Source organism: Wasmannia auropunctata, unplaced genomic scaffold (assembly GCF_000956235.1).
Source record: "Wasmannia auropunctata unplaced genomic scaffold, wasmannia.A_1.0 LD336053.1, whole genome shotgun sequence".
NCBI classification, from domain to species: domain Eukaryota; kingdom Metazoa; phylum Arthropoda; class Insecta; order Hymenoptera; family Formicidae; genus Wasmannia; species Wasmannia auropunctata.
The window spans coordinates 5,584,805-5,656,893 of NW_012026837.1; the positions used below are offsets into that span (position 1 = coordinate 5,584,805).

Sequence of the window (72,089 nt, forward strand, 5' to 3'; positions counted from 1 at the left end):
TCATCCGTTTTGTGCAAGCAGCGCAATTATCAAAAATTACGATTGTCGTAACGTGTCACTTGTTCACTTGACCTCGAGTTCCCGCGAGTTCCTACGCGACATTTCCATCACTCGAGCGCGCGATTAATTATATATTTCGTTAATAATTAATATTTACAACAGATTATTATAAATTATATATATCGAGTATGACGCGCTCCTTCTCGCAATCGAGAACGAAAATGCGCTCGTTAAATCACGCTGTCGATATAGGATTGAACTTTATCGGCGACATCCAATTCGATTTTTAAGCTTTCGATTCGCGACGGCAGAGTACGACTGTCCGTCTAGATATTATTTCTGCGGCCTGTTTTCGCGATGAAAAATAATTTATCTAATCGCGCCGTTACTCCCGTGGGCAGTCGAGCTAAATACACTTATCGTTAAAAGCGCACCGTTGGAAACGCGCGCTTGAATTGTTACAATGCCGCCCGGGTGCAGTTTGCCGTTGCAGTTACGCGGCTTGTGCTCTCGAGTCATTGCGGCTTTGCCCCCGACATTACTTTCGCTCGTTTCGCCGTTATGATCCTTTCGCGGAGACCGGCGACAACTTTCGTCTCCGTCCAGTGCGATCTAGCGAAAGGAGCGGAAAGGCTCTTGATACGAGATGCGTCATGTAAAGCGCAGCTCTCGCAAAAGGACAGAACGTTTGCGCTGAACGTGCTTCGCTTCTACGGAAATTTTCTGCAGAATTTAATTCGCAGGTATATATAGGGGCCACTACGACACATACGATTCGTATATGTTTGCTCAATCGCTCGTCACTTTTACGATCTCTAGAGCCGAAAACGCGACGCGCCAATTCGTGCGATATATCGCTGTGTCACTTTAATGTTATTCCGACACAAGTCACCCTTCTTCTCTACTCCTTCTCGCATCTGGAAGATAGATCCTAATTAGTCTATAGTTACACTCTCACTGTCTGATCGGCGATTCGAGTTACGCTTATCGAGCTTCTATATGTTATATGTACGAGCGAACAGAACTCACACAAACACGCCTCGCGTAAATTCGGAAGAAAAAAATTATGCGATACTCCGCACGTTGCCGCTAATTATTCTAATTAACGAGCAGCGAGGAGCTTCCTGATATACATCCGAGTGAGCTAGACCTCGTGCACAACCGGCTGAAAACAACGGACGCCGACGTGCGCCGCCCGAGCGAGCGAAGAGCGGTAAGATTTCTGAACACGATCTTCCCTATCTTTCACGTCGGTATCTCGTCGGGAATCGTTAGATAGCGACGACAACTAAGTTACCGCTGCGAGCGTTATCACGGCCAATTGTGCGGAAATACCTCCGATCGTACGTTACCGACATTGACGTGTACGCGCGTACGCGCCTCGTTCCCGCTCTCTCGCGGTTCTCCTTCCGGTCCTCCCCCGTCCTCCCTTTCATCGCTATTTTCTTTCCCGCCTCCTCTACTCCTTCTTCCTCCTTCTTGCCAGGTTACTCCCATGGTCGCTGAGACGTTCGACAAGACGTTCTTGAAAGGCACCATCCCAGCTCTCGGTAAGAGCCGCGCGCACCGGGAAAAGAGCTGCTTACCGCGGCTCTTCCACCCTCTCAGTGGAAACTATAGTAAACCAGTGATAGAAACGAGAAATCCTATAAGCTTCCCTTTACCATGGCAACGCAATTGGTATAAAGTGCGTGGTGATCGTTGCGCGCGCACACACACATACACACACACATGAAACTGGTACTCTTTTGTTTTGATTTTTTAACGCGTATCGCGGTAATCTCCCTCTCTTTTATGTCCTGTTATTTATTATAAAAAAAAAAGAGAACGGTTCTCTTGTTAAATATCCACTATCGACGATAAGAATAATAAAGCACTGTTTTTCGTTCTTCGCCGACGAGATTCAATCATAATTCGCTGGATATCCGTCAACCTATGTACATTTCACGTGAAATTCCAAATATTTCTGGACTCTATCTTTCTCCCTCTTTCTCATTTGTACGTACACTCGTATGTCTATGTGTTGTTTTATAGAGCGATTAGACTAATTAGGAGACCAGGAGCAGGACTAGTCTTGGACACCGAGATTACCGGGATCTCCTGCTTTGCGTAATTTAAATGGATCTCGTGTAGCGTATATTATTCGGATGGTGGAACGGTGGCATTTCAAGCAGATTATAATTTTCTTTCCTTTCTTTGTCGTTCCTTTTACGTGACACGACGGTGTGTTCACGTACGTGAAACGTTTCAGCAACGTTTAGCGGTCCATCCTAATATAAACGGAAAATTGAGTTGAATTTTTGGTGAGATATGTGTCAAAGTTTGCGACAAATTAAAACTAACGCCGCGCCGCGCCGGGATAAAGCAAGAAACCGAATCTGATTTGTAATCCCAATGATGTTTTCCGACGTTTTTATTTCTATAACAAAAACTTGTATTGCGAAGTACATTATTCAGAATATGTTTTACGTACTCTTGTTCTGATTCTGGTTCTCGATTTACATAATAGAGGTCTATGTAGCAATATTCTTAACTTGTTATTTAAATAAAATTTTTATGTCCGCCGAAAGTATTTTCCATCTAAATGGGAAGCGTCATACCATAGAAATAGAACTATTGCTACCGAGCAGCTTATCTAAAAAAAGGTATGTTAAGTCGATTTCTCGAAATTATTTGTTGCCGCTTTTCCATGATTGGTTATTTCACTATGCTTACTTCGTTGAGCGGCTGTCATTACATCATTTTGACAGTTCATCATACATAATTTTGACAGTTATTATGTGTATTGAGATTTGGTTTAATAATAAAATTCATTGATCACTAATTAAATTCATTGGTATTTTATAAAATATTACAAAAGTACATGTCCCTTCACCTTCATATGTTATATACATATGTAATTGTCAAATGATGTGTCTAATTATTCGCTGTAATAATTAGACACAGCATCTGACAATTATGTATGTAACACACGAAGATGAAGCGACATGTACTTAAGTAATATTTTATAAAAGACTAATGAATTTAATTAGACACAGCATCTGACAATTATGCATGTAACACACGAAGGTGAAGCGACATGTATGTACTTATATAATATTTTATAAAAGACCAATGAATTTAATTCTCTTTGTTTTAAAGCTTTTACATTTCTTTTTTCCTTCTATCGCTATTTTATTCCTTTAATTCCTTTTTCTTTTAATCATTGTAAAAAACATGTTTCGACATATTTGTTGATTACAAAAGATATTGTTAGCAGTATTATAATATTTTTTTAATAATATTTTACTGATACTTGGAAAAAAAAGTAAGACGAGAAATGAAAGTTATCGACTTAACATGCCTTTTTTTAAATAGGACATGAGATATATGTAAGAGATATATAAAAGTAATAGATATTTAATATGATATTTGTATTTGTGCGTGCGTGTGTGTGTGTGTGTGTTATGTTTCAGGGATAGTGAACAAATGGCGCGCGCAAAGCGCACGCTCTGTTTTGTTCTAGTCAATATAAATTATAAATGTAAATTATACCACCGCGTTGATAAAAAAGGTGACAAATTAGCATTTTTTTACTTGTGCCACTTTTCAACGCGGCGATGTATCAAAATTAACTATCAACTGCAATAATTTGAATTGCTTTTTTTTATACATGTACAGAGTCCTTTAGAAGGAGAAAAAGTAATTGTAAAGCAACACAAGATATGCAAAAATAATATACATAAATGTATATGTCAATAGCTAATTTATAATTTATTAATGTTTTACGATTACTTCCTTTCTTGCCCTCATTTTGTAGTAGATGCTATAATAATCCTACAAATAAATGTATATAATATATGTATATAATGTAACTATATACATATACACATCTCAATCGACGTCGGAATAATTGCGCATTTTCGCTCTGTGGAAAATGAAGTTAGGGATTTCATTATCTAAAGTACAGATAAAGCGGACTGACAGCCTTTATCCGCGGATGTTATCTCGCGTTCTTTTGATTGACAGTACGTGCGCCGGGGGTACCTATCGCGGGCATCGTCGACCGGCAAGAGGGAGGGGGAGGGAGAGCATGGGATATTCAGGCGGGGGGCTCCCCCCCCTCTTCACCCCTCCTGATGTTGCACCGCACCGGGTGGACGTCGCCGCTCCCTAGGCGGAGGGGTGGGGGGAGAGGAGCGAGAGACGAGAGATGCCGGCGGGCGTCGCGACGCTGCTCGGTAGCGCCACGAACTAAAAGTCCGGGCGCCACCGCGCGCCAGTGCCGAGCCCGCGATCGTGGTGAGCGTACGCGTGTCTCGTTCCGCACCGTGTATATAACGCGCGCGCGGTGTCGCAAATATACACGGCTACTCCGGTTTCTCCCGGCGCGTCCCCCGCGAGCGAGCGAGCGAGCAGATCGATCGGAATCGATCGATCCGATATAACCGTGCGGAATTGTTCAGCCGCGTCGAAATTGTAAACGCGCGCGCGGAAGGAGATTTCTTTTCGCAGCCCGCGGCGCCGCTCCTCTCGCACCGCATCGTCCCCGCGGACGAAACCGCCTCGGGGAAATAACCGCTCCGGTAACCGCTACAGGATTTGCAAGGTGGTCGATGTCGAATTTTAAAGCGGGACGCCCGTCACAGCGGGTAGTCCCGGGATCTTCGGGGCGTCTTTCTCTCGCCGGGACACGTCGCGTTTCCTCCTTCCCTCTTCCCCCTCCCCTCCTCTGCCCCTCGATGAAAAGTCGTGTTCCGACTTTTCCGTCGGTCGCGTCCTCCTTTATTTCTCTCTCTCTCTCTCTTTCTCTCTTCCCGGTGCTCCTTTTACCCAGCGCTACTGTAAATCACGGAAGGTCGATAGTCACGGTGTGTGACGTGATTCTCGGTGCATCGCGGGGATTTTCCAACCGAGATTCCGAGATTGTCGGCATCTCTCTCTCTTCCTCCCGCTCTCTCTCTCTACCTCCCTTTTTCGATTCTTATTCGATGTCGATCCGCCCGCGTATCGGGATGAGAGCAGTCGCGCGGCAGCGGCGGCGGCAGCGGCGGTGGCGGCTTAACGAGTTCCGCGGCTTTTTATCGGCCGGCCGTACGGTGATTGGAATCCGCATCCCTCCAGCTGTCCCGGGTCGGATTTTCGTCGTTTTCATCGGCGAAACGATCGGTGTCGATGTCGCTCTTCCACCATCCGCCGATGGAAGAACGGCGGGGAGAGGTGCCGACAGGTGTTTTTGCTAAGTAAACACACGGCACAACTGGCTGAATGATAGATGAAGCACGTAACCTCCCCCGTGAATGTGCGGCCCGTGGGATCTCCTAACGAGCGATGGAGTCAGTTGTCATCCGGTGTCGACGGGACCTCCTCGATTTTCTTCACATTGGAGCGATGTAGTTTCTCAAATCGTTACAGCGGATTTGGATTAAAGGAGAATTCCTTCAACACGCCAACTGGAGAGCGAAGACTTGAATCTGACCACTTTTTTAGTGTTACGATCAATCGATCCCTGTTTTAGACGAAAAATGCAAGAATCGAAATATACGCGTTTTACCGTTAATCATTCGAACGCTTCCACTGGCCTAATCGCGGAATTCCGACTTTTATTTCTATTAATTTCACTCGCCCGCGTTTAAAGCGACCTTTCCGCGATTATTACGCGGCGGGTGCGGCGTTTGATATTCGTTTAAACTTTAATTAATCTAGCTTGCGTTTTCGAACGCCGTGCTATGGGCGTTTTACAAACGTTTTCCGAGGCCCCGCGCGCGCTTGTGGTCGCCGAGATTCCGGTGTCCCGTCGGCGTGCACACGCACAGTTTGCAAAAATTTCGGCTCAAAAATGAGTGAAAGTTAGCGAAAATTTGTGTTTTGAAACAGGAACGGTGTACAAAAGCGCATGCCATCCTCCCTATGGTATTCTCTCGTTAGTGTCGCATTCCCCCTACGACATATATACTCGCGTTCGGCTAATCGTATCGCGAATTCCCGCGCGCGCGCGGAGGGGGCTGATAAGCGCGTTTTAACGAGCGTTTTCAGTTAACGCGACGGCGGCGAGACATTCCTCGGTGACCCTCCGATGTAGCACGGCGGGACACGTATACCCCGCATATCTGCCACGCGTTGATTCCTCCCCGCAGGCCTGAGGGAGGGAAAGAGCCGGAGCTCGAGCCCTATTAGCAAATTCGATTTGTCGCGGTGACTCCAGCCCTCTAGCTGTGAAACGGGTAGTTAACGATTTTTCTCGCCGAGAGCTCCCCGGGCTCTCTTTCGCCGACAAATTGGAGCTGGCGTGTCGCGAGACCTTTCGCAGAACCCAGGCAAGATCGGTGAAGGCGCTACAGCGAAACGTTATCGTTAGCAGCGCGGGCACCACCTTCCTCGTTCGGCGAGCGTTGCCCCCGGGCGATGGAGTGCGAGGCTGTTCGTTTCTTCTTTTTTTTAACTTGGAACAAAAAACACGAAAAAAAAAACGAGAAAACTGACGAATCGAGAGCTTGAAAGCCGTGTGAAGAAACCGGGAGAGAACCGACGTACAACCAAGTTTCTCGCGGAAACGTCAATTAACGCGCGATACAAAAAAAGAAAGAAAGAAAAGGAAAGAAAGGGGGATGAGAGAAAAGAAAATGTATTCCCATCTCCCTGCCACAAGGTCAGTGAGATTACTTATCGAGGCCCGCTAGGACTTTTAACTTCCGTGAAAACCGATAAATTCATTGGATCCTACTTTCTCAACGGCCGGGGGTACGCATCCCCCACCCACCAAGGTTTGTCGGCGCGCACAAGTTTTAAACTAGTAAAACTCTCCCCGGCCTAAAACGTGAGGAGACGTATAAGTAAATTCGATTTAATAGCGCAAGTTGGACCATATATCACGATTAAAGCGGAACCGACTTTTCCATCGGACTTTTTCGTCGAAGAAAAACAACACTCGTGCGCGCGCGAGATGTAGGTATCGAGGAAAACCGAGATCGAAATTGTGAATGGTATTATCGTCGTGTGATATTTAACGAGGACTTCAATTCATCTTTCGTGGTTCTCGTCATGAAGGGATGATCGTCACCTTCGTTAACGTCACTGCACTCGGGCTGTTTGTTCGCGTATTTTTGTACGCATTTTCCTCACGCATTTACTTTTCCGTTACGGTCAACTACGAGGCAGGACGAGACCTACAGCCGAGAGAAATGTTAGATCCTCCCGTGGAGTGATGTATTGAATGTTTGAACGCGCGAGAAACCATAACATCCGCAACGGAGATGCAGGGGGAACCTTGCCGGGCGCGCAGGATGCTACCAGATGTGCTGTTTGCCGATGAAATTTCTAGTGAAAAAAAAAAAAAGGAGATTCGACGAAAATTCCGTGTTGTTTCCGTGTTACTGTTGACGTTCTCGAGTTCGAGAATTTAAAGGCCGTAAAGAAAGTAGGAAGATGAAAGCGCATTCGCGCAATCGACTCTACCCTCCGTAATTTTATTCCTACGAGCTACCAAGCGCGGTCTACGGTCCCTTCGCGTAGCTCAATAAACATTGTCTCCAAGGGCTGTGGAATGTTTACGCGTTTGTATTAATGCGACTTTTATAGTTCGACAAACAATCGAAATGTAGTAGAAGCAATAACAATATCGTTAAAATTCTCTCTCTCTCTCTCTTTCTCTGATTCAGATTCCCTCTCTTTCTTTCGACGAAAGAAGGAAAGGAAGTTGGTAATTCGCACAAAAATGACGTAGCTTCGAGGAAACGTTCCCATCGCCAATTCTTTATCGATCGATTTGTCTGACCACAAAACTGTAATTTATCAACCCAAAGCGGGATACGGTTTTGCGGTGGATATTTTTCTACGGCCAATAGTCGGCCCTTGAAATATAAAACGGACACCTTACAATGTTTTTTCGGAAGCCTCTCAATAATGGATTCATTTATACGCTCGATTTGTACGCATTATAAAAAATTATCGTTTATCTGTTATTATTTAATTAGCTTTTCTCTAGTACATCCGAAACATCCTCGAGATAGGAATAGGTATCGTAAGAATGTCCGGTGCAGTGTCGATGGCGCGGGAGTTAGGGGATTATCAGACCAGCTGGAAGGCTTGCTCCGTTCACGGATCCTTTAAAGTTGCCCGAGAGCTCGGGATCTTTTAAACTCGAGCACGAAGTTGGCCGGGCGGTATGGAAGGAACGGCCACGGAGAGGCTCCGGCAATTAATCACTTAGCGGTTTTATTCAATTACGTCTCGCCTGCGGAGCGGAGACGTTGAGTGCCGTTGAAAGTGGCGAAAGATGGGCGAGGAGGAACCGCGCGGAATGCATCGGGGTCTTCGGAAGAACAGTGTACGCGAGCGATCAAGCGAGTTATCGTCCGGGCTGAGTTTCCTGATGGGAGTAGAAGCCTCGGAAACCTCGTAAAAGTGTTATTCGAGCCCGCGCGGTCTGCCGCAACGACGCGGACGGCGCGTCGTGTTCCTGTTCGAGAGAGGCCACCTGGTATACGCGCTCGCCTTTTACGTGCCCGCGAGTTCTTCATCGATCATCGACGGAGCGATGAAGCTCGCCGAGAGAGGGAACGGCTTCGTTCGTGACGCGTGCACGTCTCTCTTCGTGCGATAAAATGCGCGTGCGGAACAGAACGAGGGTAGTGTGTGAGGAGGAGGTGGGAGAAGGCGATACATACTATATAGCGGAACAAATTCACGCCGTCGGACTGGATCATTAGAGGCATATTCATATCCCACTTTTCCCCGCGGCGAGCAACTTTCGCTTCGAGGCGAGAAGAAGCGGCGTCTCATCTCGATCGCCGCGCCACGTCGGACTCTTTATTTCTTCCATCAGCTCTTTCTCGAGCGCGCGCCTCCGCCCGCTCCGAAGTTTGTCGGCGCGGCTGATCCTCCCCCGTGCAAGTTTTCCGCCCCCTCCCTCCCTCGTTTCATTGAGTTTGCCCAGTGCTCTGGTCCACTGCTCCTCTTATCCCCGGCGATATCTTCGTCGCGATTCTTCCTTCCGCTTCCGTTCCCCCGCTGCCGCTTTATAACATTCCGCGCTCCCGATCCGGCGAAATCCCCGTTCGAATCGAAACGCGAATTCGACCGCGAATCCGAGTTCCCCTTTTCGTCGGAAATACGGAAATACACGGAAAGAACGATTTTGTTGAAAGATCTAAAAATTTTGCTGAAAACAGATCTGAAAGTAATTTTTTATTAAATCATTAAAATAATTTGTTGGACCGTTAAAACTGATAAGCATTGCTATAAAACGTTTTGATATTCTAGCAATCATTTAGACTTTTACGCAAAATTATTTTGATTATTGAACAAAAATTGTTTCCAGATTTGTATTCAGCAAAAAGTACAGTTCTTTTCGTGTAGGACAGAAAGACGCATACGACGCTCGATTTCTGACCGTCGTCATTTCGCGATAGAATGCATTGACGCGCGATACATGACTTTCGATCTCTGACCCCGATCACTTTGCGATAAAGCGCATTTCTGCGTCGGTTTTTGCAAAACCGATGGTTTAGCGAAAACTCGAACGGCCGTCGTCTTGATTTCCAGAATGAGCGAAGGAGCGGGTCGACGATCGTAGACATCTGCCGACGAGTCATCAGTGAAACGGGTGACGTGAAATCATATGGGACACTTTTCTAACGTAAGAGGGGATTCGTGGAGAGACGCGGTTAGACCACGGAGCGCGGAGAGACAGCCGGTCTCTCGCGAAGAGCGGACGAGGGAGGAGTGATATGAGTGCTGAACGCAGGATCTTTCGTGACGTTAAACGGCGATTGAGTGGCGAGCGGTTCGAAGGAAATACCATCGAGTGATCGGCACGCGAGGGAAGACCGGACGTCGCGCATTGAGGATCGGGTGGAGCGGGAGAGAGAAAGGGAAAAGGACGAGAAGAAGGGCGTAATAGTAGTGTGTTTATTTTTTATTGGTTGCGTGAGGAAAGCGAACCTACGCGTGCGGCAAGAAGAGACGAGAAAAGTGAAGACGAGCTGGAGGACGGCCGGTGGAAGTAGCCTCGAGGTGGGAAGGAAGGTGAAGAAAAAGAAAAGATGATGCTGTGCCATCCGATCGTTCTCCTCGCCGGCCTGCTCACCGTCGTCCGTGCTCAAGGTCAGTGTGTTGCCCGGCATTCTTCATCTTCTTTTTATTCTTACTTTCTTCGTTTCCCATTATGGCGCAATTATGTCTTACTTTGCGTTCTCCCCGCTCTCTGCCCCGTACCCGGTTTTACTCCTTGACTTTATCGACTTGATCGGTATCTCTGCGCCACGGTGAGGGACCGTGCGCGCGGATCTCCGGGAGAGAGATCTCGGGGAGATATCATCGCGGTTTCTACCTCCTCCGAAAATCTCGCGCGGAGACGCGATTCCGTGTGGTGTCTCGCGCTCGCGTAATCGACGTGTCTCTCGTCGCGAGAAATGTTAAACGTACAATTTCTTTCTGAAAAACCTCTTTCGCTGTAACTTTGATACAACGATCGAACGATAATTTATACGCGACATCCACGTTTGGGAGGTTGAAGTTACCACTTGGGCGTTGAAAATTTCGGGAGGTTACGGAATTAGTTTAATTGTTTTGGCGCTACTTATCCTGACGTATAAAAATGTTGTGAGTAAGCTGTGCAGTGCACACAGCGGTTTCGCAAAAAAGTTTGGTCCTAGTAATATTGCATTACGGTATAATGCGGTCACAAAAGCGGCACCCATTTGCTTTTGTCAAACTTTTTATGTACACATAGGTCTTCTGGCACGAAGTAGAATTCAGGATCCGCGCGCGGGCGGAGGATGACGCGAATTTTAATTACACGGTTTTCCGTCATACGGAGCGCGGCTATATAAATGCCCCCGGTACTCTGTATACTCGCGAAAGTTTTCAAACGGTCACTCTTTCTGCACGAATATACTGCTGCAAACCTTATACTAGGTAAGCCTTCTATAAAAATTATTTTATCGAATACGAATATATATATTTTTTTTAACACTAATCTCACGATCGACACACATGGTCGACTGATTCTTACGTTACTATGGAGCACGATATAAAATTTTGGACATACTTTCAGATTTACAGAAACCTGTCGCTTAAATATCTTCTCGTAACGATCGTATTACACGCGCACCGAACATTTATAATTCACGCAAATTCGCCCTAAAAATTTCCTTCACGCAAATTTAAAGTCTCCTATACACGGTAATACCAAGATCCTCCGTATTACGACGTAGCACACGGGCTTATCGCTACGGGATAAATCACATTTGTCGCCGGTATAGAATCTTGCGCGGCGCAACTTTTCATCCCTGTCGGATATTTCGTTCGCGAGTGAAATTTGTTTAACACACCATTCAAGTCTATTTCCCTAACAATGGCGCACGTGCCGACATTCACGTGTAACGCCGTGGTTTCACGCGTATCTGCTGACGTCTACCCATTGTCGCGGGCGTCCATTAATCATCGTCGCACGAGGACGCTTCCTAAAAGCAACAACAATATTATTTTACCAGAGTGTCGCGCGATTTTACCCGAGCGGGTTCTCTTTTTTTTCTGTTTTAAACTAACCAAATTTTTTTTACAGTCACGCAAGCATTACGCGCAATATTGCGCGTGCTGGATATCTCTTGTCGTTTCTTCCCCTTTCCCCTCGCTCCAGCTCTCTTCCCTTTAATTGCCTGCTTTCGAAGCGAGAGGGTGACGGAGACGCCGGTGACGGAAATAAGAGAGGCGAACACGGACACGCGGCGCGGTTTTACGATGCACTTAGCCCACCGTTGTCGTTTATTCACGATTTTTTTTTTTTACGATGTGTTATATTTTTTTCTGAATGTTTATCGAATCGGAAAAGAAACTTTCCCCCAGCGTGCGCGAAATACCGCCGTTTGAAAATTTAATAATTCCGAATATGTTCACACAGCCAATCAATTATCATTACGTTTATTTTTAAGGAGCGTCGAATTTAGACCTCGTCGATCTATCGATAATACACTCGAGAGTGCTATGTGGAACAGACGACTAGAAATAACACCCGTATATTTTCACAGTGGTCGAACGAACAGTTATACGAGTGATTAGCACTCATTTACATTTCTCACGGATTAACACACTAATAATAAAACCGCACCGGGTTTTTCAGCTCTTCTCACTATTACCGATTTTCGTCAACCAAACATTCGGGATATGACAAATCTCAGCTATCAGTTTTATATACCTCCCCAATTTGTAATTCTCTGTTATATGTAGAGGTAGACTCGAGATAGTAGTTTACAAATCCTATATTAATTTATGTAATAAGTAATTAAAAAATAGAGTGAATGCATTATGATTTGCAAATTTCTATCAATGTCTCGACACGAACTGCTTTCTTCTTGTTTTCGCCTTTATAGACTGTCTGTTATTAAAATATTCATATATATTCATATATATTTATATATACATATATATATATCTACGTATATATCGGTGGGTTTGATACACCTTGTTATATATATATATATAGCGCAATACACAAAGCATGGAGATTATTGGTGGTTATTTACAAGTCGGTGCTTTCACCAAATTGATTTTCCGGGATTTCGTTCGCTGTTTGCACGTTTAATTATGCGCGCCATTATTCCTGCGCTGCAAATAATGTAGCCCGACGCTCATTAACTTTTTACGATGCCAATTTTTGGTCGAAAATAACTTTAGCGTAATGCCCATCAATTCGCTGGCGGGAGCGGACCTATTGCCGCGCTTCCTTTTACGGCTAAATCTACGGCTTTTAATGGATAATACACGGCAAAACAGCTTATTACTCGTCGTAATTTCAGCGGCAGCCCTCCGCATTCGGTTTATCTAGTTTGGTAATCGCTCTACAGCGTGAGTGTTTACAGTTCGCTCACTGTTCGTTACACGTAAAAAAAAGAGCAATAATTTTGAAATCATCTAATCTATGTGGGCTGAGAAGATAAAAGAGAGGTCAGAGCTTCGCAGGGGAGGAAACAATTTTATTCTATTCGACGTCGACAGATCCACGGTTTAATCGCGCTCATTTCCCGACCCCGTGGATTAATTCTGGCCCACAATCGCGCCGGGAATCTATCTTCGCGATTTCCCCCGTGCTCCTTTTTTCTCTCTCCTTTGAGAGTAACCCCCCTCCCCTCCAATCGCCACTCGCCGGAGTCACGGGGCCCCTTTGTGTAATCAAATTCAAGCCGCACGCGCGCGTGCGGCTGTATCTGTGCGTGTGTTTGTGCATGCGTTTGTGCGTGCGTGCGTGCGTGCGTGCGTGAGCGGACGCCCGCGTGCGTGCCGCACGATCATTGAGGCGTGGTCGGCGAATTACGTGTCTCCGACATATGTCCCCCTGGGTGACCCCTCTCCCCCTTCCCTCGCATATTCCTCTCGCGCACCCCCAGCGGATTGCCGGCCGGTCACCATACGGTCACGTATATATGCCCCGGCAGGGCTTCCCTCGGCCCCGAGCAGGTTGCCGGCGTGCGCGTGTCCGGTCGAGTCGGGGTTTTTTTTTCTCTTCCTTGCGCGGCCGGGGACACGCGACATCCCGTTTCTTTCGTGAGTATGGCGGATTACCGCGCAAAGTATCGCATCCGCTGTTCGTCTCTCTCTTTCTCTTTACATCCGAAGGGTGACTTTGCCAGTGAAATGACTCGTAGGAAGTGCGATCGTTAGGCATATTGAATCGGTAGCGTAATAAGCGGAATGAACAGGATACGGACTGAATGAATTCCGTCGTCTTATTATTTCAAAACTTCTACGTTATTTCCAATAACTTGACAAGTTCTGCAAAGTGATTTTTAAAAAATTTTGTTTTCTGTTTTTTTTTTGTTGAGAATATAACTCGACCGTTAAGTCTCTTTCGGGCAGCACGTATATATTTATCCAGTGCGGCTCATAAAACTCAAAGATAAGTAACCTTTCTCCTCCCTTCGCGAAATTTGCGCGCTTAAACTATATTGGATGAGAGATGGAGGTGCGGGAGGGCACGATCCATCGTTTCACGGGGTATGATTTAGGAATAGTCAAGGATCGCTGGTCGACGAACGGGGTAATTCGTTAAAAGTCAAATAACGGGCGCCTGTCGCGACGCGGATTTGATTCGCGCGCGAGAAATGGCGCACACGGGATTTCTCCCCGCGTGCCCCTCCCCCGTTATTTACAGAAACTCCGAAAGCCGTATCGCATTTCACGGCGCAACGACAGTGTAAAATCGCGATATATCTTTAAAGCCTTCTCCTCCTCCTCCTCTCCGGTGTCGTCGCGCCCATCCCTTCCAACGCCAGCTATTACGTTTCGCGAATTGTGATGCCGTTTATAACCGATGTAACGTCTCAGATATAACGTTTCGAATTATTCGCGAGTAACATATCGGATGCCTTCGCGGATGGTATTTATACAGTCGGGAGTCAAAAATGCAGACGGATCTTATCGTATCTCACGATCGAATCTGTCGCGAGTGTGCCCACGTAGTTGAGGCTCTCTCCTGATTTATTTAATCGACGACTAGGAGAGTTCGACGCGCCAAATGCCACTTCGTAAGGAGCGAAGTTAGGTGAACGTTAAGTGAACATTAATCCCATTATACCGCCGCCGCGAAGGGCGCTTGCCGATTGCCATTTTCCGCATTAATTATTTGAATCCCGTTGCATAAGTACCCAATATATTATGCGGGCTAAAGAAAACTAATGACTTTTAGACGAGCGGCCATTAAGCGATTACGCGACTTTTCCTCACATTATACGAGCGATAATGAGGCGCGCGCGCGCTTGGCCGCGCGAGGAAAGCGCGGGACTTAGATAAATAGTTGCGTGGGGCACGGGGAGAGTGGTGGAGAGGGTGAGTCGCCCCAACCCCCTGAGGGGGGGGTGTGGATCAATTCTACACGTAGATTAGACCCGACGACGGGGAACGATAACAATAATTTGTTCCGTCGCTTTACGCGAATGACGCTCGCCTTTTGAGTAATTGGATCGCCCCCGGAGCGCGGCGCGGCGAGTGCCGCATAAAAAATTATTTCCGTCTCGATTAAACGAGATATCGCTCCGCTACGCAGCGAGACGGCGTCGTCTCCTGCGCATTCGTTAGCATGGATTTTTTTCTCCACACGCGATTTGCGGATGAACTTTGTTCGGATGCAACGACGTCGCGTTTTCACGTGAACGTGACCCCGACCGATTCGGTTGGACCGATGCATTTAAATTGTTCTCGACAAATTCCACCGAGATTCGCGGCGCCAGGTTACGCGAGTTACCTGGCCGCGTGAGACGTAAAGCGGGGCGAGGATATAGGACCATCTTTCCCTTCGCGTCGGATAATAGCACGGAAATAGGGATGAGATGGGCGTTGCCCGCGTAACCGTCGTCGTTGCGCTTACGTCGCGAACTACGTGCACAGCCACACGGTCTGGCTTATTAAAGCTCTCAGATACCCGGAGTAAGTTTCATGTTCAAAGAGCTCGGCTCCGCACCGGGACGCGGCTCTTGGTCTTTGGCGCGCGCACGCTCTCGGTGCAGACGGCGACATCCGAGTCGCGGCTAACGCGTGTCGTCGGTCGGAGCGTCGCAAATTATATAGCATCGTTCGTATAGCGCGCCTACGTTTCTCCCTTTTTTTGCGCATCCGTCTTTTTATCTCGCTCTCTTATTAGCATGTTCGGCCGGGCGGGGAAGTCGGCGGATTTTTCCGCGAAGTAATATAACGTATCGTATCGTGAAACTTTATAACTAACATACAACGCGCCCTACAAAGGTCGGCTGCGATAGAATCGGGTGGAACGTTCGCGTGGGAGGCGGTTGATCCTTCTCTTTTTTTTACTGGCACGAGTTATTTCGCGGCGTTTCTCCACAGCAAAAATAATGCGCATTTCTCGGCGCGTGTCGCGAATAAATGTCTCGATCCCCGGTAAAACCAATCTATTAAACGTCCGTCACGTCCGCGGGATAAAGAGGTTAATTTCAGCAGATGAATAGAGTAATACGTGCGTGTTTATGACGGGATTAGATATCATAAATCCCGTGCGCACGGGCGAATAAAACTTATTTCGTCAACGACGGCGACGGCCGACGGCGACGGCGGCGATGGCGGCGGCAATTATAACGCCGTGTTGGCCAATACAACGGCGCACAACCCCATTGTGGTTTGCAGGGTTAATTGTATCGATTCGATACAGCTCCGCGTGTACCATGAATTTCCTCCGCGCCGTACGGAGCGGCCCCGGGGTTATCGCCGATTACCGGGATAACTTTCGAATCGTACGGTAATGATTTGTGATCGACAGCGAATTTGCATACGCGTGCGGCGCGGCACGGCGCGGCCGAGCGGTTGGCTACCGGAATGGGCGGAGGAGGGCAACCCCGGAAAGGTAGTACTGGGCGCGCGGAGAAGCCGCGCCGCGCCGCGCGCGCGGGCAACGTGTTCCCGCCACGACTAAACTAATCGAGGAGAGAATTGTACACGTATGCGCGTTACTGGCACCGCCGGCAGTCACGTATACCTCCGTCCCGTATGCCGTTCCAGTTTTCCGCAGTTTAAAGCCCTTCCGTGGCACCGATCAGGCGGCGATAAAGTACACGTATTAACGCCGTTCCACTCTCCCGCGATCGTTACACGTAGAAAATCGGCCCCGCCGATACCGATCGCGCTGCGATACAATACTTTATACGAATCCGATATACGACGAGAAAGCCGCCCGCGCGCGCCCCATGCGACGGAAAGACGTCGCGAGCGAACAGTGAGGGAGGGGCGGGGGGGAGGGCGAATAGATAGCGCGACTATCCAGGCGTTGTAGTTTTCATAATTATATGTCACGATGTCACGCGAGATACAGAATTACAATCTTTTACGTGTATATACGGAATCGGAATCCTCTCTTTTAGACATTCTCTTTTCAATTGTTAAAAAGAGATATATTGCGAGATATCGCGCTGGGTGATGTAAAAATTTGTGCAGAGCAGAGAATAAGCCGGATTTGCGAAGATGACTGTCCGTTTTAAACACAGCAGTCGCGTAAAATTTTTTTTTCCCTCCTCCCCCTCCTACGATCGCTTATGGTGATTAAATACTGCAAGGCGTGTTTACGGATGTACATATATTTAATTGGAAATTCATATTTGATTCAGTAAGAATTTAATATCCGCTGCGAGCAAGGTAATCGTATTACATAAACATATGCGCGGACGTAGCTAAATTTTCCCATTGTTTACGTAAACTATTCGATATTACCGTGCATTACCTACGCGAATTATAAACAGGAATGTTATAACGGGATTCATTGGATCAATTACAAGGATAATTTTCGTATAATTCGGGCAAGTACATTTCGAATATGTATTGTTTTCGAAAATATTGATCTTCAAAAGCTATTTGCGTGTGTGTGTGTGTGTGTGTGTGTGTGTGTGTGTGTGTGTGTGTGTGTGTGTGTGTGTGTGTGTGTGTGTGTGTGTGTGTGTGTGTGTGTGTGTGTGTGTGTGTGTGTGTGTGTGTGAGTGAGAGAGAAAAAGAGTGCCCGCGTACCAAGCATCCATTTCAGAAAAACGTACAATTTTTCCATAACACATCCAATACGCATCGAGAAAAAATCTCTAATAACGTTTTGCGCTAAAATTATCAGATGTGCGCATTTTGTCGCGGCTGAATTCTTTTTTTTGTTTAAAACACACACCTTTTGTCCCAGATGTAAAATGTTTAAATTTAATCGCGAGTTTGGTTAAGAACGCCGCGCGCGATGCGGAGGTATATTCCGCGCCGTACACGTCTCGGCGTGGGGAAGGAGGAGGAGGAGGAAGGAGGCTGGAAAAATTATGTTAAATGAGAAAATGCCAACCGTTTTATTATGCGAGCTCGGCGCAAGCCCCGGCCGTTGCACTATTTTTCCATTGCACCATCACCGTTGCGTTTTCCCCCGCGTTTTACGAGCCATATACCGTGGCGTTACAGAGCGCTCGATCACACGCTTCCGCGACTTACGCTTATGGCATTAACCTGAATGGAGAACGGAAAGAAGAAAACAAATTGATAGGTCACGCGACATCCAATACATTATTTTTAGCGTAGAGGATGTAGCGCGCTAACACACGCGGCTACTCATCGTTCAAAATCATTTATTATCGTTGAACCCAATTGACCCTTTAAAAATGACGACGTAAGTGTCGCTTCTATAACGCGAGAGATCCGAGGATCTCGCTCGTCGCCAGATTGAGAAACGCTTTTTGTACGTAGACTGAAAATATCGTCGTATTTATGCGGGGCGAAAAGAGAGAGAGAGAAAAAAAAACGTAAAACTGGCGTGCAGCTAGCTACGCAAGAAGTTGAAGGGGCCAGGAAACGAGTAATGGAATACGCGAGGGAGAATGTAAGGTTCTGACTTTTCTTACGCTGGCGCGGAAAGCAAACCGTATCAGAGCGAATTTGAATCGTCGTATTGGAATTCCGTTCTTTGTCTTTCTCCACCTGCCCGGGTTCTTTTCGTCGCGCCGCTTCCTCTCGCCTACTTAACGGGGGTCGCGCCTTCACCTCTCCACCTTCCCCTTTCCCTCGGAGCTCGTCGGTGACGACTTCCGTCTACACGGCCATTTCATCCCCCTTTCCCCTCTCGCTTTCTCTCTCGCCGCGAGAAGAGAGCACTCGCGCTTGCGCTAAAGCCCGACAACTTTTCGTTTCAGCATTGCAAATTGTTTGGCACGAGCCGACGGGGTAGCTACTTAGGTAGCTGGAAGCATCCACACGTTAGAGTTGGGTGTAGCGACATTTGCGGCGTCGCATTTCAATTTACCCTTTTCTCTGTAACCGCCGCCACCGCGCCGCCACCCCGCCCGTCGTCGACGGGATCCTTACAGTCGGCGCCCCGCGCTGTACTTTTATCCCTTGTCGCGATTCAAATTGTTACGCGTCGCATCTCATGTATTTTTCATATATACGCCTCCGGTTTGTTACTCCGATGTCATTAGAATTTCGTGAACTGCACCTGCCATCCAAAATTGTCTCGGTTATCAATTAACGAGGGCGTCACGCTTTGATGATCGACACTTCAACACGTGATCGACGTTCGCAAAATATAATTATTCGTCTTAACTTTTTTGTCTTATAAAAATGCATATTTTGTAGCTGAATTCAAAGTTGTACACAGATTCTCGTCAAGAAAGGTCCAATTGAAGGACTTGCTGCGACAACGAGTTAACTCATATCGTAACCGAATATGATATTAGTAGAAATGAAGGTATTTTCCCATCATTTAAACTTTTGAGTTCATTTTCTCCGTATTTTTTCCAAATGTAGGTTAGCTCAATGTTGCAGCAAGCTTCTCCAATTGATTCTTTAAAGAATTTAATAGTTTCGGAACTCGTCGTTTGTAGGTCAAAAATGCGAACGACGTTTTAGGAATGAACGACATTTCCGAACTGCGATCTCCGAAAAATCATGCATCCGAATAATCGCATCGTCGTTTAAATGAATTTACGTTATTATTCGGCGAATCACTCGGAGAAGAGCTTTCACCCTTGCGGCAAAAGAGCGTCCGTCCGCGCGACGGTCCAGCCGCGCGTCCCCCTACGAAATCGCGGCACGGTTTATTAGGTAACTTTTAATTAACGAGACCCAATAGTTGTGAGAGCTTCCCGAGAGGGAAGCGAACGGATGGACGTGTGCCGGCAAAAACCCGGGGCGTCGGCCCTCCGACCTGGAAGGGGGAGGGGCGTGTGCGTGGAACGGGTTTCACTATTAATCAGACGTCTTTCCAACTACCCTCGACCGACGTTTACACGGTCCTCTCGTGAGTTACGAACAATTTTAATCGATGAAGTCGAGCTTAATTTTTGGTCCAATTAACCCGCGCGTTGACCGATCTTCTCGGGTTAGGTAACAACGGAGGCGTATTCGCGCGCGCGCGCGGGATGAGAGAGCGGCCAATAAAGTACAACGGCCGGTTTAATTACTTCTGCATTACACTCGTCAGCCGAGTATACAGCCGTCGATAACTGTAACTCTCGGCGCCGACGAAATTTCACGTCGAAACATTACGGCGATACAACGGCCGTTACGCGAATTTAACGTAACGCATTAGATAATATTATTGTGGGAGCGCGCGTTGTCGGAGAATGACGTGCGGAATTATGATGAAATTATTGACAGATTCCTCCCGCGCGCTCTATAGTATACGCGCGTTTTCCCTCTCTGTATATATAACGTAGATTAGATCGAATATTACTAAGTTAGTTATGACGGCGCTCGTTCGAAATATGAAACGGACATTTCGCATGCCAAATTGCGACGGACGCGTTTTGCCTCTGCACGGCCGCGTTTGGTAGACGCGCGCGCGCGCGCTCACATCAGCGCGAGCGAGAGAAGTGAAAACTGTCCCGCCGACCGTTTTCTATCATACATATTTAACTACGTCGGACAGTACGGCGAATCCTTCACCGGCTTTTTTTACTTTTTTTCCGTTTTTTTCCCCGTCGACCTTCTATCTGCTGTCGCGCTACTGTCGGATCTCGCGAATGGCGGCGGCGGCGGCGGCGGCGGCAGCAGGATATCGGTAGCTTCGGTATACGCCAGTTCGGTGTCGGGGTTCATAATTTAGCGGCATGCCGATCGCGACCTCGCAGAGAGAGAGAGAGAGAGTCCCGATAAGATCGTTCGTCGACGAAAGGTCGAAATTTATTCGCCGCGGGGATGAAATTTCGCGGCGTAACGAACTCTGTCGCTTTATCGGGACGAAGATGACGATAAATCGCGCGACACGGACTTCCCCTCCTCCTCCTCCCTCCCACGATCGATGGCCTACCCCCTTCGTCTCTTCCTCCCGCCTGATACATCCCGACGCGGCGCGACGCGACAACGTCCGTTTCGACATGCCGATTCCTGCCACTGCGCTGTCGAAATGGGAAGGACCATCCCCCTCCTCGCGCGTCGAGAGATAACGGGGTTTTCGCTACGCCTAATTTCACGTGAAATACTGAAACGGATAACGAATTAATTAATTAATAGAAAGTGACGGGAGGATCTTTTTTCTCCTAAAGTGAGAAGGCGCGTGTGTCCCTCAGATATGTGATATTTGCAAAGATTAATTCGTTTCTCCCTCTGGCTTGCGCGCGGCACCTCTTGAATTTATAATACCGCGTGTATTCAGTATATACATGAGGCTTTCCAGCGCAAAATAGGAATTACCGCGGATTAATTAATCAACATGAATTATTACCGATCAGTCAGTCAACGCGCGCGCGCACGTGCATCTGCAGTGTATATACACATCTGATAAATACAATATATTTAAAAGATCTCGGAGTCGTGCTTTAAACACGTATTAATCCAATCGATATTTATTATCTATTTAATTATTTTATTTACTTAAAAAAGATGTTTGACATTTTGCAACAATATTATTGTACGTATTATCTGCTCTAAGAGAGTACGAGTACATTTTTTCTAAACATTAATTATTACTCTTTGTTCTACGTAGATACGCGTGAAAAGAAAGAAAATGTCAGAGAATATCCTAAATTTCTTTCTCAGAACATTTCGATAAGGAGGAAGCGCGATGTTATCTTCAAAGGTGCTTTGTGCAAGACTATAAGACGAACAAGAGCATTGTTAGCTCAAGAGCTACTAACTGCGTCGCCCACGCGTGCGTTCGTACGGGCACGATTGCGCCTTTAAGTCACAAGCATCGCGAGTGTTCTACGTGCCCGTTTGGGAGAGAATCGATGATCGTTCGGCATTTCAGCGCGCATCATTTATTTATACGATCGTGAGAAGCGCTATCGAAAGGCGCATCCAATTAAGGATAGTGCACACGGCTGCGCGCACGCGGGATTTTCCTCTACACGCCGTGGATCGGGGTAATTGCTCCTCGGAGACCCCCGGGTTGCTCGCGATGTTTCCCAAGGATACACGGTTTCCTTTTGGACCGATCGCCGCACCGACACTTGAGAAATTTGATCGCCGGACCGCCGCGGCCTGCAGGCGGCTTGGATTACGATCGATAACGCGTCCTCGCAAACGTCTCCGTATATATATATATATATATATATAGCATCGCCACGTTAGCGACACACCCACGAGACGCGCAGGTGCCTCGTAATTCGGTAATCAACCGCATCGCGGCACACATGCCACCCACGAAGTCAGCTTAGGCTCATTCCAATGTATCTTACGAAGCGTTACGCGCGCGTCCGTTACCTGACCTTTAATCCGCCGATTATCCGCCCCGACGTTGTATCGTTTAGCGGACACGAGGCGGTGTAATTGCATGGAAATACAAGTATAAATGCGCACGCCGCGCGAGCATTTACGATGAGCGATGTAGGTAATCGCGTAATTACGAATGATAGAAACGTGGTGTGTTCTTTCCAGAGATATATAGAAGACGTGGATCGGAAAATTCAGCGGAGATTTCTCTTCTACTCGCGCAGTTTAAAAATTATTCTTATAGTAGTTGCAATTTTGTTCGTTCTCGCTCAGTCACGCTTATTGTTTGTGAAAGATGCTGATTTCCGAAATAATCGAGCTGCTGTCAGCAGCTGTATATTCCGCTTTGAATATAATTAATAATATAACGTGATTAGCGCCGCAAATATTGATACACAGCGAACAATGGAATTCGACGGTGTCTAGTATTAACAGAAAGGAATTTTAGCTTTATGTGCTCTCGTAGCTCCGACATATATATTTTATATATATATATATATATATATATATATATATATATATAGAGCTCACGAAAATTGATTTAGACCGCACCGTATAATTCCTGGCGTATTTATTTATTTACCCGCTTCTGGATACAGGTCACGTAGGGCTCCTTACATTCGCTCGAACTTTCGTTTCGAATCTCGCTGAGTAAAGTTTCGACTTCTTTTTCCGTCATTGCTGCACGGTGCATTATAAAGGTTTCGGGGAATAAACGGGGCATTGAGTTTCTCCGTCGAGGTAGCGAGTTCTCTTATTTTTTTCCCCCCTTTCCTCCCCCTCCCCTCCACCTCTACTTATGCATCCACGTTGCGCCGTGTCGACATCGCAGGAACGTCGGTGGTTCGCAGGGCGGTATTCGCTCGCGGCTCTCATTCGCGAAACCGAACGGGCGAGAGGGGAGGGAAAGGGGAAGCTGGCGAAAGTCGAAGTACTCCCACACTAATTAAAGAACGTTATAAGCAGCGGAGCGCGCGATACGCCGTGGGCGCGTTACCAAGTTTCTTCGACAGTCGCGCGGGCGCGCGGGTAAAATCTATCGTGCGCGCGACACGGGCAACACACAGCACAGGCAAGCGCAGCGCCAGTTTCAAGTATACGTCTAATTAAATTTCTGGCAGGCGTACGGGCATGACGTGTGTCTGTATATCGTCGTATTTGCAGCCGCGCGTATCGTGGACGTATTTACGTGTACAACCTATACCTATATATATGGTACGTGCGACCGCGTAACGTGCACGCGACGAAACCGCGTTCTATCCGAATCCACTATCGTCGTTTCCGTTGACGTGCTCATCGCCGTCGTCACCGTCAATTGCGAGTGTCACGAGGAGACGTTTGTACGAGCCACAAATGTGACTGAATAAATTTTAAAGAGCATAGACGGAGCACGAACTCGGAGTCTCTCGTCAGCGCGCTTACGATCTCACGTCTCGCGCGCTTCTTGTTTCTGTTCCTCTCGTTGAAAAAAAAAAAAAAAACGAGAAAACGTCTCAAATATCGGTGTAAAAATATTTCAAATTTTTCAATTGCCTTTTATATATCTTTCTTCGCCGAACTAACTTCACGGACGTCCATACGTGAATTGTGGCTAAAACGTGCAAGGCTCGTCTCAAACCGGGCGAGAAGTATTACGGCGTGACCGTTGAAATTTCCACGATAAATTATATTAATCATTTTATACAATGGATTTTGACGGTCAGCCGACGACATCCATTTGCCTTTCGGAATCGCGAACGTCGCCGTAACAATGTCCGCCGGCAACACAGGGATAAATCAATCTATCGGATGTGGCGCGATCAACGTCAGTTTACTGCCAATGACACGTTGAAATGTCTCGTCGGGCTTAGCCGCACTCATTTAACAGATTAAACGTCACTCCGTCGCATTTTGTTCATTCTGTCGCGCATTCAAGTTTTAATTCTCGATCCGCGCTGTAGCTCTGCAGCTGCCCCCCTCCCCCCCCCGCGCGCTCAATTCCCGCACATCTTCCCCGCGGTGAATTACCCGCCGCGAAACTTTGCCGATTTGTGTTTCTAATGCGAAGTAGGTCGGAATGTGCGCAAAGTTCTCGGATGGTGTGCGCGCGCAGAATGATTTTTGCGTCGACGTATCGAGCGAGGTTTACGAAAAACTCCACGAGGCTGAATTTTGGACAGGTTTCGCTCGAAACGTTACGATTGCCAGCGTCGTGCGCCACGATCTAAATCGAATCCTTATATACCTTCGCGAAGAGTTGTCGCGTAGCGAGCTGGAAATTCAACATCCGACGGAGGCTTCCCCCGGTCGTCTCTCGTCGTTGTCGTTATTCCCAAGGCCGGAGCCTGTTGGGGGATCCAAGAAATCGGTCGTATCGACAGCTCCCGGCTTAACGAACATCAAGTACGTTAGTTCCGCGATACGCTTTGGGATCCTAAGTGAATGATACGTACAAAAAACATATATATTTTATATATATGAACATACATATTATATATTATATATATATATATAAACATAAATATGTGTGTGTGTGTGTGTGTGTGTGTGTGTGTGTGTGTGTGCGTGTGCGTGTGCGTGTGCGTGTGCGTGTGCGTGTGTGTGTGTGTGCGTGTGCGTGTGCGTGTGCGTGTGTGTGTGTATGTGTGTGTGTCCAATCCGCGGCCCTCGTTCTCTTCTCTGATGCGTTGCTTTCATCAATAAAAGTCTGCTGAGAAATCCACCTTGATGCCAGATCGCCCAGATCGCATTGACCCGGAACCGAAGATTCCGAGGCTTTAAGGGGGCGTATCCAGCATGGCCCCGGGGCGAGTACGGACCGTAAAAGGGTATTGCGGTTTGGCTCCCGGTGGTATCTATTACCCTCGTCATTGTCGTAGACAATGAGTATTGGATAAGCATTATCATGTACTGCAGGTCTGGAAACACGTAGTAATTTCGAAATTACGGGTTCATAATTATTCCGGAGCATTCGAATTTGTATAAATACGAGGGACACGACCGAAGCAGACGCAAAGAACTTGCTCATTAAGTTGTTGCATCTCCTTTACAAATATCGCAAATATGTAAAATAAGACAAAATATCCGTCTACAAATCGGAAACGTTTCATTTCAATTCAATGGTTAAAAATTTTAACAAATTTGAAGGTGATTGAGTATGCAGCCGGTGTAATTTTACAAATACGCCTCGAAACTGAATGTCATTTTATTGCCCGGAATTTCTGTATGCCGTTGCACTCGAAATTGTTCACCTGCATATATCTCGCGTATACGCGATATGTGTGATTGGTAAATAACTGGTCTACTTGAAACTCAAATTTCTACCGATTCGAATTTTTGCAAGCCAGATGGCAAACGTATATATACCGCATTTGTGTTAGCGTATTCTAAAAATTGTGCAGAGCCGGCAGCAATTGCGCAGTTTTATTTTAACGTTTCATTTTAACGAAGAGCATTTCATATATATGCTTTGATCATCCGATCGGCACAATAAAAATGCACAATACGTACGCGAGATTAAAAATCGCTCGTTGGTCTACCATCGCTCTAAGAATACGTTTCAAATATATTTTTTGCTCTTTGATATGCGCGTGGCATTGTTTTATTTTTTCCAGTCGAATGTCACGATGTATAAATAGAGACATTTCTATTTTTCCCCATCGACCTGTTTTGCAGGAACATTGTTCAGGCGAAATTTTATGTATTCGGAGGTTTCTTCCCGCTTTTTTGATGGCTTATTTCGAGCTGTAAAAATATTTTTTTGAAAAGAAGAGTTTTCATTCAGTTTATGGGACGTACATTGTTACTTTGTTAATTATTGTATTGCGCGATGCAAACAAATATTGTCAAAGAGAGCTACGTATATACGTGTAGCTTTACGCGAGACTTTTATTTTTAGCTCTTGTAGCCTTTCTTACGTCAAGACTTGCACTCTGTTCTATCGTTAACGGGTGAAGCGGCACGTTTGATTAATTTCCGCCAATTAGTAACGTATGTCTCTAAATGTCGGGCTGCTCTTTAGGGCCAGCCTGAGAGAGAGAGAGAGAGAGAGAGAGAGAGAGAAAGATAGTGCTGTTTTTTTCTCAGATCCGCGGTTTTTATGCTCCGCGTCCTTTCAATACCTTGTGTGTGTTCCATGCACCTGACCTCCCCTTTAATCTCGTTCATCGATAGTGTCTTCGACCTTCAGTGATGCTGCGAGCCGTCACCTGGCTTGCTCCTGAAACGCCGCAAGCGTGTGGATGGTTTCTCTCGTGCAGTGCATGCAATCGATAATCGTACGATCCAGCGAGGTGATAATTATCCAGTATGCAGAGTGAGAGAGAGAGAGAGAGAGAGAGAGAGAGAGAGAGGGAGATAAAGAGAGAGAAAGGGCGGGGGAGCGGAGGGAAGGAGAGAGAAAGGGACAGGGACACAGTCTCCTCTCACGCGACTTTGTTGTCACCTCTAGCGAGTTAAAGCAGATAACGCGCAATGTGATATTGCTCGCATAGTTTTAAAGACGAAAGATATTCGTCTCATTATATTTAACGTTAACGAGCAGCGACATTTGATACGCGGAACGCCGGACGGGTATCGCATTCTTGGAAGGGCGACGAAGCGCCAAGAACGCGCGTGATTGTAATTGCGCGGGTAGTATAGGGTTAGCACACGTGAAAGCGAAGATGATCTCGGAACTAGTCGAACCTGTTCTTATTCATTTCTCTCTGCAGAGATGACACGGACTGTAAGGACTAGTTTGCGCGCTCGTAATGGTAGAAAATGAGTACTGCGGCGTGCTGAACCAGCGTCTTTTATACAAGGAACGTGCCGCGTCGTTGACGAGAGAGAGAAAGAGAGAGATAGAGAGAGGCAAGTTACCGGCCAATCGTGAATGGTCCAAGACGTATGATCGAAATGCCGCATTTATTACACGTGCGATGGAAATACGCTGCACTTATTACACGATCAGCGATGGAACGGCGATTGAAACTGCATTTCCTGTTAATGTATCGAAACGACTGGTTTCGATTCGATACAAAATACGATCCGTATGATAATTTGCCGATAAAACATCCCGTCGCTGCACGCAGTACCACTGTCTTCGTTTTCCGCGCTGCTCATGCCTTTGAAAACGTTAGCTCGGAAACCCTTTAAATGATTTAGTCAGTATTTGTGTGTTACGAGCTATTATACAATTAAATCTCCCTACTTCAGTCTACAGGCGAAACACAATAGTTTGTATTACGTTCAACAACATCCGTTAATTAACGTTTGATTGTGATAATGCGGCTCGCGGTGTTTGCTTCATAAACGATACCTACGGAATAAGCTCCATTATTTGCCATTTAAGCTACCCATCGCTTTAAATGATGTTTATTAATATTGTTCAATAACCGTTTTTTGTAGCTGCAAGTGATGGCGTATTTTCCAGCGAAAAACAAATACTTATTAAAGATATTCCCTCGTTTAAAATAAATCAAATGACTATACGTAATGATATTTTCTTTTAGGAATGCGGAATATAATTTGTTAATGAAACGATAGTTTTATTTGATCCTATAATTTTATTTGCCAAGTAGTTTCACACAACATTAATGGCAAATTGCTATAAATTTTCATTAAAACTTTTATTAAAAATAGAACTAATTACCTTATGATATAAAGTTATTTCAGAAGATGTCCGAGTAGATATTTTATTAGTGGAAAAAGTATACAATATTTGAGATATTTGTGAGTTTAATTTAATTGACGATCTGTTTATCGAATTATTTTTATGATATTAAATAGCGATAACATATAGAATTTGTGAAACTTAAAACTAAAATTCATTTAAAGGTGAAATTAACGCAGAAATAACCTTTTTAGTTATTGATTTTGATAATATATTTTTTTCATTACAATTTTTCATGACAAGTAAATAATAAAGCATTTTATTTGCAGAAAGTATGTTTTAAATTAATAAAATAATATTATTTAACTTTTGTGTGTGCGTTTTTCATGAACATCAAATAAAAGTAAATTACGCGAAATTTTAAAATTATTTATTCGTTTTAATATATATCTTTTACTAGGAGTCTCTCGTACTCGAAGTTAATCGACCGAGTTTAATTCCACATTATCGCTGCCAGGTTAATTACACACACGGGAAGACTTCCTGTCGTTCGTTCGCGCTCGGAATGAATCTAATGAATCGTACATACAACGTGACATTCTTTCGTAGAGAGGAAGAAGGACCGATAGATATACTTTATCAGCAAGACGACAAGCGCCGGGCGCACATCGGTGCGTTTCATAAATATTGTTATTAGCGCGCAGAAATCCGTGTGTCACACGCAGGAGTCATACGTTTTTTCCCCTTCCCCCTCCCCCCTCCAGCAAGCAGCAGCCACTCCTCCCGCTGAGGGAAATTCTTCTCTTCCTCTTTCACCCTTGCTCGCCTGTTCTCCAACGCTCGTGCTGTACCATATCACCACCACCACCACTCTCTTCCTCTCCTTTATACATCGCGCGTCCTACTTTTCTTTCTCTCTTTCTCTCGGTCCTTCTGACCCGTTGTCCCGCTTTCGCGCGCGGCGCAGCGGCTTTTCTTCAACCACCCCCCCCCCGCAGCCGGCGCGTCATACCACCCTACCGCCCAGTCTCTCTTTCTCTCTCTTGTTCCGCTCTTTTTCGCGCGCCGTGGAAATCGTTTGTCCCTACGGCGGACGTGCAGCCATTCGTCGAGGACGATCGAACGAAAAAGGGGGCGTAAACGGTATTTCTCGCGGACGGCACGGACATCGGCGTCAGCGGTAAATTCTGGACGATCGGACCATGGCGAGAACTTCGCGAAGTACCGCAGCAACGCCTCTCGAGCTTTCCCTCGGCGGTGGTCCCGATCGGATCATAGGATAAACCGTACATTTATCGGCCATCTATACCAAGCCAGGCTGGACCTTTGCACTCTCTGCGATTGCTATTTCGCGAGCTTACATTTTCCGAGTTCCCGACCGATCTATCGTTAACGTTAACGTTCGTTTGACGTGTCCGTTTATCAGTTCTTTTATCTTTGACGTCAATTCCGCGACAATTGGCAGCCATTTCGCAGACAAGTGACACTTTAAATATTTCATATTTTTATTACAAAGATTGGCATATTGCATTATATCATTTAAAACATTTATGTATCACGAGATCGAAAATCTTAGACTGTTTTCACATGTGACAGATATCAAGATCGACGAATCTATTTCGCGCGATAAATGATGCGCGCGATCCGCTTAATCATCTAGCTAACGATGTTATAGTCTTGTCTAACGGGTAAACTTTATTCCAAGAAATTAATATTGCCCCGATGTATCTCGAGTCATTGATAAAAAGGGTATATCGGAGAATTAATCAATCTTCGTAGAAGTTATAAACTTTTCCTGCTAAAACTTCTTTTAATAAGATTCTTTCAATAAGCTGGTTTTTATGAGTAGATTGATTGGACGAAGATAGACAATATAATTTTCTTAAATTACATAACTTCAAATTTAATTCCGCCCGTAAGTAGTTTCACACATTTGAATTATTAATGAAAAGATTATCTAATTTGTGTCTCACGTCAATTTTTATATGTACTTTGTATCTTTATAATTTCATCTTATTGTTAGCGTCTCCTTTGAAAATTAATTTTGACGCTTCGGAAAAGTAAACGTGTGACATGTTTTAATCTTTAAACCACCACGCCCAAAAAAATCACTACCACAAAAAAATCACCACTAACCACAATGTCGGTCTAACAGACCGCTATTATGCTCCCGCTAATTTTATAAGTTAATTATAATAAAAATGTGTGTCTTCTGACTACTTGTTGATGGGGAAAAGATAAACTATATTTTAATGTAAGGGTTAACAAAAAAATCTCGTATACAATAGAAATAAAATATATTTAAATGGTGACAAATAAGAAAATTGACAAGTAACGTTTCAATAGCGGTCTGTGAGACCGATATAGTGGTTTAAAGGTTAAGATGAATATAAGTATATAAAGAAAAAAAGCTCGTCGCTTTCCGTTTATCAAAGCTCTCCATTTTACCCCTATTTTACAAGATTCGTTATTTTCTTTTCGCTCTTCAAGCGAAACGATAAATTTCTTCCATTTCTTGCATGATAGTCCTGTCATGCGACCGATACCGCGGATATAACGCGTCACGCGCGGGAGAGAACGCGCGCAAATAAACCGTGCGCGGGAGTATGCGTGCGCGCATATAAACCGATACGTGTATATAAACCATATTTTATTTCGTGTATTATATACCCATACATGCAGTGTACACATCGCGGATGCGCAAACATCGACCGCGAGTGAAAGCTTTCGACGCGATGTTTGTCATCAAAGACGAGCTTTTTTCAACGAGAAGGCGACTACTCGCGTGTACGTGACGCGACAAAAGCTCCTGGATTTTTCGTGCTTCGCGCGCGGCGCGGTGGCGTTTGGGAAAATTCCGCGGCGAAAAATCGCGAGCGGATCGGCGCGCGGCGTTTTCGCGTTCGTCCGTGGAATCGTCATCGTGTCGCGTGGTGTGGCTCTCTCTCGGGCGAGCGCGATCGCGAAATTTTTCGTTTCGCTAACGAGCTCGCGAAAGCAATCCGTTTAATAGACGTAAATGTTGTTTACGTTGCGAGAGATGGGCACTAAGTGCATATACGATAAACTGTTTACCTCCGAATGAGAGTACGGAAAGATGTACTCTCTCGCCGAACGAAGCCAACCGTTGCACAGGCACGGGGTGTGTGTGCATGCGTGCGTGCAGTGTGTGTACCCGGAAGCCTTTCGGCGAAGCTTCGGCTGAAGTTTCGCCGTCGCGTCGACGCGCACAACGACGTTTTACAAATTTATATATCAAAATGACGCGCGCCAGTGCGCCCGCGCGCTCGCGCGGCTCGCCTCGCTCGTGTAAATATTTGCCCGAGTATTTCCCGGTGAGGGATGAAAATAAATTGTGCGTGACGGCGCGCGCCGTGCGACGGATGCCCGGAGATGGATTTTTCCTTTGATCATCCCCCCGAGCTGCCGCGTAATTGGCGCTATCGCTCGATTCCGCGCGCGGCCCCGCGCGTACACATTTCTTATTCATCCGGAGCGGAGTTTGGCGGCCTCGGGAAGCACACTCGGGAAAGTTCGTCTGTCAATAGAACGCGTGCATTATTCACGCCGGCCGAGCGTAATGCTTTGGCCGGTAAGCGCCCAGCGCTTTGGTACGGCCAAAAAGCGGACGTTGTCGTTTAGGCATTTATATCGCGACTGTATTGCATTACCGTACCGGAGAACCGCATCAAGTATGCGCTCTCTATGGCGACTGTTTAATTACAGTCGGAAGTCCGAGTAAATATCCCGCGAATGCGAATTCGAATGGCCCTCGGCGAATCCTGTGTGTTCGCAACGACGGTTAACTGTCGTTTCAACCGGCCGTTTGTTCTCCGAGCCAGACTGGATTTATTTCCCCCGTTCTCATACGTCCTGCCGTTTCGCCAAATGTAAGATTCAAGTGATAAAAATGCGTCGCCTTTATTCACCGCGTATGATTAGCAATTCCCGATCAATGGCTGCGAATAAAAAAGAATATTTCTTTTATATACCATGTATGAATAAGTTATGTATGAATATGTATAATATTTTTTTTATATACATAAAATATCAAAAGGACTTTACAAAATGGATGAAAAAATTTTTTACTCATTTTATATCCATAAAAAAAATTCCGTAAAAAAAATTTTGATTAAAAAGTTAATTTATTTATGTCTATTGTCATCGAGAAGTGACTTACAAAATGATATAGATTTTTAATTTTTGTAAAAGAATTTTGAAAGAAAGAGAGAAAGAGAGAACTAAATATGTATATGATTTATAAATTTTAATCGCGTTTTTTAAAAACAGCACGTATACTAAACCACTACGTGGAAGCCACTCGTCGAGTGCGTATCAAAGTGGATAATAAATCAATGGTCATTATTGCCGATCTCTCCCTTTAATCCGTTTATAGCGAGGGTGTACCAAAAACCGTTCACGCGACCCTTCAAAGTACTTGACAAACAGAGCGGGCGCACGAAAATCTGGGTTAAACGCCGAAAGAAGCGATATCGAATGTCCTTTTCCATTCGCGTGCGCTTAAGCGGGTCAACGTGAATATAATCGCAGATTATATTCGCCGGACAATGCGAGCGCGCGACTCATCGACCGGCGCGGCGTAAAAATCTCGCACGACCGCGGGCGCGGGCGCGCGCGCGCGAGCGTACGTGCGGACGCTCGCGAACCTCCCTCGCGTTCCGTCCGTCCGTCCGGTTTTCGCTCGCGCAAAAATCGATTCCACACGTTTAAGCTCCAGGGGGAGAAATTTCCGGAAATTGGCCGTACAAAGTCCATATATCTAGACTCGTTACCGTAATTCCGTTCTCCACTCAGCCGGCCGGGGCGCGAGCACCGGCGGGAAGCGCGCGCGGTGGTGCGCGCTCTCTTCGCGTTTAGATTTTTTTTTTTTTTACCACGGTCGTCGTGACGAGAGATATCCGGCGGGTCGGTCGACCGAGTTCCCCCCTCGGAGAACCGGCCTGGCGCAGTGCATATCGATCGGAGGCCAGGATTCGAGAGGTTCGCGTGTCACGGGTCAGGTGGGTCGGAGCTTTCGGCAGGAAGGCGAAGGAGAGGAAGGGTGCTTTCGTTCCAGTTCTCGTATATACCCTAAGTACCGACACCTTCCGCCTCCGCCGACACCACACCGCCATCCCGCTTTACCTCCTCCCCGCCCCGGTTCGGTCTTCTCTCGTGCCGGGCAGATGTTTACGTAAAAATACCGGGTTTACGATCGATCACGGATATCGAGAATCATTTCCTCGGCGGTAGGTATCAGCCGGATCGTACGGCGCGAACGTCGCGGCTCCCAACGCGATAAAAAAAAAAGAGACCGTAAGAAGGAAAAAGTAACGGGCACGCAATTACGAGAAAGAGAGAGAGAGAGAGAGAGAGAGAGAGGTAGTCGATACACTGAAGCCACATGGTTATTAAACCGGCCGTGATTGGATAGCGCTTTTACGCTCGGAATTTCGCCGCGGCGCTCTCGGCCGCGCGGGTCGGTTTTGATTTATTAATTTCTCATCAGCGACTTGGCGCTCTCGACCGCGCGCGCCGCGCCGCGGTAGGTACGTATCTGGCGGTGAGGCGGGAGGGGAGGAGGCATCGACGGACGTCCGGTAAATATATCCGGGGTAAAGGATAGATCTGGCATACGCGGGATAACCGTAACCTATTTACTAACGCAACCTATTTATACGAATTCGCAGCCGTAGGCTCGTCCGCCAGGCAAACACCGCGATCTGTCGGGGCCGCGGCGCGGCGCGGCGCAACCAGCGGGAGTGAACGGTTTCTACGTCCATCGACAAATTATAACTGTTTCCCGATATGCCCGCGGGACTCTCTCTCGCACACGGTCGTATAATTAAGCCATTTCTATATTATACATATAGAACAGCGCGTGGATCGCCCGGGCAAACTGGCCCTTTCTCTTTCTCTCTTTCTCTCTCTCTGTCTCTCTGTCTACCTTCTCTGCGTTGCCCCGCGCGCGCGATACGAATTATACGCCGTGGCGCCTGAATAAATAACAGGGCTGCCGCGCCGGAATCGCCATCGAACACCCCGTTTACTCAATATTTAATCGTCCATTGTTCGGCGCTCTCTTATATCGATGTTTCTCCCTTTTTCGAGGCGCGCTCATTGGACCGGACCGGAATAATGGTCCTCGATGTAATCGCCAGCATTTCGCCGGCGATATTTCCAGCGAGGGACCTGACCCGGCGCGAGGCGAGCGACCGACATTTTCGATCGCCTTTACGTAAGCGTGAATTCGTCGAAAATTTATAGCGATTCCGTCCCGATTCGAGAAATATTTCATAATCGTGGAATGTCTCTCGATTAATTGACTGGAATAGACGCGCCACTAAATAATCATTCTGCGCGGAAAGGTATAATGCTATAATTCAAAGCTATAATTCATTATACTTCTCTTGTCATATAAAAACGTCATAGGAGGGATCGTTAAAGAGGATATATGTCTTTATGTATCCTACTTTTTTTTTTAAACGAAATTGTTTCTTATTTAAAATATTTTTCGCCGCCTGCTTCCGTATTGCCGGGTACGAGTTTGAAAACTTTTCACATTAAGGAACGAAATGACCTCTATAATAAGTGTTCCCGTCTCGCCGCCCTCTATCTTTTCTTCATTAAATGCTATTTATGCTTTCCTCATGGAGACTCATTAATCCTACAATAATATAGCTGATGACGCGAGATTAGTTTGGCTACGATACTTATTATATAAGGCTAGAAAACTGCCACGTCGCGGCGTTATTTCGCGCGGCCTTAATGCGTTTTTAAGTATTTTTGTATCGCGCTCCTCTTTTTTGCAAACGACGTTTAGCACTTAATTTTTTTTTCTGTCGCAAGTCGCGCGCGCGCGCGCGAGCACACGCTTCGGCGGCGGCGGCCCGGAAGGCTGGTGGCACCGGCGGGAGCGAGTACGGAGAGCGCTTTTTGAAGCGATAAAGCTTTCGGGACAAATATCCATTATGCAGTCGCTTCAGGGACTCGGATTTGTCGATAATATCGCACCTCTAACTTCTGCCACCTGTGCGGAGGGAACTTTTATTAAATTTACATACCCGCTGTGTTCCCCGGCCTTTATTTAAATTGGCACTCGAATCGTGCACTGGGGGAGTGTTAATATCGTATCGCGTGGAGGAAAAACAATAGCGGGTCCAATCAGCTTTTATGCAGTGTCGCGGCGGAGTTTGAGATAAAATCGAATGAATTGTGGCACGTTATAGTGAACTCCACCCCCCCCCCTCCGGTGAATTACCCCCGTTGATTACTATACGAGAGGTTTCTTTTATAAATCTTATTTGAACGGCGGAATAACGGCGATAGTGGTTTGTGCGACGTCACTTCACGGCAAATCGTGTCAGCATAATAAGTCTAGTAATCATTTGAGTGGACGTTAATCGCGAAATGGGATCGATACAATTTTCCGCGTGTCTACCGCGTATCTCTTCGTCTTCCGCGAGTGATCGTGGAAAAAGGCCGCTGGTTCGTAGATAATAATCGCAAGTACGACGAGACTGACGCGAAAAGTGCGAGGGGTAATGTATAATCGCGTGGAGCGGCGGGTCTAAAAAAAAAAAAGGCACGACCGACGTGCTCTCGGTGTTATCAACGCGCGTGCGGCAGGATTTTCGAACGTCTTCAGGAACGGCGCGCAGCGCGCGGTTAAATTAAACGCAAGCCCCCTCCTGTGAAGAACGCATAGATCGGCGATACAGAGTCAGGCGGCGACGTGACTGGACTCGGGCGCGCGATGAATTTTCAAGATTTATCCCCCTTGTCGTGGAACGTAACCGCTTAATCGAGTTAGTTAGACCGAGGGGGCGAAGGGGAGGAGGGTAAAGCGGGGGTATAAGAGAGAGGAGCGCGCGCGAGATTTTCATCGTGCCGTCGCGCTCGCGGCACGTTCGAGGCCGGCCTTAATTACGATCCCTTCTCGGCGCGGTATCCGGTGGTAAAGACGGGCCGCTTTTGGACTTGCGAGGGGGAGAATGTCGGATTAGGTGTTAGCTTCGTGCCGCTCGCTAACGCTTACGGTTCCGCCGCCTGTGCTCCGCGCTTCCGTTTCTTGCTAGGAGGGGCGCGAGGCGGTACACATATACACACATACACATGCACACACGGAGCGTCGGCAACGTGAGATCCGGCCTTTGAATCGGAATATCGTTTCACCGCAAGGATATCGCGTTCGTGCAGGAGAGAGAGTCGAACGCGTCGCGTCGCTCGCGCCAAATCTAGGATGGAAACTCTTCTTACCTTTGACAGTGATAGTGAAGATCCTCCCCATATCTGGCGCCGTTGCACGGCGGCGTGACAGCGCTGTAGCTCGTTCACGATAAGACATTCGTACTCGCGTTTGTATTAACGATACATTTTTTTTTCAATTTACGCTTGACAATGTTGTTTTGTTTCAATATTATATGTATCTGCAAATCGACGGCAGTGCGCAGAAAAGTATTTGTACAGTATATAGTTTTTTTCCCGCGAGTGTTTTTTTGTTTATACATTACAATGGGAAACGAAATATTAAATAAATACAAAACTATACGTGGGAGATTAAAGTTGCAATATTTTTCGGGGTCATTCTACTGATGAAATAGCATTGGAAAAAACGGATGTATCTGAAAAACGCTCAAAGATGCGATTACGTTGCGAATATATTTTTCATCGATGCCGATCGTTATGGTTTTCAACAGCTGCAGATATATGCATATAAGAATTATCGATGCAACAATCAATTGGCACGGACTTGCGTTTGTTTCGTTACGTAATCACGTTCGAAACTGAACGAATCGTAACGTAGTTTCTACACAGAAATGTTCAAACGGGAGCTTTAACTCTTGGAAAGAAAAGGGAATTAATTTTTTCTGAACGATACAACGACGCGCGCGAGTGGACCGTCGAGAATCGAATCGCCGACGCTTCCGAAACGTTGTTTTCCGTAGAAAGAGAGAGAGAGAGAGAGAGAGAGAAGGGAAAATGGTGAAGAAAGCCACGAGCACGCCCTCGGATACACTTCCTTTCAAGGACCACTCAGCGACCGATCGAAAAGGCGTCCCTCTAGATTTCACGGCCCCTTCGCCACTTCCTGCACGCCGTTACTTGCTCGAAGGTATGCTCTCTACTCGTCTTACACACCGGTGACCCTTCTCTCTCAGAGTTTTCCTTCCATTTTACTCTTTTACGTCCCCTCCGTCAACCTCTAACCCCTTCCTCCCCCCCCCTCCTCCTTCTTTTTCCTCCGCTCGGTTTACCACGATTAAACCGCGCCTGAGAGAAATTGTATGTCGTAATGACTCCCTAAATGTTTCCGCGAATATGCGCGCCGATTACTTGAATTCCCTTAAATCATGCCCGCGTTTTGATCGCCGAAAACAGGGAGAACCGATCTGTCGACTTGGCTATAATTAAGGCGATTTTGGTGTCTCGCTGTGATTCGGCTAATACCCGGCTTCTCGCACCTAATTTCAATTTTCATCGGATAATAGGCGCGCTGTTAGCACGAGCAATTATTTATCGAGGTGGGAGCGCTGTTAGCCCTCCGATCAGACCGCTTCGAACGGTTCCCTCAATCTAGACAATCGTGAAGAAACCGCACGGGGCAGGTATATATCCCGTCGATCCTCCGCCGGATCGATCACCTCTCGAACAACTAAGGTGGAAACAATTTGCAGGTGCCCGAAACCCCCGAATATACTCTCTGGCTGACGAGAAAGAGAGAGAGAGAGAGAGAGAGAGAGAGAGAGAGTTTTGTTTATGAAACGATCTCTCAACACCGCCCGCCCATCCGTTATTTATATTCGTAAATTGATAATCCCATCCACGCAACCTCCCTCCCTCCCTCCCTCCCTTCAATGCTCTAGAAAATTGATTCCTCGGGTTGTATGTGCTCTCGCATATATCTTTTTTCGAAACCCTCGTCTCCTGCCCCACGCCCCGCTGCCGCCGCCGCCGCCGCTCCCTTCGTCGCCGACGAAGTTCCTGATTGGCGAGTCCTGGCACTCGCGGATCAATGGTGATTTAATTAAAGATTATAGCTCGACGAAAATTAAGATTAATCGTGCCCCATCTGCGGACAGAAAGGGGCCGGTGAGTGGCTGAAGGGCGCGCGGGGGAGGAGGTGGACGAGGGCGTTTCGCTCGGCGACCTCGCGGCCAACGGCCTTAATTATACGAAGAGCGAGCGAGCGACGTCGGGAGCTCGACATCGTCGTCGTCGTCGTCGTCGTCGTCGTTGACGTCGCCTCGTTGAGGCCTACCATGTCAGAGGAGACGAAACGAGGTCGAGGACAAGGGGCGCGTGCTTCTGCACTCTGCGGCGCGGTCGCTGGAGCATTATGCCCGAAAAAAAAAGACGAGCGAGAAACTCGCTTCCCGGGCAAGTATCGGAAACAACCCGTGCCGAGGTAACGATCGAGGCAATCGCAGGTAATCGCAAGTTTATTCGCGCGCGAGTTTACTTTGTCGCCGTTGACAACGAGCCTCTCGAGCGGCGCGAAACGCGTTAAAACGCGAAAGAGCACAAACGACATTAAATTCTATAATATCCCCGAAATGTTTTCCGCGGGGATGCAACTCTGTAGCACACGTGGAGAGCATGAAAAATGAATTTGCATTTCTCTGGTTCCAACCGGGCTTTCAATCTTCGGTTATTACCCGAACAACTTTGTCCCCTTCACGTATTATACCGTTATGCGTTATTACGGTCCGATAAAATGGGCCGAATGTATTATACAATATTCTACGTAATTAATTGGCTGTTCACGGATAACTGGATTTCGATAGCGCCCGGCATGTAAAATCGATGGTGGACGTTTGTAAAATTTGTGTCACACTAATTCCGGATATTTGGTCATTAGTTGTGTCGCTTTCTCCCCCTCCTCCCAGACCCCACTTCCCACCCCCTGGTTTGTACAAAAGATACAGGTAGCGCTCCTGAAATATTTATTCCACGTTTGTTACAAATATTAATGGCATATCTGAAATGTTTAATAATTGAAATGCGCATTTTGAAAAATGTCCCGAAAATTACGACGGCAATACCCGTGCAAAATAATCTTGAAACTGAAATTAATATAAATTAAATTATCAGCAAGACGCGTTGATGTCTAATTTAATTTTGGTCTAGTTACTCGAAATTCACGTTTGTTTAAACGTGCCGTAACGACGGGATCGCCGCATCAAACCGAAACGGCAGGCTAATGAAATGGAATAATCGCCGTCAATCGATTTCAGACATAACTCCGTGTCCGCGTTGCGCTTAAGGAGCCCAATACGGCGATCGTTATTGATTCGGATAAAAAGTCAATAAAAAGTCAATTTAAGGAACAGTCTGCTTTCACGATGTAAGAATGAGCGGAACGCGCGATTTTCCGGGATAAAATTATCGTTAAATCATCGACAGTAAAAGCGAGGGAACAAAGCGTTCGTGCACGATGGCGCAAAACGATCGTAAACTTTACGACAGCTTATTTCAGTTGCGAGTTCGTGCGTTCGATCGTTCTTTACAACATCACGGTGGCGGCGGCGGCGGTGGAGGAGGAGGGGAAGGGAGGTCCTCCGGTTCTCCCGTATGGATCCGCTTTTATCTCTCGCCCGGTCGGAACAACTGATTTCCCGTGGAAAATCGTACTTGGCGCGATTAAGGGGGCAGCGACAATCGCCCGTGTCTAATGACATTTGCTCAGCCAACAGGCGGCGACATTTGCACACGCGCCCTACGCTTTAACGATAGCACCCGGTAGATTCCGCATACGATTTTCCGTTTTGTTTTCGAAGGGCAGAGCGCGGCGCAGACGAACTTTTCGGGACAAGAATAACACGCTGTTTTCATAGTCAATATTGTTTTCCATTGTCCCTGTATTTGTTAGGCGCGCTACTAAAATAGTCCGCGCAGGTTACCGGAGAGACATTTGTCGCATTTTGTCGCTTCCATATTAAAAAAAAGTTTTGTCCGGAAGAGATTAATTTTACGCTCGCGTTTCCCGCGTCGCGAAAGGTATCATGCGAGTTTGATATTATATCTATATACCCACGTGTGTAGGCATCGCGTGGAGAATCTAATATTCCCGGATATATTTCGGCAGCTGCGGCGATAAAACGCGGGACACGCAACACGTCGTAAGAAAATGATTCCTCGCGGAGAAGTTAGATAGCCATAAAAGAGGCCGCGTAAATCAAACTCGTGAAGGATTTACGATAAGTTACTATTAGCCCGAGATTTATGTTCCACGTCAGCCCGGTCGCTGTCCTTTAAGGCCCCGTCGGGGTCCGTGAAAAAGAACCGCCTGTCACTTCAATTAAGCCGTGATTGCGGTTGCGTGCGAGACTACAGTCTCTCGGGTGGTAAAACGTGTGTGTTTATCAATTTAAGACAAAACTAACGTCGAGCTACCATCAGTCGAATGAAACTAACGCGAACGCGATCGGAACAATGGCCGTTTTCGTGCACACGAGGCAAACAAGCTCTTTTGTGAAAATCGTAATTAATCATTTATTCGTACGGCGATGATAGATAAAAAAAAGGGAGAACACACGGAATACAATATGCTTTGTACGTGGTGCCGTTCAAATATTACCTCGCTTGGATTCATCTTTGTATCGCATATTTTGCACTAATGCGACTGTTTAATTCTAAAAATTCGCTCGTTACACGTGAGAATCTTAATAGTAGGTTTTAGCGTTAAATCCGATCGACACACCGCAACGCAGCCCTTGTCAGTTTGTTAAGAATATAAAAATAAATTGCTCTTAAAGTTTTCCCTCTCTCTCTCTCTCTCTCTCTCTCTCTCTCTCTCTCTCAAAGTTCCTCAAGTGCCAGCCTTCAGGGCGAAGTCTCGAAGAAAGATTCGTTCCGGTCGTCTCTCGTCCGCAAGAGTTGATCGATCAGACGTCGAGACAGCGCGCGGCCTGCCGTTAAATACAATCGATATTTATGAAATTTGTCCATTTACAATCAGCGTAATAATTTCGACAACGGTAATTCCGTGCTAACGTGCTCGTTACGGAAGAGAACGGGGCGATTCCGGGGATAACCATGACGCGTGGGAGGAGTGAAACGCTCGTTTTTAGTACGCGATATCGTATTACAAATGAAACGAGGCTCGTTATAAACGTTAAATGATATTCGAAGTCATTCGAATCCGTTGAATAAAGAGTTTCAATTGCAGATGTATTTATGCGGATGTGGTTGACGAATTTCAGATTACCATTCGCGCCCGGTCATTGTATGCATTTTACATGTATGCATCGTAGCGAATACGTTAAAATAATCCGGCGACGTACACACACACACACACACACACACACACACACACACACACATACACACGTGAAACACACACGCACATATACCCACGCCGGGCTGGCGTAACATGACGAATTAATTATTAACGAAACAAACATTTCGCGTGCCTTATTACAGACATGTAAAATAATTATTGCCTCGTCATTATTAGAACAGTCACCCTTCCCCTCTTCGTTTTTAATATTTCTGGCTGAAAGGACATTCGGGATGAGATTCTTCCCGGGATAAAAATCTCCTATGACAGGACAGGCTAGTGCCGTTTTCCACTTCCGGCATTCTCGCCATACCTCGTCCTCGCATCGTTCCATTCGCACATGTTCCCGACATATATCCGGTGTACTCCACTTAAATCGAAAAACTTTGCCACTCGGCAAGTGGAATAAACTGAATCGAGATAAAATGATAGCCGCGAATATGAGTTTGGGATTAGAAACGAGTCGGATTCAAGTGACGCGGAAACAGTGGGGTGAGAGGGAACGCGAGTCGCGCGAGGAAAGAAGGATAAAGAGGGAGTTGTCTCGGCGATTTAACCCTTCCTAAAAACGAAGGGCGCGGCTATCCGTGGCTCCGAATTGTGTGGCAACGAAGTTCACTCGTCCGGGAGAGGATTACGTTCGACATATACTTATGTTATACGTATCGCGGACCGACGCGAGCGTGAGCCCGAGTGTTTGAGAAAAAATTCAAGAAAGTACTTAGCCAATCGTGAAATTAACTCTACGTTCTCCCACCCTCATCTCTCCCACCCCCTTCTTCCGCCGATTACTGTTACAGCTGGCGATGCGCCAGCACGGAGACCGCGAAATATCTCCGGCCACGGGATACGTTCGATCGCGAAAACGCCTGATGGATAGTTGGAAAAACGACGGATATATGAAAATTACGGGGTCGACGCCCCGAGAACGTGCCCGTCCGAGCACTCGTTTCGCACACTCACAAGCCGACGAAGCGGAGTTGATTGCGAAGACATCGCGTGACGATCGTCAAGGGCGCGTCCAAGCCGGCTGGCGCGGCCAACGCGATGCAGATTCTTATACTTTTTGTTTTTTGTGCGGCCGCCTGCCATTTTTCACGTAACTTATCGGAACATCTCCGTGTGAAAAATGTGCGAGGAAAACGTGCATTTTCATAACGGCCGGGCGTGCAAGCTTGCATATGTTAATGACCGACGAATTTTATACGCTTGCAAACACACACACACACATACACTCGCGTGCGCGCATATACACGCGAGTCAAGGTTAACTAATTAATAGAATAATTACTACGTGCCTGTAATGAAAGTTTTGCCTTTATCGGCGGCCGTAATTTGGCGAGCGAACTAATGAAATTTCTCTTAATATATCGCGCATAATCATTGATTTCTGTTGCGGAACAAATCTGTGAGAGCTATTGATACAACGGGCAAAGTGAAAGGTAATTAATTAAGTTGTGTTTGCGAAGCCGTCCGCTGATTGATTGCGTGGTCTTGCGTAAAATTGGTTTGCACAATTATTTCGCGGAAAGAAATTTAATGCGCGCGATCGTGTTCAATTGCTACGTTTCGCTGCGTCCGCGCGTGCATCGTTTTCTCCTTGATAAAACTGAATCTCTTTTTGTCTCGAAATAAATCGAATATATATACGCGAGAGATATTATCCTACCAAGAGATGTTATCAAATGAAACGAATATATTATTATTGTATTGGATGCTTATCAAAACAAAATGCGGTCGATATCGAAAATTCGCTATTTTCACTAAACACACCTTTGTGCCTTTGTTCGGTATATACAGACTCGTTCCTCACGCCTCGATAATGCGGCTTCCTAATAACGACGTGTATAGTAACACGGTGGATAGGAAGTAACGCACGAGAAAAGTGACGCGAAGTGAGTTTGCCGCGGCGGTATCATTAATCAAAGTTGCGCCCAAGTGCGAGCCGGGGGCGCAAAAGGTTGGAAATTATCGAACTTGCCGAGCGAGAGGGGGGAGGGGGAGGAGAGAGGGGCCGACAACATCGTTGTTGCGGTATCGACACGTCCGATCGATCCCGCGCGCCCGTAGGAGCGAGAGATATTTCAGAGAATAAACGCGCGATCGTATTATCACCGTCGCGTGCGCGCGCGCTCGCGCGCAATCGCTTTTAATCGAATCACGCAGGGGATTGGCTGCGGACGGCTTGGACGACGAGCATGTGCCAGGGGAGAGGCGAGCATGTGCCGATGAGACGGCGAGGAAAATTGTCGCGCTCTCTCCGGCAAAGAATTCGCCTCCGCGAATGGCCGGCGAAGGCGGCGATGTTCAAGTATAAGAGCAGGTGTGACACACTCGAGGCCCCGGGACAGCCTGCAACGTCCAACGTTTCATAGCACTCGCTGCCGCGACGCTTCCTTCCGACTGGTAGAGCATATACGTACTTTCGTAAATGCGTTTGCATGCGGTGCCAGATGGTGCAATGCCTGCATGCCTACATGTGTGTATATTCAGTAGTTTCGCACAAAGGATCGCGCAAGAGACGACTTACTTCCGACGCGTCACGTCGCGTTCCCGTTCATCGTTTCTCGCTGTAATTCTTCGCATGTTGTTTGTCGTTGTACAACCCCCTCCCCCGACTGCTTTTATTTGATATGTACCCCGTGAATTTGGAATGATTATTGCCTGCCCCCACGTTTCGTTTGTTCCGTAGCATGCCCTCCCTGGATGTACTTGTGTCTTGCGGACCACGAGAGAGAGAGATATATATATAGTTTTATCAGTTTTATTTCGGCGACGTGTATCACGCGTAGAAATATCAGGATTGATATTTTTCATACTTTTTGCATTTTTCAATCACATATCTCTTTGGTTCAGTTTTTGCAGTAAATGACGGCAGTCATTGTTATTCACTCAATTTTTGTTCCTTTCTTTGGTATCTAGATCGACACACACACACACGGCATTTTCACGAACGATTTTACAGTCTGTCGCGTTGCATTTTACATTTGGCCTTTGTGATTCCATTTTGTTGTAAACAAAACGTGAAAATGAAGGCGAAATGCGAGCGCAATAAAGTGACAAACTGCGAGGTCGCTTTGTCGAATAGGGCGTAGTTATGCGCAGTCGTAGACATTTTCGCACGAGTCAGTTTTCAGTGGCAGTACCGGGCGGCGTCGGTGCGTCTGTGAAAAAATTCCCGTTTGATAGTATATAACACGGGATATAAATGAGAACTTTCAGATAGCGTGAGTACGTCACAAACTCACGGTGTCGCATACTGAAACTGATTCGTGCGAAGAGGCGCTTCACTAGACGCCGCATTCGACGGCTGATCGTACATCGGTGTTGTTCTACTGAATCTAAGTGATGAAGGACGTATTAGCGCCGGCATGTGTACGTCACGACAATGCAACGACACTCTGCGTTTACATGTGTCTCGGTTTACCGATCTAATTTCTAATTTTAGCCTTTGATTCCTTGGCGGAAAAAAAACCTTATCAAAAGGCTGCCAAGTAGCGAGCGATGATCGTATAGATAAACGAAGTCTCGTGGTAATCATTGCATACATTCTTTTGTCTCCTTAATTTTTCTTTTTCTTTACACCGGCGATGCAAACGATTACTTGTCATACAAATACTTGCCTGACGTTTCTCTTTACGTAATAGACACACTCGAAACATGAAAACTCTCGTGATGAGATCCCCCGTTACGTTTTTTGTCGCAAACATGAGACAGCTTTTGGCATGGTATGGAACGTATTGTTGTAAACATTTCAAGATTTTTTACCTCCTTACGTTTTTACCTCCCTTTTAAATTACATCCTGTATTACAGTCACAAAAACTACACAGGTAAATCACATTTTTCGATTGTTAGGTATGTTTTACTAATTAAACTTCCAATAGTAACATCTTTTCCTACAGCGGGGATTTACAATTCGGGTCTCTACAGCTTAGGAGCGACAAAGAAAGAGAGGGAGGCATCCCGGAGTGATCAAAGTCAAAATGTCTCTTGTACGCATCCCATCTTCCCCTTTTGCCGAGTAGTTACACTCGGTTAACGTCAAATTGGCTTTTTCCTCGTTCGTCCGTTATGCCGGCAGCTCGTCGCGCGCCTCTCTTTCGTCTCTCGCATTCTCGCCCTTTTCCCTACTTTGCGAATATTGACTACTGTCCCGCCCCGCCCCCCTCTCCCCATTCTCTCTTTCTCTCCCTTTCTTTCTCATTTGGTTTATTTCTTCCCACTTTTCCTCCTCTCTTTCTCTCTGTGTCTCTCTCTATCTCCCTGTTTCTCTCTCTCTTTCCCTGCCTCCGACGCAAACTAGTCCGGGGCAATAAGACGAGAGTACGAGAGTACGAGAGTACGCCGCCTGTTTCCAAGTGTTATGAGACTTTCGGGCCGGTCACGCCTGTGTCTCTTCACGTACACTTCGCAACTATACATATGTATAACACACGAGCTCGGACACGGGAACGCCGCACATTTAGAACCCTCCGCGCAAACCCTTCTCTCTGCGCTGCACACCTCCGTTAACACCAACTTCCGCCCATCTACCCCATCGTCACCACACTTTACTCCCGTCGGATTCCCCGAGATTATGTCGCCGCGGCGAGGACGTCCTCTAACCGGATCTTTCCACTCTGGACATCCACGAGGTCCGCTGCCAGCTGTCCCGGCCGGATTCCTCAATTAACACTTCGATCGGCGTATTTCGTCGCGCCGCTTAGAAACGCGACTGACTTGTTTGCTCTTCCATCGTCTGGACTTCTCTCTTCCCCCCCCCCCTGCCTCTTTTATTCTCGTCGATATGCCACACGTCGATATACCATGGGTGTCCCACTTTAATTTCGCTTCAAGAGATACACATCGACTAGGGACTCGGCCGTGTAACGGGGGAACATTGGGGAGGCTCGGTGTGCCGTGTCTTTAAACAGCAGGTAAGACCTCGAGTTTAAGATGTCGCCCACGCACAGCTGTTCTCATAACATTCACGGTGAAGTCGTACTTACCGGGAGTGTAACAAGTATCGATCGCCGCACAGGGTTGTAACCAGCTGTGCGCACGTATTTATCGCCGGCGTCTGAAATCTTGAGTCTGATTTATTCCCCGCGAGATACACCGTATACCTTCCCTCCCTCCGTGAGAGATCGCACTTAGCAATTTTTTTCCTATTTATCACGTCGCGTAACCGGCGGCGTAGCCGGAGTCATTTTTTCGACAGCGTCGCGTCTAGTTTAGACAACAATTTTCGACGATTCGCCATTTTCCCTATCCGCCTTGCAGGAGTAGGCTCGAGACGGGGGGTTCGCTTCTCTCCCTTCGGGAGGCGCGTTTTCGATAAGCTAATTACAAATGTTAATAAACATTACAAAAACGCTCACCGACATTCTATTTCTATTTCGTGAAACTTTCATGTCGCTATTAAGAAACAATTTCAGAATAATCGCGAGCTTATCGAGAACCGTTCATCCTCGGTAACGTCCGCGCGCGAGGTGCAATTTTTCGACAAAAAGGCTCCCATCCGCTTCGCCCCGTTATCTCGGTGTACCACTTACAATGGGGCCATTATCCATCGACTTTCTCCCACGTATAAGTTACCCCACGTAGCGCCATCGTAGCGATAGTAATACGCTTCTCTGTATGAACTACCGTAATGCCGAGTGGAACAAAGCGTGGCAGCAGCAGCGAACGGATGGAGAAACTTAATCTTCCGGCGAACGCGTTCTGCAATGTAATGAATGCGAATAATACAGAAAGGGTAAAAGGCACCCTCTCTCACTCACTCTCTCTCTCTCTCCCCTTATCCTCCTCCCGCGTCGTTATCAGAGTCTCTTATCGCGGCGGCCGCCTGTAAATTAGAAACTCGCTGTATTACCGGTGCGGTTACGTCGTAGATTGCGCGTCGGATCGCAGGATAACAGAAAAAAAAATCATACAACGAGAACTTATTTCCGTACGTACAGCGACGCGTTGCGAATGTGCGATGTGCTGCGGGTAAGAGATATAGCACTCGCGCGGGAGATATACCATATATCTCTATCACTTCCGCTATTTTCACACGCGACGTAACGCGTCGACGCATTCATCTTTGATAGAGAGCGCGGATGATGATCGCTTTACGCGCCCCGGTAGGAAAAATAAAATTCTCCGGATGTACGTAACGTTCGGAAATAAAGGACGGGATTTATTATGCAATATTTCGCATTCGTGCGCGCGTACACGCGCGCGTGTACGGCTACCGTATGTAAAACCGGCCGGCGCGGCGCGTACGGAGAGAGAGAGAGAGAGAGAGAGAGTGTGTGTAGTATATCACATGTTTACTGCATTTTTTTTTTAACGCATCAGAGAGTAATTGGAACGACAAGCGTATACCTGCGATATCGTTCGACGGCGAAACAGTGGGGAGGGGGGGGGGAGGGAGGGATCGGTTTAACATCCGCAAAAATATGTAGATAGAAACAAACACGCGTCGTGAGTATCTCGTCGTATTCTCAATTTGCGCTCCGCGATACAATACGCGTGCTCCGGCTTCCCCCCCCCCTCCTCCTGGCAACTCTCGGATTTAACGCTAAAATAATTATGCACCTTTCATTTCGCTTTCATCTGGACGCGAGGAGGATAAACACGACGTGTTATCCGCATTTTCATATCAATTTGCCAGAAATTCATTTGCGCACTCGCGTCGCGTAACGTCCGCGTGCGCCGCGCGTTTCGTCGAACTGAATTTACGGGATTGAAATACTTATGTAGTGTACAATATTTATTTATCGCGCGGTAGGACGCGTGTACAAACGCGCGCGCCCCATGTATGTGTGTGTGCGTGTGCGTAACGTCGTCTCCCTCTCTGTCTCTCTCTCTCTCTCTCTTCGTTCCCTTCCGCGATGCAACAATTCGCATTCATTTCGTGCCAATTTCGTCGCGTTGAATAAGATCGCACGATCGCGCGCGTTCGATTCGAGCTCGGTTTAAACCGGAGCGGTTGTGCGAAAGCGGTAGCTGGCTATTCGTCAGCCGACCGTGCTTTCGATAGCGGCTAATCGCGGGCGAAAAGCGGGTTTGCGGTGCAAACTTTATTTCGCGCTCAACGCCACCACAATGCCATCCCCTTCTCCCTCCTCCACCGCTCCCTCCCACGCTCCGATCGCGTCCCGATCCACCACCGACAGTGGCCGTGAAAAAAAAAGAAGTATACAGCAGACTGTTGTGCGTCTGCAGGGGTGTCAAACGGGAGCAGTTTTGTTTTCGGATTTCGGCTTCGGCGCGAACGCGCCGCACAAACGTTCGCAATTACGGACAAATAATCGCGGCGTTATCGTTCGTTTGATACCGTTTCGGACGGAAGCGTTTAGAACCCGTAACGCAATTGTACTCGCGCGAACGTTAAAGATTCGTCGACCTCGTGCGCGCGAGTTTTTTTTTCTATCTCCCGCTTTCTGTCTGGATGAAAGGTACTATAAAATTTTTCGATAAGGAGATGAAGAGATACGAGAGCAATTCGACGCGTCGATCTATTATGGCAACCTGATGCTCGACGTGACGCAGAAGGGGTGACTGATCGCGCGAAGTTAATGCGATTTAGTCGTGTAACCATCGTCAAGCATCGACGCGCGTTTGACACCCCGCGCGCTAGCCGATTCTCCTCATCTTTCGCTCTCTCTCTCTCTCTCTCTCTTTCTCATGTGATACTGTAACATAACCGTCTGCTCCACTCATTACAGTCAAGTAGTTGTTTCTTTTTGTTTCTTCTATTGATTTCTTATGATTTATATATGTTTTTGTTACAGGGGTCCCGCGAACATTTTCGGCTAGGCCTTACCGAGGAGGTTGGTTCGTTTGTTTGGTTTGCAATTAGGATTAGTCAGTAGATTTTTTTCTCTAAAAGCCCTAGTCCTCTCCTTTTTCTTTCTTCTTTCACGCGTAATAGACTTCGCTTTTACATACATAATTACTCGTCTGTTTCTTCCCCTGTATTCTTACTACTACTACTACTACTACTACTACTGTCTCTCTTTATATATATATTATATATATCTCTATATCTATATCTCTCTGTCTTTCACTATCTACCTTTTCCCTTTATTCTCTCTTGATGCCTCGATCGTCGCTCGACCATTGCTAACACCAATCACCACCTTTGAACGTTACTAACCGTAGCATATATATCTATACATACGTGCGTGCAGACTCGATCCTTGCATATGTGTATCTTAGACTCACACGTATCAAGATGTATGTATACGCATATATATGGATATGTGTATATCCGATTATATACCGATTGATTTTCGTATATATCAAGCAGTGTGTGACTTCACCACCACTCCGACTCTCGATTGACACCGATTGACTTGTTCTCTCTTTCTCTCTCTCTGTTTTTTCTTTTTTTTACATATAATTTTTTACGTTTGTCGAAGGTCCGTATCTCTAGCTTTAGTTGATCGATGTTTAGATATGTGATGAATTAAGATATGTCCTTATTATCTGTGCGTGCCTTGTCAATGCGCGCGTCTTCCCCCTCCCCCACCCCCCTTTTGTGTATGTACGTGTTCGTGTACGTTGCGTAGGGATGACCCGCAATCCCGTCATGTTTGATCGTTCTGATTTATTGATTACTCAATATTTAGCTGTAATGATGAACATTAGATAGCCGATTGGATATTTAGTCTTTAATGTTTTTTCTCGAGAACGACTTGCACCAATATCAGAGAGACGAATTTTACACCTATCCGTATGCTGCTTTGAGAACCATTCCATTGATCCGAAACCATTACTATATATATCACAACCACGGTGTTTGGACTGAGATACTCGAGAAACTCGCGACTAACAAGCTCGCCGCCTAAACATTTTTATCATAATGCATGAGAAACTAATATTTTATTCATCAGGTGTCGAATGAACTGTAAGGTGAAGCTCTCTCGGGCGATCGGAGGGACTGCCGTCTCCACGCTGTGTCTCTGCGGTAAGATAACGCGATATCGCAAAGTAAAGTAAAGTATAGCGAAGTTTTATTTCTGTACGTTACGCTTCGTCAACGAATAACGAAGCGTGACGACCTGCGTCCGATGTACATTCTTCCTGCTTTCTTTACGATGATATTGCTTTCACGATGATTACGATGATTATGCGCGTCGATAAGACCGCGCCGTTGTTATCAGTTTTGCCTCGACAGTTTGCGACAGAGGCCAATGTTTGCAGCCGCTATCTTATACGATGTGTGACAGGATATTTCTTATCCGACATTTTTGCAAATTATTACAGCTCCAGCGGTATGCCATTGTAAATTGTTATTGCGCCGCAAATTTATGTCTCTAGCACTATAGACACATTTTTCACGCCTTCCCAGATCGATCGCAGTTTGTCTAGTATATAATCGTCTTAACAAGACGAATCGCCAGACGAATTGATATCTCCCTATTTGAAACGACCAGACTGGATTAGCGGTCCAGACGCATTATAAACCGACGACGCCGCAATCTTAAAGCCGCGCCTCGGAGACGACCAGGGGATAAAAAGTTGCGTCGCGAAGCGGATCTCAACAACTGATGCTGGTTTTTACCGGATTGACGTCTCGAGTATCGAGTCTCGTCTCATGTCGTCTCGAAAGTTGAGAGCGGGGGATCTACGACATCCGTCGATGGCGCCGTTGATGGCGAAGACGTTCGCTCGACGTGCACTCTACGTCCCCTACGAAGCGTTTTCACATGATGCAGCCTCGAATACAGAATTTTATCGCGCGTGAAAGACGCGAAATACTTTATCTGTTTGGAAAAGATTCGAATTGGCATTGCGCTCTCTCCGCTTCGAAGAGACAGAAAAGGGAGAGAAAGAAAAGAGAAAAAGAGAGAAAGAAGAGACGGGAGATTGACCGAATATGCAATTTTCACAGTTTCTGACAGGTTTTTACTGCGTCAATCCACAGATACGTTACTCGTTAACGTCGAATTGTTATTCTAGTTAACAAAATATTGGAATTCGTTATGCGAGAAGATAACGTATGCGGCACGTCAAATAATTGAGTCTAGTTTCGCATGAATTTTGATTCGAATTTGGAGTTCTGCTAATTTGCACGATAAATTTTATTTCGCATTGCATATTGAGTAAAAATCTAACGCAATAAAAATTGTAATGGAATTTTTGTAACTCGTCGGGGTATTTCATTAGTCCGCCGTTATCCGAACAAATGTTTCATCGTCGCGCCGAGAAACTTTCGCGCAGCGAATTTAAAATTTTCGGCGTAATATAACTGCAGCGAGCGCGCGGGCGCACACAGATGGATCTGTCTTGCTGCCGTAGTAATGCCTCTGATTCCGGTGTGTCTTAAGACAACTGCACCGACAGGCGCGGCGGCGCAAAGATCAGAATAATAGTCTGTCGCATGGCGGCTGCATATTAAACGTCATTAAATTATGGGTGGCCGCCTCGGATTACCCGCCGCTTACGCTTATAAGCCGCCTCGGTTTTACGAGGTAAGACGTACGACCGCAAAGATGGAAGGGCGGAGATAAGGGGTTGAGAGAGGAAGGATGGCAGACATCGAGGAGGCGGATTATTCAGATACTTAAAATACGCTCCACTCGGAATCCTGACGATATACTACAACGAGAGATGAAACGGGTAATATGAATGCGTGGATTAGGTTTCCGCTGGAATAAATATAGCGCGAAACTTTTCGACGTGCCGCGCACCAGAGTGACAGCGGTCTTTTATAATTAAACGAATAACGTTTAATTGCCTGGAACCTAGCTGTTGTAGCGAGACATCGCCCTACGTGCATAGATACGTTTTTGGAATTAGGCAGGGAAATTGGCAGTAATTAATGCGGAATATTACGATCATACAGGTGAAATTAGAAGTAGCCCGTGGATAATTATATTTTATCGTACCGCGCGCGTACGTAATCACGTTATAATTCGTTCAACTGTGTGTTCATACTTTTCGGTTAATTTTGGCAAATTACCTACGTTCGCTTTTCTATTAATTTATTCGTTAATTAAATCGCACATGTGACCTAATCGAAGTGCAAATTGTAATTAGACTCCTTTGTAATAGTAGATTATCCTGTGGTTATCCATTATTTTGCAGCATTAAAGTATATTAGAAGAATATACAATTTTTGCAGTTTTACCATACGTTTTCACAGCTAATCATCGCGATATTGAATTGGTGATATTAATTGTGATTCTCTCGTGTTTTTCCAAATATCGAAAATTTGTTTAAAGTTGTAGAAGTATTTGATACTATCGAAATGTCCGAACACTACATAAAAATTGTTTAGAGAAGAGTCCTATAAATGTCACAATATGCTTTTAATGACGAATTCTTCTGCCGATTTGGGTTTTTTTAATCGAAAATATTGAAGCGTCAATGGTTCAATTTCGAGACATAAATATTTGGAAAAAAAAGATCTTTTGCGAAAAAAGCTTCAAAAAGCCAAATGAATAACAAAATTATATTTTACAGTTAATTTCAAGCGGTATTTAAGTAAAAATTGTATTTTAGTATTATAAAAATTTATTTTAGTAAAAATTTAATTTCAGATTTAATGACAAATATACATATAATGGAGAAAATTGAAATGTTTTAAAAGATCTCTCTCAATATTATTCAATATAATATAATATTGAGTTTAAATAAAATTTTACTATACTCGATTTTAAATTCTAAAAGTCTAATGACTCCGTTTCTGAAAGAACATCAGATAGCTTTGAAAAATTTCGTACACTTTATCACGGTGAATCATGATATCAAAGTATCTCATTTTTAAAAATAAATAAACTATAATAGCTACATGATCATTTTTTCGGTCATTGTGCCACTGACACAAGGAACTCCATGAGAAATTTTTGTTTCTCTCAAAGAACGATAATTTATTAAGCGCATGGCACCGACCGGTGAATGCTATTGGTGGTTCAGAGGTGAGGATAATTGGACCCGTCTTTATCTGAGGGGAGAAAGAAATGTAACTCTCCGAAGAACGCAGTAAACGGGAATGGCCGTCGCGGTAAAGTAATTTCTCGACGATTTATTGATGAGACGAACATCTCTCTCTCTCTCCTTCGCCGTGAGACGTAAGATAGGCGCCACCGGGGGATGAATGTGGACGAGGGCGAAAGAGAGAAAAGAAGAAAAGGGTATAGATTTATTCGTTCTTGGGGGTGAAAGAGATAGAGAGATAGAGAGACGTCGAAGCGCGGACACCTGTGTCCGAGATGTAAGCTTCGCTCGCTTTGCTCCTCACTCCGTCGGAATATCCGCGAGGGGAAGGGTTTGAGAAGCTACAGGTTCGTCGTACGGACTTGACATCTTCCAGCGAAACTCCGGCTTCCGCCGGCGTACCCCGCTTCTCCGTGTAGACGTCGCGTCGCGCGCGCAGTAACTTCCTCGATGAAAACTGCATTACCGAGTTACGAGGCGGCGGCACTCAGCCTCGGACAGGTGCAGCGGCACGCATCGCGCACACACGCGACTGCGACACGTGTGCGCCCGACGGGAGGGCGGCTGCTCGGGGCTGCTACGACGACGTTAAGGGCGAGGCAGGAACATCGGCAGACAACACCGGGCCGCATTGTTCCGGCGGGCGAAATTCACTCTCACGGAGAGATTCTGTCAACTCCGATCATCGTCGTGCCGAGTTTGAATAATCTCTCGGCTGTGCGTTACCTCATGTACAATACGGAGTCCATCGCGATAAGCGAGTTTAATTTACGGACGAATAACGCGCGGGAAGATATTAAATTGGAGCGCGCTGGACTCTGCTTTTCCCAGTGACTTTACAATAATGCCCGCGGGAATATACATATATTTCTTTTAGTGGAGTGAATGTTGTATAGTTGCACAATGCCGTGTAACATACGAGTCGCACAATAGGCACTCATGATACGCTGCGACGTGAAGTTTTCAACTTATGTTCGTGCAAAATTTCGACAGTGAGCACAAAAGGTACATATCAGCTAATCAAGCGATGCTTTATTGTATTCTATGTACCTATGTATAAGCTAATCTATATTCTATGTACCTATGTATAAGCTAATCTATAATCTAAAACCACAATTGTGAACAAATTGGTTCTAATATCAGCCTGTTAAAAGTGATATTTTCTTTCTGAGTAAAAACTAAAAAATTTGATGAAGAGAATTTCTTCCCATTATTGTCAAGAATCGGTTATTTGAATTTCACTATTTTCAATCAAAATATTTGCCCTTTAAATTTATATGAAAATTAATTTAGGACACAATGATTTAGTGATTTAGCAATAATTGATGATTCTATGAGAGACTTTTGATCGCATTAATGTGATTTTGGAAAAATATCAAATAGAAGTAAAAGCCATTTGCAATTGTGAAAAGGTTCTTAATTCTTAACGCTATTTTTTAGCGGCAGGTATTTAGTATTACATGCTCGCATTATCGGAAAAATGCAAGAAATTTTTTAGTAATGGTAGATAATAACAGAAGTATTAAAATTTTTTAAAAATTTGAACTGCCGTACAAACGCTATATTTGAATTTACATCTTGCACACACATTCATATTTATAGAAAAATTGTAGCGATTATTATAACGAAGGATATCGTATTGCGCCAACAGTAGTCAACAAAATCACACAATAACTCTTTCTACTATCAGAAAAAAAAAATAAAAATGGAACCCCTGATGGGATGCGCGTCTTGTCTGTTATAGGTATTATTTCCTTATAAGCGATATGAAACTTTCAATATGGCAAAACTTTTCTTAGCGGCGCGCTTCCCCTTTTATCTCCACATCGGTCACGTTACACGGAATAGGATGCGGAGGGGCTTTCCCATATACGGGGGAAAGAGAGGGAGAGAGAGAGAGAGAGAGAGAGAGAGAGCCCGTGTTTCCCTGGCGCGGGTGCGATTCACGTAAAGCGTGCCATCGACAAATCATCCGAAGGGAAGCGCGCTGCTCTGCCCGGTTCCTACCGTACCTATTCTCCGTTCGCTGCCTACCCTACGGACGATTTGATTTATACATCGGTGTTGATTACAATTGATTTTAGCCCGAGCGCAGGTGAAACCCGGCCGCTGTATACCGGCGAACGGGCGTCGTGTCGCCGTCGCCGTTATTGTCGCGCACGTACGGCCGTCTCACTCTTTCCGCCGCATTCGTGCGCGGACTGCGAGCGGGTCGCGCTCCTCCACACACGTGTACGGTGTACATGGACAAACCGGGACGTGCCGGTGATTTTTGGAGCATCGACGACAGGCGTCCGAGAAGTTCATAAATCATTTCTTGAATATCGAAATGTCAGCGCGCTTAATTTCCCAGTTGTAGTATATATTATATATATGTTTTTACGTGAGTTTTATCGGTTACAAAAAAATAGAAAAAATCGAGTCGACTCTGTATCGCAGGTATCAGATAATCTTGATTCGCTTCTATTTATGTTATTACCGGTTGGTAATTGACATTGAATACAGAATATGCGCTGCAAATGACATACATTTAGAATGACAATTTTCCGATATAAGCCATTGTATATTTATGTATCACGTATGTTTTTATATATATTTTTTAGTCACTTGTGAAAAAATCAGAATCTTTCTGAAAATAATGCAATGAGTGATAATTTTCGTTGGTCTCTTCAGACCGACACGCACTGGATTCTTAACACCGATTCTAAAAATATCTCAATAGGCATACCGGTCCAAACAGTGCCAGATCCAAAATCGTCACAATCCATGTACATTTCTCCACTTTTCGCGTATCGTACTTTATATAGGTATGTGTACGTTTGAGCTCGCAAACATACGGGATCGCGCTCGACGCAGCGCGACGTTACCGTGCTCAACGGGGCGAATACGTGATTTCATTTGCGATACCAACTCACGATCGTTCTACATCCGCTGGAAATATGGGGCCTCACGTTCGTCCGCCGCCGTCGCCGCTGCCGTACCGTACGTTCCGTTCCCGCGCCCCATAAAGCACGCCGGTCTGGACCGCCGGGCGTTTAGCACGGAGGAATCGGCGCGTGAAGGACGCTTCCTGGATTTATGTGGCACCTTCGGGAGTCACGCGCGGCATCGAAAGTAGGCACTCGGCCCGATCGTTCCTTATTGAGCGACATAATTTCCGCGGCAGACGGCATGTTTACCGTCTCTCACGCGCGCGCCGTCGCCACGCGACGACCGTCGTTAAAGAACGATCGGCGGACATCCCTTATGTAACTTCGAGAGAGACCGAATCGAGAGCCATTGAATCGCAAGTAAATTCATACGCGCGCTCGTATTTTCCGAAGAAATCCCTTACGTGAGATCGAATGAATCTTACGGTCGAGCGCCACAAAGTTGACAAAGTTGGAACTGGATTCTGTTGATATTTTTAATCATATACGTGTTATTTGTACGTCGAACACGAGAATGACCCGTTTGCGCAATGACATCTCGTAAATAGCTTTTATTGCTCAAATATCGTTTCCTCCCCCCGACGTAGAATAGCGTATTTCCGCGCTACGGTCGGCTGCAAACGCAACGGCAAATTCATTTCATTGCGACTTTTGCCATCTGAGAAGCGTATTCAAAGCGAATAAATTAATACCCGCTCGGTCGCGAGAGCGGTCGCCCGGATTTTCGTCGGGCGCAATTTACTTCTGTCAGTACGGGTCGCGGAACGCGCTTTATTGAAGCTTTATACGCTTAACTTTTAATTTTACTTCGCTCTCTGAACAGCCGTCCGATACAGCTCGCGCGCTGCAATACTTGATGGAAACAACCTTTTTTTTTCGCATTATTCGCCATTACTTCGACATGGTTGGAGGTTTTTTTTATTGCGCGAACGCGAGCGCGTCTCCGCGACGACGTTGAAAGCCGAGTAAGACTCCGACGAGGCGATCGGATTGCTTAATAGGCGGTGCCTGGTCCTTGAGAGAGGCCAATTTGCATCTCGTTAACGTCCCGAGTTCTTTCGAACGAGCAAACTTATCCGAATCCCGCGCGCGTAATCGACGCGGACAATGGACACACGAGGACGACGGAAGCTTTATCGTTTCGATTTCCACGTCGGACCACGCACCCGACCGCGAATTTTCCTCGTCTCACCCTCTCACGCGCGTCTCGGCGTCTCCGCCCTCCCCCCGACATGGCAGGTACCCCGATAAGTGTTTTCTTCGGGGCGAATGATTGGCGGGTGAATGCCGTGCGCGGCGAGAATTTCCATCACAATGCCGCTCAAGATACATACCCGCCCGAAGGGGCGTGCAAAATAAGAGGGCGACGAGCTCGTGGCCCTACGAGCAAAGGTATCTTACTCGGCTAGACCTTACCCGGTACGACGCCGGAGGGTACGAAGAGAGACAGAGAGAAAAAGGGAGGGAGAGAGAGAGAGAGAGAGAAAGAGAGGCGAAGAGGCTGGGTTCTCGATGGTTGCGCTCGCTGGTTCGAATCTCGAGTGCTAACGCGTTCTCACCCCTTTCCGAGTGTCTGAGATGCTCTCAGCAACGGACAACGACGTTTCTACCTATCAGCGAGGGTGAGTTGGACGGAGGCTGGGCCTCGGTATCGACTCTCGACTTAGCCCGAGAACCCTCAAATGACCGGCTATTGTGCCTCGCTAAAGGGTTAAAAGGCCGACCGACCGACCGGCCGACCGACAGACGGACTGTCCGTCCGCACCCTTAACCTCAAGCTCGGATCTCCTCCTCTTGTCCGTGGCACGGCATTTCGTGGTCAACCTTTGATTTCCAGGCCGCCGAATTTCGCCACGTGTCAGATCCACGCGCTCTTTTTCAGATCCCGCTTCTTCCTCCGTGGCGGATTAAAAGGCTGATGTAAATTAATTTTCAAAGTTTTCTCTTTACGTATAATTAAAGTGTATTACATTATTAATTTGAAATCAAAAAGTTCTTAAAATTCTTATAAAAGTGTTATCACTTTCAAATTATATTTAAGTATAAAACTTCTTAAAATATAGAAATTTTTATTTGAGTCTAAAACTTCGTAATATGTGGAAAAATCGAAGTTTTGAAGTTCTTTACTCTTCATAAAGTAAACAAATCAAAAGTTAATGTGGAATTCAAATAGCATCCGAAAGTACTTTACTTCAGTTAATAATTTTCTCACTTAAAATTTTTTTTCTTTGCTCCAATATTATCTTATTTGAACTCATTACTATTTTCTTCAAGAAATTTTAAAGTTACAATTTCATGATCACTTCTACGTGAGGAGAATAATCTGAAAAATCAACATAGTTCATTATACACATCAACATTATCTATTATATATAGAAAAAATCATATTTTGTCATAAGAATCATTTTGATTGATTTTTTAATATTATTGTTTTATAAAATTTTTCTTTCCTCTCAAAAGATGATTTGAGTTTGTGGAGAATATTTTCTTTCAGTTTTTATATGCTTGCAGCGACGAACTTTCCCGCTAATGTAATTTCCGATACGATATTATAATTTGACAAATCTGTCGCGCAATTTAAAGCATTGATAACCCTCCTTGGTCGTCTCGTTATTACGATCCGTGATGATCGATTTCGTGCAGCGTTTAGCTAGATTTCGAACTGCTATTGCGATTTTATGGCGCTCATGTAGAATTCTAGATATTGGGTAACGGGATACGTTTGTCTTCTCGTACAATGATTTAGCCGACATGATGCATCCGGTAGGTAACCCAGTTTCTACTTTGTCAGCTATTTCAATCACCAAAACGGTCGATGTCACCAATAGAAATAGGATGTATATATAATGTGTCGCAAGAAAATTAATGCTCCTGTAATGGATTCCAAAATATTTAATGTATTATTATATATTCTTGTCACACTTTTTTGTTGTCTCAAAAATCGTTATCCTTATTATCGGAATTTCTTTTTATTTTTACGAGTATTTTGAGAAATTAAAAATCAATCATTCATTTATAGATATTCCAGCGATCTAATATCTAATTTTAAAATTTTTGCTGACGTAAAATTCATCAGAATGTCATTATCGAATAAATAAGATTTTGTTACTCTGTTAATTTGCATTCCTGATTATTTTGATGAATCATTTTTTCATTATAATCTTTCTTCTCGATCGTTTATTATTGAAAAGCGGTTAAAGAAATCCTTTATATATATATATATATATATATATATATATATAATATAATAATATAATATTATATTATATATACTACTATATATTACTACTATATATATACTAATATATATTACTACTTGGGAAAAGTACGGCTTGATATATTAATTTCATCTTAATGTGCAATATAATATATTATATTATATTATATATATATATATAATATAATATAATATTATATTATATTGCACATTAAGATGAAATTAATATATCAAGCCATACTTTTCCCAAGTAGTAATAAACAACGCTCGTAATGCCGGTATTATCGGAGTTTTGAAACTTGTTATATCCCGGTCCGACGTTACTTTTTTATTTACGACGACGGTCTAGCTGTACACGGCGAATCTAGTTTGCCCAGAGAATACGCAATAAGCTCTTCCGGTTTACGGTCGATCTCGAATACTGCAGGAATCCCTGCAGCTCTGACTGCTGTTTACCGACGTTCGATCGGCATTGTATTTTTTTTTTCTTTGTTACATCTGCCCCGTAATCCGCCGCCGATGTTTTAGATCCATCGCGCATTAATTAGTATTAAACGAGCGCGCCGAGGGAAACTCTATGATAAGTTTCCGCCCGGATTATGCGGCGAACCGAAGATTAGTTAAAGCAAGTTCCACGTTATATCCGATTCGCGTATCAACAGACGGAGGAGGATACGAATTCGAAGAAGCTGTTAACCGTACGGCTTAGGATTATGCAATGTGTTCCTTGTACGTTCTCTCTTCGTACAGCCGGGGTACGGGAAGCCTTACTCAACTAATAACTTTTACTGAGAGGTGCGTTTCCATTATTCCGCCGCGAGCGAGATATTTCAGTCTTTGTGAGTTCAGTCTTTTCTTCGTTATCGCGGAAGTTTCTGGAACATTTGAACGACTGCGCCGCGCGCACACCGCGCTCGGTTTGTTATAACATAGCATGGCAGTAAAAGCATTGCGGGTATAAGGGTGAAGAAAACGGTCGCGACGTATGCAAAGAAACGTAAGCGAGATATATATTGAAAACTCTCGCGCGGCCCCGTCGTTACAGTGGAATAACTCAAGGTTTCCGCTGTAACAGAGATAGAGAGAGAAAGAGATAAGTGTAGCAGTCGGGGTACGTGCTTTCGCGATGGAACTTTACGGCGCTCTATTATTGCAAAGCAATATCGATACACTTTTGTGCAGAATCGTGCGCGCGGTTCATAATTCACTTCGCCACACGCGAGGACGGGGACTTCAGACCGAAAAACTCTGTCCTCGCGCGCTAGGATGATCCAGTTACTGCCTTTGTCTGGCTGCGGAGATATAGAGCTGCGTCCCTTTAAAATCGATATTAATAACCGCGCTATCCCTCAGGTCGCCGCGCGGTTCATTACGAACTCCCTCCTGATGCACTTTTGACCGGACCATTCAAGCGGCCTTGTCAGTCACTAGTTCTGGTAGTGTGCCGGTTCCATTAATTACCTCTTGTGTGATCGTTCAAACGTACATTCAAACATACTTTGATCGAATATCCCCTTCAAAGGACTTTGAACATGAATGGAATTATATTCTAATGTTATATAATTCTATTAAACATATTTCTATTTTTTATAAAGACTAGACGTCACAGATGCGCGCGATATTGGACTTTTTATTATATAGTGTTTAAATATGAAATGAGCGCAACGGGAAACTAATCGACATTGTAGAAAAGCGACAGCAAACTTTAAGAAATACGAGTAATTTACATACCTTTTTTTAGATAGGAAAATCTGGGTGTAAATACAAGTTTTATTAAATTATTATTGATTGAATTAATTAAAGAAACCCACATAAAAAGAACAATTTTGCTGAATCCAGATCTGAAAATAATTTTTGTTCAATGATCAAAATAATTTTCTGTGAATGTCAAAATAATTGCTAGAATATCAAAACGTTTTATAACAATACTTATCAGTTTTAACAATCCAACAAATTATTTTGATTCAATAAAAAATTATTTTCAAATCTGTTTTTAGCAAAATTTTTAGACCTTTCAACAAAATCGTTCTTTCCGTGCAGAAAAATAATATAAAAGTAATATACTAATAACTTGGTAAAAAAAATCATTCAATTAGCGTTTCATCTTTTTATTCGCATGCGACGGTGATATATCATATAATCTTCCAACTGGAAAATCCTCCAACTGCATTACTTTTCGTAAGCGAAAATCATAGCGGAAAGCTTTACTATTAAGCATATATTGCGCACAGCACGGCTTATACACATGAGAGCTACGTTTTAGGTCACTTACAAGGTATAGAGGTATAAAGTTGGAGCATCTGAAAAGTGTACGTATATAAGGTGCACCTTAATGTTTCTCTCCGATTTCGAAAAAATAAAAAGGAAAGAAATAAAGTTAAACAATTTACGACTCACGCGTGGCTTACGTTGTCACGTAATTTTTTCGAGAAAAAAAAAGATATTGCCCGCGTGATACTTTTTCAGAAATATCACGCGAAATCAGGAATTTGGTATAGAGATTAGCAGATTATAAATTCCCTACCCCTGTGTGGTTAATTGATTAGAATCGTGCCTGCCGGTGTCGTCTTACGTTCACCAGCAACAACGGGATGAGCGTGCGAAGTTGCCGAGATATACGAGGATTAAGGGGACCGCCGTGGTACGATTGTCTGTTAAAGGACACTGATCCCGGCTGTAAATTGCCACAAGCCCGCGACAGGACTCGTGTACACGTTAACCAGAACTAAGGAGCGTTGGACGACGTAAGGGGCGACGTTTCGTTGTCGTCACGCGACCGCACGGATCCCGCGGGAAGAATCCTACGTAAGTCGTCAAGGATTTTCCGAAAACGTGCGTCGAGAACGCGTCATCAGCGAGCTCCGTATTCAAAAGTCCGCGCTTAAGTTCTCTGCAGAGGCAATCGGATCGCGATCTAGTACGATTTAGTGGTCTGGTTGCGTGACAAAAAGAGCTTCCCGTACTTCACACGAACTGCATTTACAGTACTGGAAATACGTACAATTTGGATTTATCTACTTCATTTATTTACTTTTTTCGATGATTATATTGCCATGATTTCTCTTTGTAGATAATAATACCTTTTTTTTCGAATACATGGAAAGTTGTAACATTTGATAGCGCCGCCTGCGTATATCAATATAAAGAGATTACACGTCGTCGGAGTCAAAGAGCACAGCGGCGGCGACGTAGTATGTCGCTAATTACAAGATCGAGTGAAACGGGGTTATATCGATCGCGTGACTGCGTTATATATAATCCAAAGCTTATTCGGGTAAGACCTCGTTTTGAAGATTGAACAACTTAGAATATGGTGCAATTTTTACACTTGCCGACAGGTGATTGACACGACACATTTGACATTTTCATTCTCTCTCTTACTTTCGATAGAGTGTCAAATTATAATATTCCAGTATTCATTATTCTATAATGGAATACACGGGACATTTTGGCGACAGAGATAGTCAGTTATTTGAGATATCATTTGATTCAGTTATTATTTTATCAAAAAGTTACTAATATATAGACATATAAATTTAGGTAGAAAAGCTAATAGACATACTCTTTTAATAGATATAAGAGTATATCTAATAAATATACTCTTTTTGTTATTACAATCGAGACCTTATTCTCTAACATCATTTATAATAGGATATTTAATTTCCGGTACAGTAATTTCCATCTTTTCTATTATTCCTCCTTGTATTATATTATAAAATCCATGATTTATTTCTTTATATAAAATATATGCTGTGCTCCACGTATATCTCCATCTATGTCTGCGAGATTTTATACGTTCTTGCAATTATGTATGTACGTACAAGTTCTGCCTATAACATTAAGGTTACAAACGAAGAACTCATTATCAGCAAAATGCGAGATTATACGTCAATGGTGCACATCGTGGGGCCGTTGCGATTATCTTATGTTTTTATAATTTCGCGTGCCAGATAAAAACTAGTTTTTACAAACGATGATGATGGACACGCGAGTCAGATCCGCGAGATATAAGTATATCAGTTTTACGATTGCGCACGAAATCTCGTAAAAAAAGAGGGAGAAAGGGCAAGAGTTTACGTGGATGGGAAAAAAAAGTAGGCTCGCGCGAAGAAGTTGAGAGAAAGTGGGTTACCATAACGGAAATCTGGAAATATCGCAATGATATATTCAATCGTTATATTCAGTCGTTATTGCATCTTTCAGCGCAGTCTGTAAATATCGCTTTTAACGTTCCGAAATTTTGCGTCATGGTATACATTGCGAGCAATTCTAATGATTTTTCAATTAGTATCGAAAACTAGTTATCAGAAGCGCTTACACTCGCTTTTCTCTTCTGTTTAGATATGTTGATATCGCTTTTTTTTCATCTCTTGATACCGTGCTCAGTTGTAATTACAGCCGAATGACGGAGGAGGAAAAAAAAGAGAAAAATGAAACACACACACACACACACACACACACGAGCATACGTGCGCGCGCGCAGTGGGAGACAGGGAGACGAGCACGCAGCATTCAGTTGCAGCGGGGGATTGGGCAAACCGCGGGCTGCAAAACGGCACTGCCCGGCGCGTAGCCGCGATTGTAAATCAATTAGCTCGCATTGTAAATAAATCACCGTTTTACAACTCCACCGCGCCACGCGGAACGACATCCGTATGAAATTTATCGTCCATTTTCGTCCGTTTCGCTTTGATTTCGGGGCAACGCCGTCGTCGTCGGTCGAGTTTGGTGAGTGGCGGGCGGGGGAGGACGGGAGGGAGAACGACGGGCGCGATACAAGCGGGTGTTCCCTTATTGCCGTCGACTGGCCGGCGCAACGATACCTTCCACTTTCATTTGCCCGTTTTAACGGCGCCGCGTCGCTGAGAAGTCACGAAGAAAGCGAAAAATTCTCGATATGAAAAATCCCGTCGAGATATTAAGATTGCTAGAAAAATTTAACGTACCTACGTTTGTTGCGTTACTATTATTATCGTATAACTCGATAAAAAAAAACAAGTTCTTATTAAGTATACGATAAAATGTCTAATATAATAATCAGTATAATAATACCAGTACAATCAATCGGGATTGCATATTATATATACACGGAAAGAACAATTTTGCTGAATCTAAATCTGAAAATAATTTTCGTTCAATAATCAAATAAAACAAAATAATTTTGTGCAAAAGTCAAAATGATTGCTAGAATATCAAAACGTTTTATAGCAATGCTTGTCAGTTTTAACATTTCAATAAATTATTTTGATAATTCAATAAAACATTATTTTCAGATCTGTTTTTAGACCAACAAAATCGTCCTTTCCGTGTATCTAACCCAAATTATCTATTGATATTTAACCCAGACATGAAATGAATCTTCTAAAAATAGCTGCAAAATGATGCAGCCTATGACTGCCGCGCGCTAGTAGAGGTGAACCAACAGAAACGTTTCTCGCTGAGCTATAAAGGGATTCCGCAAATCTCTACTCGAGAGCTAAGTGGTATTAATAAATCGCCCATTATGTCCCGCAATGTCCTCGCGTAGTCGCAAGTTAATTGCTTTTTCGTTGTTAGACCCGTCATGATCGTCATCAGAGATGCATATATTAGTCCCGCTATTCTCCGCTTCTCGACGAGTGCGCGACTTTTCGTCTGCGCACAATCCTTTGCGAGATCAACGAGCCAAGGAAAAAGTTGGCATCGTGACGACGAGTAGTCGCCGTAGAATGAGTTAGCCAGTTGACTGGCCCGCGGTTACGGAGGAACAGAGAGAAAGAGATAGAGGGAGAGAGAGAGAGAGAGGAGGGAGGGGAGGAAGAGAGAGAGAGAGTTGAGGTGCTATTACGTCTTCTGAATGGAGGCGACCTCGGGGCTCGGTTGTAATTTCAGGAAATAGCAATTTCCAGGCCAATTAGTGCGCGAAATATTGCAAAACAATACCGGGCGAGCATGACGCGCGTACAATATGGCCGCGACGCTGCGCCACCCTTGCCACACAATAGCAACAGCCCCCTTGCCTTACGCGTACACGCCACATCCACGCTCGCTGCCGGGCTTGTCGTCGCAACGGCAACTCCGATTCGGTCGAAGCATGGCTCGGTGAAGTTAGTTATCCCCGCGAGACGCGCCGAGACCCTACCGAGTACGAACCATGTGGTATATGCTTCCTGGTGTGCGTATCGCGTTATTTGGCGTGACACCCGACGCGGGAACGGAAACGGGAATGAATTTTACGTACACATCCAACATACGTTATCGTTGGAGAGCTCGCCTCGCCCTCGCCTACGAACAATCCGCGAATGGTTACAACAATATTTTATATCGTTAATATTGTAATACCCGAATGAGCACGTGCTCCACTTCGTCTAAGCTGTAACTACTCGCCGCGGCCGATTGTCCGACCTCGCTCGCTCGCTTACCGCGCCCGCGTGTTTGTCGCAGCTCAGATATATCATAATCGCGGCGCGCGATTCTGCAGCGGCGCGCGCGGTATTGCGCGATTATCAAAGATGCATGCGCGGAACACCAGTTCGCAGGCACGGACGCAAACCAAATACCGCGTAATAACGATAAATATAATCGCGTTTGCCGCCGCGTCGCCTCCGGCTGATTTATAGTATTACGTTATTATTTATTTATACGCGATTTTAATAATTCCCGTCGCCGCGCCGCGTTACCGCGCCGCGCCATCCGCGCGTGCACACGTCGCGATCGTACCGCACACATTGTGCCGATAACACGCGAGGGACACGCTAGCGGCGACGGCGGCGACGGTGGCTACGTGCGCCACATATCTACGTTAACGATAGACTAATTCATGCGTGCGCTGGTTTCGGCTCGGATTACACCGCGCTCCGATCGTTTCTCTTCCCCCCTCCCCCGCTCGACGTGCGGGCAAGGCGCGCACGCGACTAGGTATACTCTCTTTGAAAAATCAAGAACCCTAGTTTCCGATCAGGAATTCCTGCGTACGTGTACGACCGCTTCGTTAACGAGGAGAGCTTTTCAATCAGCGTAACAATAGACGGGCCTCGCTTGAAAGCCGCTTTCAAACGCACGATCTCAATCGGTCCCTGCCTCCGAGACCGTTTCATTGTCCTAAAGAATCAGCCTTCGAGCAGATCCGCAGATTGAAGATATCCCCGTATCGGGGCTCGCCGGACAATTCTCGACGTACCTCTATATAATTTTTACGTACGCGCGCGTATTGTTTCTACACGTATGTACCGACATTCGCCGCCCCGGGGAAATTTTTCTTCGTAGGTAAGAAAGGAGAGTAAATCCGAAGGAAACGCGCCGCGAAATAACCCAGCCGGGCTAATATAGCGTGCGGTCGAAGGCAGTGCGCTGCCGGCTGGAGGAGCGATAAGTTTCACGAGCGTCAGGCTTCGATGTCGCGAGATATATGTCGACCGCCGTGGCAATCGACATTGTTATATACGACCGGTGAAATTCCGACGTGCGATAATAATATCATCGCCCGTATAAATTACCATCTCGCGGGATTGCCGGAGCGTATGTCGCGTAAGGAAAACATCGAGGAACCGAGAGGCGTCTTTATATACTTTCTCCGCGCATACATTTCTTGCACAGCTTAGATACCACGTACAAGGTGCACAGCAAATTTAAAAAATTGTTGATTGTCATATCATTCATTTGCTGCAACAACTGTACAATAATTAAAAAAAGCAAGTTTCCAGAAAATAAATTTCAATGTTTGGAGTTATAAAAATTTTGCAATGTTATTTTCGCAATTATTAATTGTAGAGAAATAAAAGTATGTTCTTTTAAAATATATTTTTTTTTATATTCCTCCGTTCTTTTTAAATGACAATTTTTGAGTTACACCGTTGTAGCAAATGAATGATACAATACGATTATTCAGCAACGAAATTTTGCAGAAGATGATGACTTGTTTACGATTTTGTAAATGTTAACCTTTACGCTTCGACAATATATCTCAATATTCTGATTTAATGTCTATAGAGGAATTCGGTGTACACAGGAACGATCAGCGCACAGACCGAAGGACAGGCCGGTGATATTGCGGACCTGTATGGTATGTAGGTGTTCATAGGGAACGACCGACGAGGACGGGAACGACCGGGGGTTGGGTAACGTTACTGCCGGTGTCGGCGTTAATGCTAATGCTAATGCTAATGCTAATGTCAATGCTAATGGCGTCGATGTCGTTCGGCACAAGCCGCGATCCAACGTTCGCGAATGGACTGGCCGACAGGCGCGTACCGCGTTCTCTCGTTCGTAATTGATTATCAGCAATTTAATACTATCTCGATAAGCGAGCCAGCCCAAGCCGCTCGTCTTGTCGCCGCGTTTCCGAGCGGAAAGATATCCCGTCCGATTTGTCCACGTCGTGAAAAAGAAAATTGCCATTTCAGTTAAGGACTTAAAATAAAATAATGAAAAAATATCTTAAAGTATTATTTAAAAAATCCGTTTGCGTTATTCCTACATGTGTTAGAAAAGAGTTCCTAGATTATGTCATTAAATTTTCATGTACATTCTTCTTTCAGAAAATTAAAGAAATATCAAATAAATGAAAGTAGAAATGAAATAAAAGAATATATAAAAAGCATCGTCATGCAGATCGCGTCATTTGAATTGAAACATCAACTTTGCTTGTTCTCCAGCGGCCCGCGTTTTCGAGGCGGGATCATGAAATTTATTCCTTTCGTAGCGCATACACACAATGCAAAATAGCACGCGTGTCGGTACGTGAACGAGCAACATGTAACAACGAGATTTACGTGGCATAATAATTCGCCGTCATTGCGAATCAATGATAACATATTAACCGTGGTCAACGTTTATTAAATTTGGTCGATGTAATTTTGCGATAGTTGCTATTTTCATTACCGGGCGGGCGTCGCGCTTGGCGTTGGAATAATAACGGCCGTGGCGGAGGCATGTCTTAGAACGTGGCGTGTTTAAAATAAGGGGGAGAAAAAAAAAGATTCGAGGGCAGAGTGTCGAAGGTTTGCGCGCGTCAGGCGGCACAAAGACAGGACGAAGACAAGCGACGACGTCGACGACGACGAAGGCGACGACGACGACGACGACGACGTCGCCGACGTCAACTACCGCTACTACCACCATTATCGTCGTACATTTGCATAAACAGCCGCGACTCAATCTCTATGCTAATCGGCTTGTCCGCGTCCGAAAAGTACCTACGGTTAGGTACACTTATATGTACAATACACGTGCGCGGGTTGTACACACACTTACACGTATACGTACGCAGGTCCGCGTATATACTAACTACCAACACACCGCCGGATCACTCCGCCGTCGGAGTCGAGTAGCACCTACGTCGCCGATTGGCTTTTAATTAATTGGCTTCGTCGTGCTTCCAACCCACCGTCTCAGATCCTACTCTCGCGCGCGATTTCAGGCTTGGGGACGAAGCGGGGCCGCGACGGTGAAATCGATATGCACCGCCTCGCGGACGTGCTTTCAGTGCGTTATTTCGATTAGCGTTCGATTAGCATTCCCTTTCGATTTTTCGTGCGGATATAGCCATCCTGTGTAATCACGTTTTCCCGTGTTTCCCTCGTATATACGGTTATTCCTGTTTATGAATACAATTTATGCCGCATAACCAAAGTGATTAAAGAGGAACTTGATTTACAAAATCGAATAGGCTTGATAGGTTCTGAGGAAAGTCACTCCCGCAATTTATATTAATGTTGCTTCTCACACGAAAAATCTAAATGCATCCGGCGTTAAACATTTAATTAATTCGTTGAGAGTACTCTCACCGAAGAGTCTCAATTATGGACGCAGAACATTATTTTCAATTGATGTTGCAACATTATTTCTTAAATATCTACCAAAGATAGACATCTGCTGACGAATATATACTGATATTTGCCGTTACTGCTCTTCGAATAATAGCGCTTTTAAATCAAAAGGATAAAAGAGTCATCAACGTTGGCCTTTGGTCAAACAAATTTGGGACCGCTGTGTGTAGGGCTAATCGGTGGCGGCCTTTGTCGCGGCCTCGACAATCCTTTTAACCCTTGATTCTCGTGGTCTCGCTTTCCGCCGGGCATTCCGCCGTTTTCTTTGTCACGCGGGCGTATTTGCCATTTCGGGCGAAGTTCACCCGTTCGCCTGTAAATTAGATCGGGATTGTATTGAAAACGACAAACAATCGGCTGAGGTATACGCCGGGCGTTGTGTCACTTTCAACGTGGCCGCGCTATCGATAATTGACGGCGGGATTTCGCCCGGCCATCGTGCGTTTCACCGCGCTTTTGCTACACCGCGAAACTAGCACGGTAATCGGCAACTTTGACGGTCGACGCTCACGAACGCGCGCGCGCGCGCGCGCGCACGCCACGCGATACAGATTTGATGATTTTCCCCGTCCCGCGTATCGACGTCGACGAAAATGACGGACGTGGCCCCCGCGCGCGTTCAGCAGGTTAAAGCAAATAATGCTAATAAATAAACGCTGCGCGCTGCGACCAGCCCGGACGGGATTCGCCGCAAGGACAAGCAAAAACGGATTCGCGCGCGGGGTCCCGAATATTGTTATTATCCGCTTCGTACGCTTTTAATCGATATATTTGGCGAATCTGCGAATAATTGGGGCCGTATTCCGTATTGTTTTTATTGCGCGGCGCGTTACGGTGTGTGCTCGTGCATCAGAGTCGAAAACGCGAAAATTAATACGCCGCATAAGTGAGACGGGAATGAAACTGCGTGTTCGCGCTTGTTCGCGCGAGGTGGTGGCGATATCAAATATTATTTGTGGAAGAACCGGTGCAAAATTAACTTAATTCGCTTCGGTACATATTCGGGCGGAAAATCATATAGAGAGTTAATAGAGCGTTTTGCGAAGAGAGGAAGAGAGGGAGAGGGAGAGAAAGAGGGGGGGGGGGGCAAATCGGCATGGGTTTGCGTGACTGGTAACGTTTACTGTTAACTTAGCGACAAGAATTGTTTGACATTGTAATAGGTACTCTATAAGAATTTAAGTCCGCTGTTTATTTTATGCTTCCCTGTATTTTCTGTCTATTGAATTTTGGCGAAATTGTATAACGGAACATTTATTTTGTCTTGAAATAACATTCGGGGTGGACGGGGTCGACTTTCGACCTTTTATTTTCCGCTGATGTTTTATTACCCGCGAACGCGACGGGTGAAGAAGCTCAAATAATAATCCTATCGGGCCGGGCGTTTAAACACTTATCCGTTTGATGTTAAAGTGAAGATGAGGCGTGGAAATTTATATTAATTTCACTGTTTGCTACGGATAAATTGCTTTTAACGTGAATGCAAACAAAACTGGTCTACCATTTCGATTAGCAGCTTTTCGAAGATTTGTAAATATTGCATTGTATACCCATCGCCCGACCTTCCCACGAGAGGCAAATACATGTTAAATTATTATTGCGCCAATAATGCGTTATTACAATTGAACGGTGCGTAATAATTTAGCATATATTCACCCCCGGCCGGCAATACAATTGCGAAATTGTTTATAGGCGGTGATATGATCGCGTTTATACTTTGGCTCTCGCTAAATAATTTTTTGATATCTCGAATACATAAGAGCGCTTCAATAATGCGCAGCACAACGCAATTCAGTAAATTTCATTTAAAAAAAACTTCAGGTTTAATTTAAATTGCACTACACACGAGTGGTTGCGTAGCGACAGTTATTTTCACGAAATGACCACGCTTATATTTTAACTCTCTAAATAATTTTTTTTGTGCTATTTCGACTACGTGTAAGAGCGGTTGCAGCGCGCCTTGCTGAAATATTCAACGTTAACGTTCGTTTACGTTGAACATTAAATCGTTTACTCGGGCATCAGCGGCGGGTAGTTTCAAGTTCCGCGTTAAAGTCTCATCGGCGCCAACGAGCCGTCAACCGAAAAATAATTCCTCTCGCTCGTCACCATATTTCGCGGCGTCGATGGAGGCTTTATCGCCCGGCAATAATTTCGCGTTAGCGAATTTATATCGTTCGAACAAACCCGAAACGATCGGTCGAATCGACCGTTGCGTTGCGCGAAGCGAGCGAAAGATCATGCGTCATTCCTGGTGAAGATTTTTACCCGGGCCTTTCCGCGGGGTCACCCCCTCGCGTCGACGATTTCGCAATTATCATTTCCCATCCTCCGACGACGCAGTTCCCTTTCTTTTTTCTTTTGAAAAGCGTATAAGGGTAAGAGAGAAGCCTCGCGCCGAGAGAGGAATCGTTTCATTAGAATATATTCAAATTACCGGCGGCGGCGGCGCGGAGTCCTCATCGCCGATTCGTCGGGGGGTGCCCGCAATTATTTCTCAGGTAGCATTATCCCGGGCTACGAGCTCTATCCCTCCATTCTGCTGGATAAACCTGCTAGTCGTCTACATTCCCTCCGTCCTTTCTCTCTCTTCCACCTTCCCGTCTATCCTTTCTTCCCATGTAGCCCGACCTTTTCTACCTTCTTACTATATCTGGTCCCGCTCTCCTCTATTTTTTTCCCTTTCCGTGTCCCTACCTTTTTCCATTTCCTCGACTTTCCTCCTTTCTCCCTTCCCTCCGCCGAGCCGTTTCTCCGCGCTACCCCCCCAATTTGATTATTCCGTCATTGCTACGTAATCGCGTAATAAAGCATCGGGCGAGTCGGCGCAATATTAAAGCGTCAGCACAAACTTCGCACGCGAGCGTGGATGATGAAGGGCGGCGTACGACCTTCTCCCCTCCCTCCCTCCCTCAGTGGAGGAGAAGCGCGGCTGCAGTTTCTTCATCTCCGACTACAAACGGGATACCTTATCCCGTTACGCCGACGAAGAGTGCTCGATTGTTCGCCGCGCGCGAGCGCGGTCCCTTTGCGCGATCCGTGAGAACATGATCCCAAGTACACGAGTAATTCTTGCGTGAGATTTTACTTGCGCGAGTTTCGAGCTTCGACACACAGCCGGCGTGATACAGGAGACGATGTGCACTTTGGAGTTTGGAAACCGCATTTGAATCGCAAACCACGGAGAAGGTGCGAATTCGCCTGCGCGGGGGGGGGGTGC

General features: G+C 45.5%; 1 long non-coding RNA gene across 1 annotated transcript; it reads left to right on the forward strand.

The window, feature by feature from the left end:
* Positions 1-4,267: 4,267 nt before the first annotated feature.
* LOC105451252 lies at positions 4,268-49,500 on the forward strand. The gene is made up of 3 exons (XR_974568.1): positions 4,268-4,565; positions 9,523-10,083; positions 48,764-49,500. It is a non-coding gene; the product is annotated as an uncharacterized LOC105451252 (long non-coding RNA).
* The last annotated feature ends 22,589 nt before the right edge of the window (positions 49,501-72,089 follow it).